Below are 72,089 nucleotides of genomic sequence, written 5' to 3'. Positions count from 1 at the left end.
GGCAGCTTACTAGTCTCATGGTGATAAAGCGATAAAGTAATCTGGTATAGATCCAGATTTCAAAGTACTGTTTCACATATTCTAGGTATAATAAGGCAGAATCAGATAAATAAAGGCATGCTGAGAGTAGCATGAAAGCGATTAATTCCTATCGAAGAAATTAATTAAATTAAGCAAGATAGGATGACAACAAATGAAAAGCTTGATAGTGGAGACCCCAATTCTATATCACAACCCCAAAATTCACTTCGAATTTCCAGACCCATTTATTCAACATCTCCACATATATATCCCTAGTTTCCACAAACACGATAGCCAACACAGAGCAATCATCTTTTCCCCAAACTTGCTCTTATTTTCTTGTTCCTTAATTCAAAGAAAAGCACCATCACTGCTCCCCCAGTTGCTTAATGGAAAATCCTCAGCATTATCCTTGACCATCCTCACTGCTCCCAAAGTCAATCAAACATCAATTTATGTTGCCGTTGCCTCCACTTTCTCCAGTCCCACCATCATTTCCCATGAGTATTATTGTAACAGCTTTCAGTTTGGTCTCCTCCAATGTATTCAAACTACTCCAGCTAAAGCAATGTTTCAAAATTAATAATCTGATCATGTCACTTGGCTACCTAAGTTGATCAATGCCCCTTCAGATGAAATTCATGCCCTCTACACCTCAGTTACACAGTAGTTCATGGCCTGGTCCTTGTTTATTTTCCAGCATCACCTCTGGCTATACTTACTTTCTTTATCCTTCACACAGGACATGGTTCACACAGACTTAAAGCATCATGCTGTCTATCATCACTATTTTTTGTTTGTTTTGTTTTGTTTTGAATACCATCCTTACACCTTCCTTCACCTGAATAACTTCTAACAATTCTCCTGATCTCAAATTAAAAATCACTTCCACAGGAGGACGTTTTTGACCTTCTTCCAAGAGGGGGTCAGAAGCCTCTGCTTTGTTCTCTCATAGCCCTCTATGCTTACTATTACAGAAGCATGACAGTCCATATTATTACTAACCATTTACAGTTCTATATCTATCTACAGACTGTCAGTTTCCTTGGGCAAGACTGGGTATTCTGTTCATTGGCATATCCTTAAGACATAGTACAGTGTCTGTAACAAAGAAGGTGCTCAAAAAATATTTGTTGAATGAATGTATAAATGAATGAATGAATAGAAAATAGAAATAGGATGATTATCTGAAGGGGAAGCAAATTTAGGCAAAACTTATATTCTAATTTTCTTTACCCTAGCAAACACTGCCTACTCCTGATTGTCTTCATGCCTTTGCTCTTACCTCTTCTCCCACTTGGAATGTCTTCTTCCTCCTGCCTCTCCAACAGACATGCCTATTACTCCAATACTTGCCTAACTGTTAACCACCCACAATTACCTATAACATACAAGTTAGAATGTGATTTTATACTGTCTTATGATCGCCCTAATTTTTTCACTTGAATAAGTTTTATCTCCACGTTGAGATAAGAAGATTCATATTTCACTTATAAGATAAAGGTATTTTATTTTTCTTATCAAATCTACCACAGTCCTAGGTACTTAGTGACATGCTGGGAGAAGATGGTGCTTAATTATCCCTGTTGATTAATTAATAACATTTAGTGATCGATTTCTTTCTATTTAGCAACAAGTCTTATGAAAGTTTTCTAGTCATTTCATTTCCAATCCAGGAGTGAATCAGGGAGCCTGACCATGCTTGAAAAGTACAGCTTTTGATGACAGCCATACTACTTTCAATCCAAGCACCAAACTAGGAAAATTCATTCGTTTAGTAAACATTTATTAAGGGCAAATTGTGTGCCAAAACATCTGCTATCCCATTACCCTCCTCAGCCTCCTATCCACTTGCCATTACTGTTTACAATCATGGGAATTCCCAGGTTCTTTAGATGCAGAGCCTGAGGCAAGGATTCCTGTTGAAGTCTTCTTAGGGGAAGAGAAGCAGAGAAGAAAGCTAAACACGTACATGGTAGCAGCTGAGATCCAACTTCAGCCAGGCCCCATGGGGCGCTCTAGAGCACAGATTTCACTTCAGAATTCACCCTACTTTGAGGCAAGGGCTAGCTTTTGTACTCTTTTAGTCATTGCCTCAGGGGTGGTGACGGGGTGTATCCTCCGAGGTACAATGACTCCCATTGAGCCAAGGGCTATTCTACAGAGAAGTGGCACCTGTAAGCTAACAGTGAACCTTCTCAGAAGCTGGAGTGTGTATGTGCTGGCCTGGTAAAGAGGATCCAGATGGAGTAAGAGCCACAAAACTATACTTCTAGAGAATTCATTCCATGTCATGGATTAAATTATGTTGCCTCAAAAATGTGTGTATTAACTTGGTTAGGCCATGATTCCCAGTATTCTGTGGTTGTCCTCCATTTCCTGATTGTAATTTTACATTAAGAGGATTACGGTGGGATTGTAACACAACCCTTACTCAGGCCACTTCCTTGATCCAATGTAAAGGGAATTTCCCCGGGGTGTGACCTGTACCACCTTTTATCTCTCAAGAGATAAGGCAGCACCAGGAGCAGAGTGTGTCCTTTGGACCTGGGGTTCCTGCGCTTGAGAACCACCTGGACCAGGGGAAGATTGATGATGAGGACCTTTCTCCAGACCCAACAGAGAGAGAAAGCCTTCCCCTGGAGCTGACACCCTGAGTTCGGACTGCTAGCCTACTTCACTGTGAGCAAACAAATTTATCTTTGTTAAAGCTGTCCATTTGCAGTATTTCTGTTACAGCAGCACCAGATGACTAAGACACTCCATCCAGTAAATATGTAAAAGAATCAAGAACGGTCTAATGAGCTTAACACTTTGAAGGCCTGGTTGAAGGCCTGGTCTTAGCAGAGGGTAATCAGAAGCTGCACGCATTGACATGGATATAACTAGACAGGTCACAGATTTCTAGATTACTAGCCCTAAATATTAGAGACTATCTCAAGAATAGATTTGATGCATTGAACACTAGTGACCGAAGACCAGACGAATTGTGGAATGACATCAAGGATATCATTCATGAAGAAAGCAAGAGGTCACTGAAAAGACAGGAAAAAAAATAAAAGACCAAGAGGGATGTCAGAGGAGACTTTGAAACTTGCTCTTGAGCATCGAGCAGCTAAAGCAAAAGGAAGAACTGATTAAGTAAAAGAACCGAACAGAAGATTTCAAAGGGCATCTCGAGAAGACAAAGAAAAGTATTATAACGACATGTGCGAAGAGCTGGAGATGGAAAACCAAAAGGAAAGAACACGCTTGGCGTTTCTCAAGCGGAAAGAACTGAAGAAAAAATTCAAGCTTTGACTTGCAATAGTGAAGGATTTCATGGGGAAAATATTAAACAACACAGGAAGCATCAAAAGAAGTGGAAGGAATACACAGAGTCATTATACCAAAAAGAATTAGTCGATATTCAGCCATTTCAAGAGGTGGCATATGATCAGGAACCAATGGTACTGAAGGAAGAAGTCCAAGCTGCTCTGAAGGCATTGGTGAAAAACAAGGCTCCAGGAATTGATGGAATATCAATTGAGATGTTTCAACAAATAGATGCAGCGCTGGAGGTGCTCACTCATCTATGCCAAGAAATATGGCAGACAGCTTCCTGGCCAACTGACTGGAAGAGATCCATATTTATGCCTATTCCCAAGAAAGGTGATCCAACCAAATGTGGAAATTACAGAACAATATCATTAATATCACACGCAAGCAAAATTTTGCTGAAGATCATTCAAAAATGGCTGCAGCTGTATATAGACAGGGAACTGCCAGAAATTCAGGTCAGTTTCAGAAGAGGACTTGGAACCAGGGATATCATTGCTGATGTCAGATGGATCCTAGCTGAAAGCAGAGAATACCAGAAGAATGTTTACCTGTGTTTTATTGACTATCCAAAGGCATTCGACTGTGTGGATCATAACAAACTATGGATAACACTGCGAAGAATGGGAATTCCAGAACACTTAATTGTGCTCATGAGGAACCTGTACATAGATCAAGAGGCAGTTGTTTGGGCAGAACAAGGGGATACTGATTGGTTTAAAGTCAGGAAAGGTGTGCGTCAGGGTTGTATTCTTTCACTATACCTATTTAATCTGTATGCTGAACAAATAATACAAGAAGCTGGACTATATGAAGAAGAACAGGGCATCAGGATTGGAGGAAGGCTCATTAACAACCTGCGTTATGCAGATGACACAACTTTTCTTGCTGAAAGTGAAGAGGACTTGAAGCACTTACTAACGAAGATCAAAGAACACAGCCTTCCGTATGGATTGCACCTCAACAAAAATCCTCACAACTGGACCAATGAGCAACATTATGATAAATGGAGAAAAGATGGAAGTTGTCAAGGATTTCATTTTACTTGGATCCACAATCAACAGCCATGGAAGCAACAGTCAAGAAATCAAAAGACGCATTGCATTGGGCAAAGCTGCTGCAAAGACCTCTTCAAAGTGTTGAAGAGCAAAGATGTCACCCTGAAGACTAAGGTTCGGCTGACCCAAGCCATGGTATTTTCAATCACATCATATGCATGTGAAAGCTGGACAATGAATAAGAATACCGAAGAAGAGTTGACGCCTTTGAATTGTGGTGTTGGCGAAGAATATTGAATATACCTTGGACTGCCAAAAGAACCAACAAATCTGTCTCGGAAAAAGTGTTGCCAGAATGCTCCTTAGAGGTGAGGATGGCGAGACTGTGTCTTACGTACTTTGGACATGTCGTCAGGAGGGATCAGTCCCTGGAGAAGGACATCATGCTTGGCAGGGTACAGGGTCAGAGGAAAAGAGGAAGACCCTCAATGAGGTGGATTGACACAGTGGCCGCAAGAATGAGCTCAAGCATACAACAATTGTAAGGATGGTGCAGGATGAGACAGTGTTTCGTTCTGTTGTGCATAGGGTCGCTATGAGTTGGAACTGACTTGACGGCACCTAACAACAACAGCTAACATCCCTAAATAGGAATAAAACAATTCTACAAGAAATCACTTCTGTTTTTAATTAAAAAAAAAAACAACGAAGTGTAGATTTGGGAAGATGATTTAAGATGTGATAGATGTCAAGCTGACTAAAACTAGTCCAGAGTCACAAATTATTGACTTTATTCTTTATTTACGCTCATGCTAGTTCAGTTATCCTCAGGCTTCCATGAGAATCTACACGGGGCATTCAGAAACTGTGAAGCAAGGTTTCATTTTGCCTTCATGCTGATAATTTTCTATCACTCCATCCATCACACAGTTTCAATTATTAAGGCAACACAAGCCATAGTCATTTTTTTAACTATCTTTAAACTTTGGCATTGGGTTTCCTTGAGAATAAGTTATTCATCTGTGAAAAAGAAAAATCTTGAACTCAAAACAGGGACATGACATAAGGCAGAGAAGGATTTACTTGGTTCCATGTCTCCTTTGCTTTGGTGTCTATGCTCAGTGCTGGGAACCAGCTTTGACAGAAGGGAAAGATGCTTTTCATGGCCATTCACATGTTTGCCCTTGGCATGTGGTTTTCTCCTTCAGCAGAACTAGCTGGCTGTGCGATAGCACCTTTCACAATCCTGGCTGAGAAGTCTTCCACTTACCAGTGCATGTGTGTGCGCTGGCATGACACAGCCATCTATCCAACCCAGGGTGTGGCAGGATTATGTTGTATGACACCAGGTTTCTGCTAAGCTTCCTCAGGCCCCTGCTTGCCAGCCAAACACTTTGTAGGCTCAGAAAGAAATGTTCTAAAGTACTAAGAGATAGACAGCAGCCATTGCCCCTAAATTACAACAAAGAGTACGCCATTAAAATTGTTTGTAGCTGACTTATGGATAATGCAGAGCAATTAGCAATCAATTGGCATTGTAATAGCACAGGATACAAAGGGAACTATAAAAGTAAACTTTCCCATTTGGTGGTTTAAAGGAGAAAAAAAGTTGTCTTAAACTGCTCTCTAAAGCAGAACTTTTTAATTGTCTCAAGGCTTGATGTGAAAGATCTAACAAATAATCACATACATTTCCAAGCACCTACCTGGCAATGTAAGAGGGAAATGCAGGGATTACATAAATACCAGAATGGCTTGATATACAGAGACATGTCTTATTTACTTCTGTTAATTCAACGCCTGTGAAGCCCAAAGCCTGGTATAAAGTAGACACTCAATAAATGCTTGTTGAATGAAACAATTCTTTAAGCAGATCCCTTTCCCAGATTTTCCAGGGACATAATCCAGCCTTATCCTGGGTTATCAGATAAATAAAAAGGGGGGGAAATGCCCAGTTTAAACAAACTTTATAAATGTTTATATTATTAGTTACATGAATCATTCTAACTATTGATGTTTTCTTCAGATATTAGAAAAAAGAACCTCTCTCTTTTGGGGGCTATTAGGATAGGGACTTAATGTAAGCCTCCTAGTTGGAAAACCATTCAGAACGTGGTTAGTTGAGACATATTTTAAGGGAAATGGATTAAGATATTTGACTGACTGAATGGAGATCCTTAATAACAAAAGATGATCATTATTTGTATTATTATAGTAAGTAGTAAAACTAATCCTCGAAGTAAAAAACTTGGGTAAAAATAATTTTCACTATATCAAAATGAAATAGTTAAAATTTCTCTCACCAAGTTGAGAAATATCTTTTGGTAGAAATCTAGAAGACCAAAGTAGAATCCTATCTTGGTAGTAATTATTTGTGGTTGTTGTTGTCAGGTGCCATGTGTCGATTCCGACTCACAGCGACTCTATATACAGCAGAAGGAAACACTTCCTGTCACCGGGCCATCCTCACAATCATTGCTATGTTTGAGCTCACTGTTGCAGCCACTGTGTCAATTCATCCTCTTGAGGGCCTTCCTCTTTTTCACTGACCCTCTGCCTTACCAAGCGCGATGTCCTTTTCTAGGGACCGGCCCCTTCTGATAACATGTCCAAAGTACTGAAATGAAGTCTCACCATCCTTACTTCCAAGGAGCGCTCTGGCCATACTTCTTCCAAGACAGACTTGTTCCTTCTTCTGGCAGTCCGTGATGTAGTCGATATTCTTCACCAACAACATAATTCAGAGGCATCAATTCTTCCTCGGTTCATTGTTCTTATTCATTGTTCAGATTTTGCATGCATATGAGGCAATTGAAAATACCATGGCTTGGGTTAGATGCACTTTAGTTCTGAAAGTGACAGCTTTGCTTTTCAACACTTTAAAGATGTCTTTGTGGGTTGGAATCAACTCAACAGCAGTGGGTTTAGTTTAGTTTTTTTTTTTTTGCTTTTTTGCAGCAGATTTGCCCAGTGCAATACACTGTTCAATAAAACACAGGTAAACATCTTTCTGGTATTCTCTGCTTTCAGCCGAGATCCCCACCCAACATCAGCAATGATATCCCTTGTTCCACATCCTTTCGGACCCTGTTGATGTACTGCTACAACCATTTTCAAATTATCTTCAGCAAAATTTTACTTGTGGGTAATATTAATGATTTGTTCGGTAATTTCTGCATCCTCTTGGATCACCTTTTCTTTGTAATGGGCACAAATATGGATCTCTTCCAGTCAGTTGGCCAGATAGTTGCCTTCCAAATTTCTTGGCATAGGCGATTGAGCAACTCCAGCGCTGGATTTGTTTGTTGAAACATCTCATCTGGTATTCTGTCAATTCCAGGAACCTTGTTTTTCACCAATGTCTTCAGGGCAGCTTGGACTACTTCCTTCAGTACCATTAGTTCTTGATCATATGCTGTCTCCTAAAACGGCTGAACATCAATCAATTCTTTTTGATAGTGTCTTTGTTTATTCCTTCCATCTTCTTTTGATGCTTCCTGCATCAATTATTTAGAGAATTTAAATTTTCCTTATTGATTTATAGAACATTTTTAAAAATCTTAATTTTGATAAGTATAATAAAATGTATCAATACAATGACTACTGACTTTTTACATGTAAGTATTTTCTGGATTAAGAACCTTGTGTAAAATGATTAAATTATATTGGTGGTAATTATTCAATTGATTGTCACAATTTAGGTGAAAGAATCCTGAAGTTAGACTTGGGTTTGAATTCCTATTTGACCTTTTACCAAACACACGATTTGGGTTTTTCCTAACCTCTCTGAGCCTAAGATGAGATAGCAAGAGTGTCATAAGAATTATACAATATAATGAAACCCTACTCAATAACATAAAATACTGTACTTTTACACGAACAATGTGCACCCTCTGTGTTTGTTTGCCGGCCACACCCTCCCCCCACGACGTATCCTCACAAGCACCACCATGCCAGTCCTCTTCCCAGGGATAGGTAGAACTTGGCCCACAAAGAAATACAGAAGGAGTGTGTTATTTGGGTAAAAATACTGTAGCTGCTCAGTATATAAATGAAGCAAGCAATGAATAAAGCTTTTGATATACTATCAGCGAGGCATGCACAGATTTCTTGCCCTGGGCCTGACCCATTCCCTACCATCTCCCTTGCCACAGCTGGCATGTTATTTGTAATTAATTGCAAAAAAACCAGCCAATTCCAGAAGTTACATGTAAGATCCTGGACACAAGTACAATTAACTGACCCACACAGTTATGAAATTCATGACTTTTACTTCATTAACATCATTTTCTAATCAGCTAGGTTAATCATAACTGAGAAACTTTTTATTGAAGTATAAATCATTCTCAGTAGTAAACTGAGATCTTTCACCTCTGAGGCTGAATTCAATTGCTTTCAGACTGACCCTGAATTTCATAACTGTGGACTGGCCCTATAAAGTTTATGAAATATTAATAAGGTGTTTTTTAAAGAAATTAATACCAGTTTCTCATTTCATAGGTTTTTGGAGAAAGGCTCACTTTAATAGTTTTTAGGGGTCTTTTTGGACTTTGTCTCCTAGTGCATTAGGATAGGCAACCCTTTCCCTCTGTATACCCCTCTCAGTTAGGCCGTACTAGAGCTCTACTAAGAAATCAGTATACTTCCTTGGTGAAATCAGGCCCATATGAAGATAGCTTTCAACTGCAGCCAACAAATAAATCATGTGTAGATGCTTTAGAGTTATATGCTACAAACTACCAGCCATCTGCGAGTTTGTTGTACTGTGGTGGCTTGCATGTTGCTATAATGCTGGAAACTGTCCCAACAATATTTCAAACACTAGCAGGGCCACCCGTGGTGGGTAGGTTTCAGTGGAGCTGCCAGACTAAGACAGGCTAAGAAGAAAGGCCTGTGATCAAATTCTGAAGATCAGCCAGTGAATATCCATTGGATCACAACAGTCTGACCCTCAAATGATCATGAGTTGACATTGTTTTGTTCTGTTGTGCATCGGGTCACCATGAGTCAGGGAGGATTGGAGGGCAGCTAACAACGACCAATTTGATGTCAGGAGGAAGCATGGTCTTTTTGTGGAACAGTCTAGGGTGAAGGCAACTTTAGAAATAATACTTACTGATACGGATGCTGAACGTCATTTCCCAAATCTGAAAACTCTGGACAACGCCTACTTAAGAGTCTTACTTAAAATTTTTTAAAGATTAAACAGCACCCAGTTAGTGTACCTGGTTCGTAATACGTTAACCAAACTGTATTTTTTCTATTCCTACAGGCCATCCCATTTCAGTTCATTGGTGAAGTACTTAACATGTAGTAAGATTATTTCGACTAACTTTTATTGCTCATTCTTTATTTCCCACATCAACAGCTGACCTGTTTGATTTTGGGGGTTAGGTCTTGATTGCTTGGGAAATAAGATCTATTTATATTTGGGCTTCATTATAATTACTCTTATTTTTTCTTTTCTAAATTTTGTTCTGTGTTTCCTTCAGTTGAAGTCATAATCAGAGCAGGAAAATTTTCTTTGTTTTCATCCAAATCCCGATCTGATGAATGGACGAGTCCCTTTGTCTCTATGGAATTGATATTCCCTACATTCATCTAATTTTAATATTGGTTCCACAGTCAGCTGCTTGCCTTCCAAGATTATGCTAAAATAAAGTACGTTGGAGATGTTTCCCTGTTCTATCTTTGAAAGAATTAGTAAAAGATTGTAATTATCTGTCCTATAAAAGTTCTGTAGAAGTCACTGGGCACAGTTTGCACGGATTTATGTGTCAGTGTGTATAATCGGGGTGTATAGATTTTTACTGACTTAATTTCCTTAATGATTATATGTCTACACAGGTGTTTCTTCTTCATTATTCAATTTTCTATGAGGGTATTCAATTCATCTAGATTTTTAGAACCTTATCATAAATATTTTACCAATTGCCATCAAGATGATCCTGACTCATAGCAACCCTACAAGACAGAGTAGAACTGCCTCTTAGGGTTTCCAAGGAGCAGCTGGTGGATTTGAACTGCTGACATTTTGATTAGCTCTTTCTTAACCACTGTGCCACCAGGGCTCCACACTTATTTGTTTTAAATCCCTGCTTTGTCCCTAGTATTTATTAATTTGCGCAATCTCTCTTTTCTCACTCGGTCTTGTCAGGTTTACCTATTCTGGTAGATTTTTCAAAGAAGTGACTATTCTTTTGTTGATTTGTTTATTTTAGTTATTACATCTTTTTATTTCATTAATTTCTGCTTTTAATGTTTCCTTCATGCTTCTTTGTATGAGTAAATTTTGTTACTCTTTATTGGGTTTATTAAGCTGCATGTATACCTCATTAATTTTCAGTGTCTATTTTTTTCTAAGATAAGTATTTTCTGTTGAAAATTACTTCAGCGTCATAATTTAGATGCATCCCTCAAGTTGGAGATGCATTTTTTTTTCCTCATTACTGCTCAGTTCTAAAAATATTCTAATTTACATTTTCATTTGTTCTTTTATCCTGTCAGTTCTTTTTTTTTTTTCCCCTTGAGGTATGTTTTAAATTTCCAAATATATAAAGCTTTTTAAGTAGTCTTTTAGCTACTGATTTTTAAATTAATATAATTAGGTAACACAGCCTATAGGATGGCAGTTTTCTGAAATTTGTTGAGACTTCCTTTATGGCCCAATGCATGATACATTTTCATAAATATCACTTCTGTGATTGAGGAAAATCTTTATTCATCAATTGTTATTAATGTTTCTTAGATCAAGCTTATTAATTATATATTTTTTCCAAATCTTCTATGTACTTAACATTTATTGTTCTGTTTTAACTTCTTCTTTAATAAGATAGATGAGTATTTTCTCAAATTCTCCCAATTTGTAATTCTTCAATTTTTGTTTTCTATATTTTCAGGCTGTATTATTCATGCATTTTTATCAGACGTGAAAAGCTTATTAGATTTATTGTGATTATTAGCACACTTGGAGTTAATTTTGCCATCTTATTGTGCAGTTTCACCCCAGCCTGCTTTGTATTTGCTTCTTGTTTTGTGCCTCATTTTGAATTGATTTAAATTTTTATTACATGTATCCCTCTGGCATATGATAAGCATTATCCAATATTTCTATTATTTTAAGGACTACCTTAACATTTTAGCATGCATACTTATGTAACACAACCTAAAGATAATCAACATCTCTCCTTCCTTCCAGTTAGAAGACATTGGAACACTTTAACTCTGATCACTTCCTTTTATCTTACCTTTTAAGTCAGATCTTTTATTTCCAACTAATTTTTTAATTTCATAATTGGTTACTTTTATGATGGTAAGGAGTCCTGGTGGCACAGTGGTTAAAGCACTCGGTCAGCTGTCCGAACCCACCAGGAGCTCCATGGGAGAAAGATGTGGCAGTCTGCTTCCATGCAGATTACAGCCTTGCAAACCCTGGGACGTATCTACTCTGCCCTATAGGGTGGCTATGAGTCACAATCGACTCAATGGTAACTTTTTTTTTTTTTTTTCTGTGTTGGTGGTTACTTTTTCCAGCCAATTTTGATTACATTTACTCACATGACCTACCAATTTATTTGTTAATTGTCTCGGTTTGCATCTCTCTCTTTTTTGTGGACTCAGTTTCCTTCTTCCTGTGGTTTGTCATATATCCTACAAACATTCCCTTGGTGCAGGTCCACTGGTACTAAACTCTCAATTTTTCTTTCTCCAAAAAATGTCTTCATTTCAAATTGTTTGTGAATAATAGTAAACCTTGGACTAAATTCTAAGTGGATAGCTTTTTGAAGATATTATTATACTGTTTTCTGGCGTCTATCATTTTTCTCAAAAGTTTGATTTTAATCTAATTGTTATTTTTCTGTAAGTAATTTGTCTCTTCTCTATAAATTCCTTCGATCATTTCTCTTTGTCTCTGGTGTTCCTCAGTTTTATTTATCCTGCATGGAGTTCATTGACCTTCCTGAACTTAAGGTTTTATGCCTTTCATTAATTCTGAAGAACTTTCAACCATTATCTCCTTGAATATTATCTCTCCTCCATTCTCTCTACTCCTTCGTCCTAAATGCTGGTTTGATAGATGTTAGACCTCTTCACTTTTTCCTCCATATCTCTTAATCTTCTCGTCATTTTTTTCTCCTTTTGTGTCTCTATGTGCATCATATGACTAATATATTCAGATCTAATTTTGCTTTCGCCAATTCTCTATTTGGAGCCTTGGTGGTGCAGTGATTAAGAGCTTGGCTGCTAACTATAAAGGTCAGCAGTTCGAATCCACCAGCCACTCCCTGGAAAAATCTTCTGTTCACCTGTGTCTGATTTACTGCTCATACTCTCCATTGAATTTTTTATTTTGGTAATTATATTTTCCTTTACTTTTGTGCTTGTTTTTTCTTCCAAATATGCCTATTAATATTTCAGAATTATTATCTATAGTTTTTATGACCTATTGCTTCTTTTCTGTTATTATTCTAGTTTCTATTTCCTTAAACATTTTGTGCACACGTATATAACATTCTTTAATAATTCTAGTGTCTGAAACATTGGGTGTCTATTACTGGTGTATTGATTCTGCTGACTCTTGTTCACGGTGGCTTGTTTTCATTTGTGTTCTACAATTTCTGTTTGTAAGGTTTTTTTGAAAAGGCTTCATCTTCGGGAATCTCTGTTATCCTCATTTAAGAGCTCATATCTCCAGAAAGGATTTATTCTTATTTACCCCACATGCCTAACAGCCATTAAAATTGAAGACCTCTTTATGTTAATATCTTGGCTTGCTTTTCCCAGACTATGTAAGTGTATGGGGAGCTTTGTTCCGCTATGCAAATCCCTGACCAAGACAGACTAATTTATTTGTTGCCTCCCTTTTGCAACAGGAATCTCTCTCTCTCTCTCTCTTTTTTTAAGCCCTACCCTAACTATGACTGAGTCCTTCAAGGATCCAAGCATTATGTGGGAGAGTCTTAATTCCAACCTCACCAACTCATCGTGATTCCAACTCTATCCCTGAAAGACCCTTAGAAGACAAGCCTCTTGGTGACCAAGATCAGCTGATGTCCTTTGGGTAGTTATCGATTCCGTGCCTGTTTACTTGTCCTGTGTCATATTTTCTGTAATTTTTGGTCCTTAATATGTATATATCTATATATATCTATCTAGATAGATTTGTTTTTTTACTTTCTTGCGAGCCTGGCTATGCAACTGAGAAAATGTTTCTCATATTTTAGCATTTATTTCTAGGTACTTTCAGAAGGTCTGGTTTGCCATGCTGACGAAGATAGGAAATTTATTGATTTTATTAACTCTCCGTTCTGGACCCCGTAATCCACATCCTTCTTTAGTTGTCTTTTCCTCCCATTTCCTACCAACCCACCTCAGCTATAGCAGAAGCCACAACAGCAATAGCAATCACTCATCTTCCCCTCAAGGATCATCAAATTTCTTTTAGGGTCAGTCTGTCTAGGTCCTTATCTAAAACACTTTCTTTATTCAGAATACAAAAAGCACAGCTACAGCTCATCTGTATTTCATTTATTTCCCACAGTTCTTGTCAGCCTGAAGATGTTCTCAAATTCACAGATGAATATGGAAGAGAAAAGGCAAGGCAGGTGTCAACAGTTTCAAAACAGAATTTAATAACAAGTTCAGTTTTTTCAATCCTGCTTCAAGTCAGCTAATTTATATGGGGTTGAAGAAATATAATAAATACCCTCAGTTGGGCTGAAATTGAATGTGATATGTAATCACATAAGGAGTTTAAAACGAAGTGCTTGAATTATGAAATAATCAGATAACATACAAATGGAATTTTTAAATAAACAGATACATATTCTAAAACCTTATTCCAGACCCCCAGAGCTCTTAAAGAAAAAAAAAAAAAATTCTAGCTATGGAGAAAAAATTAACATACAGTTTTCCTGACAGCTTGTCTCAAATTCACATGTAGTAGTCCGTCAATATCCACTCAAAGTTCTGATTTTGAAAAGTTGGCAAAGATCTAATGAATTACTGGCATATCATTAATTTTAAATTTACAGAAACATATATGAAAAACTTTCCTCCTAATGCCTGCAAACATATATGAATGTCACCAACATGAAATACATGCTCACTGTGGGTACTTAGTTGCTCAATGAATGAAATTAATATGCATTCTTTCATACATAGTGCAGTCACATCTGGACTCTCCCATAAAAATTGGTTCTAAATTATTAAACCTATGCCATAAATTAACAATGAATGACTAGTTCACGAATTTTCAACAAAAGGACTAAAAGTCTTCACATCAGTTTTTTAAAACATGTGAACCAGTAAACTTCACACCTGTCAAAAATCACAAATGCTGTTAAAGGACAAGGAACTAGATTCCTAAATATGTACCTCCCCCTTCTAAAAAAAAAAAAAAAAAAGCCCTGTTTCCTACTAAAATAAGAGTTCAGGAGTACAGTGTCCGCAAAACTTTTAGAAAGACTTACCCACGTTTGTTCTCTCTTTCCTTAATTCCCACTTTATCCTCAGCCCAACACTAAATATTCCTCTGATACTGTCCTGGCTAGAGCCAACAATCGTCTAGGCTTTGTCAAACCAGTGAGCGTATTTTCATCCTCACTGATGACTATTTGCCCACCTTTTCACCCTGATTTGCATAATACTCCTTTCTTCTCCTTGTCCTTCTTCTTCTACTTAGCTTCTCCTTCTTCTGTCTCTCCCTTAAATGCTGCTGCTTATCTGAGCTCTGACCTCTTCTCAAACTACATGATCTACCTGAGATATTAGTTTTAACTAACATTTGCATGTTGGTCTTTTCTAAATCTCTTTCTCTAGCTAAGGTTTTACTTTTGAGCTCAGAATACGCCCTTAGAATAAAAACTAAACCAAACCCATTGTCATCAAGTCAATTCCGACTCATGGTGACCCCATATGTGACAGAGTAGAACTGTACGCCATAGAGTTTTCTTGGCTATAAAGTTTACAGAAAGAGATCACCAGGCCTTTCTTTTGTGGCACCACTGGGTGGGTTTGAACCATCAACCTTTAGGTTAACAGCCCATCACAAACTGCTTGTACCAGCCGTGGATCTGCCCTCTGTCCCACAGGAACCTCGGCCTAGTTAACACCATAAGAGAACTGATTACCCAGCTGTAGCTCATCCTGAATCCTGAATCCCTGCCTGCAAGTATATAGTGACATTGTCCTACCACCCACCAAACCAGACATTTAAAGGAGAATCCTTTTTTCTTACTCTCCAGAGGCAATTATTCATTGGATCCTACTTGTTCCTTAACATCCTTTCCTCTCAATTACCATTGCTACTGTCATGGCTTAGGAACTCATTATGCCTCATATGAACTCTTGCAACAGCCATCTGACTCATCTTCCTGACTCTAGCTTTGCTCATCTACCTTTCACCAATCTAACCTCTGCACTGCTGCCAGGGTGGTCTTTCTATCATGCAAATTTGATCAATCATTCTGCTGCTTAAAATTCTTCAGTGGCTCCCATAATCATGTTTCCCAAACTTGCTTCTCCTTTAGAGATTCTGGTGCAGTGGATCAATGCGAGGACTTAGGGTCTTCTATTTTAATGAGAGCCCTGACTGATTCTTATAATTAGACAAGGTAACACAGATCCACAGAATCAAATCTAAACTTCTTGCATAGCATATAAGTCCAGCCTCATCTCCCCTGCCTTCTATCTCCAGCATCTTTCCATGCACTCATACTGCAGTTAATCTTTAACTAAACTAAATCATATGTAATTCTTCAAAAGTGCTACAATGCCAGGCTCTCTTCGGTCTCTACACCATTGCACAAGCTGCTTCCTTTGCCTACAATGCAGAAAGATAATATGGTATGGGCCTAAGGCTACACATATAGATCAAATGGAACAGAGTCTAGTAGCAGATTCAGACTTATACCATCTACTGACTTTTAACAAAGATACCTACGTAATTAATTGGGGAAGAGATGCTTTTACTGAAAAAAATGGTACTTAAATAACTTCATTTTTTACTGGATGGAAAAAAATGAAACCATATCTTTTCTTTGTACCATATACAAAGAGTTATTTGAAATGTATCATAGACCTAAACACAAGAACTAAAACCATAAAATTTCTAAAAGGAAAAACTAGGAGAAACTCTTTGTGACATTGAGTGAGATAAATATTTCTTTAACAGCATACAAAAAGCACAAATTATAAAAGAAAAAGCATTGATTAAATGAATTGTATCTAAATTAAAAACATGTGCTCTTTGAAAGACAAAGTTAAGAAGGCAAAGTGGCAAAGCACAAGACTTGGAAAAACATTTGCAATGCATATATCTGACAAAAAGCTTGTATATGCAGAGAGATCACTTACAACTCAATAATAAGACAACCTCAAGGGGGAAAAAAGCCAACAAAAGATTTGTACGGGCACTTCACAAAAAGAAAATAAACAAAGGACCAATAAGCACATGAAAAGATTCCCAGCATCAGTAGGCAGTAGGGAAACACAAGTTTAAACCACAATGAGATACCACTACACACCCAGCAGAAATACCAAAATTAAAAAGACAGGCAATTCCACATGCTGGTGAGAACATAGAGCAAATAGTACTCCCACGCCTTGCTAGTTCAAACACACAATGATGCAGCCACTTTGGAAAACAACTTGACAGTATCTTATAAAGTCACATATATACTTACCTTATGATTCAACACCTCTCATTCTAAACATTTATCCAAGAAAAATAGACACATGTGTCCAAACAACTCATATACATGAATGATCATATTGTCGTTAGGTATCCTCCAGTTGATTCCAATTTGTAGTGACCTTATGTACAACAGAACAAAACACTGTCTGGTCCTGTGCCATCTTCAAGATTGTTGCTATGTTGCTATGAATGTTCATAGCAGCCTTATTAATAACCCCAACCTGGAAGCAACCCTAGGAGACACATAAAGAAATTGTGGCATATCAGTGCTATGGAATACACTCAACAATAAAAAGTAGCAACCTACAGGTACATGCCCCAATATGGATGAATCACAAAAACATTACGCTAAGAAAAATTTCCTCCACGTGTCTGTCAGTTTGTCGCAACTGGGGACTTCATGTTGTTTGTGATGCTGGAAGCTATGCCACTGGTATTCAGATACCAGCAGGATCACCCACGGAGGAAAGATTTCAGCTGAGTTTCCAGACGAAAACAGACTAGAAAGAAGGATGTGGCAGCCTACTTCTGAAAAGAATTAGCCAGTTAAAACTTTATGAATAGCAGAGAAATATTGCCTGATATAGCACCAGAAGATGAGCCCCCCAGGTTGGAAGGCAGTCAAAAGACAACTGGGGAAGAGCTGCTTCCACATAGTAGAGTCAACCTTCATGATGTGTGTGTAGTAAAGCTTTCAGGACCTTCATTTGCTGATGTGGCATGACTTAAAGTGAGAAGAAACAGCTGCAAACATTGATTAACAATCAGAAAGTGGAATGTATGAAATATGAATCTAGCAAAATTCGAAATCATCAAAAATGAAATAGAACTCATAAACATTGGTATCCTAGGCATTAGTGAACTAAAATGGACTGGTATTGGCCATTTCAAATCAATCATATGGTTTACTATGCCCGGAATGACAACACGAAAAGGAATGGCGTTGTGGTCATCGTCAAAAAGAACATTTCAAGACCTATCCTGAAGTACAATGCTCTCAGCGAAAAGATAATAAACATACGCCTACAAGGAAGACCAGTTAATAAGATTATTATTCAAATTTGCACACCAACCACTAAGGCCAAAGGTGAAGAAATTGACTATTTTTACCAGCTTCTGCAGTCTGAAATTGATTGAACATGCCATCAGGATGCATTGATGATTACTGGTGATTGGAATGCAAAAGTTGAAAACAAAGAAGAAGGATCAGTAATCGGAAAATATGGTCTCGGTGATAGAAACAATGCCAGAGATTTCATTATAGAATTTTACAAGATCGACGACTTCGTCATTGCAAATATCTTTTTCACCAACAAACAGCGGCTATACACAGGGACCTCGCCAGATGTAATACACAGGAATCAAATCAACCACACCTGTGGTAAGAGATGATGGAAAAGCTCAACATCATCAGTCAGAACAAGGCCAGGGGCTGACTGTGGAACAGACCATCAATTGCTCCTATGCAAGTTCAAGTTGAAACTGAAAAAAATGAAAACAATTCCACGAAAGCCAAAGTACAATCTTGAGTACACCCCACCTGAATATACAGACCATCTCAAGAATAGAGATGACGCATTGAACTCTAATAACCAAAGACCAGATGAGTTATGGAATGACATCAAGGACATCATACATGAAGAAAGAAAGAGGTCATTAAAAAGACAGGAAAGAAAGAAAAAACCAAAATGGATGTCAGAAGAGACTCTGAAATTTGCTCTTGAAAGTTGAGCAGCTAAAGCAAAAGGAAGAAATGATGAAGTAAAAGAACTGAACAGAAGATTTCAAAGGGCAGCTCCAGAAGACAAAGTCAAGTATTATAATGACATGTGCAAACAGCTGGAGATAGAAAACCAAAATGCTCCGCATTCCTCCAGCTGAAAGAATTGAAGAAAAAGTTCAAGCTGCGAGTTGCAATAGTGAAGGATCCTATGGGGAAAATATTAAACAATGCAAGAAGCATCTAAAACAAGATGGAAGGAATACAGAGAGTCATTATACCAAAAAGAATCAGTCAACATTCAACCATTTCAAGAGGTAGCATATGATCAAGAACTGATGGTACTGAAGAAAGAAGTCCAAGCTGCACTGAAGGCCTTGGTGAAAAACAAGGTTCCAGGATTCGAGGAAATAACAACTGAGATGTTTCAAGAAATGGATGCAGCACTGGAAATGCTCACTCGTCTATGCCAAGAAATTTGGAAGACAGCTACCTGGCCAACCAACTGGAGGAGATCCGTATTTATGCTTATTCCTAAGAAGGTGATCCAACCAAATGCAGAAATTATTGAACAATATTATTAATACCCCCAGGCAAGTAAAATTTTGCTGAAGATCATTCAAAAGCGGCTGCAGCAGTATATTGACAGGGAACTGCTAGAAATTCAGGCCAGATTCAGAAGAGGACATGGAACCAGAGATATCATTGCTGAAGTCCAATAGATTCTGGCTGAAAGTAGAGAATATCAGAAAAATGTTTACCTGTGTTTTATTGACTATGCAAAGGCATTCAACTGTGTGGATCACAACAAATTGTGGATAACATTGCGAAGAATGGAAATTCCAGAACACAAAATTGTGCTCATGAGGAATCGTTACATAGATCAAGAGGCAGTTGTTTGGACAGAACAAGGGGATACTAATTGGTTTAAAGTCAGGAAAGGTGTGCATCAGGGTTGTATCCTTTCACCATATCTATTCAATCTGCATGCTGAGCAAATAATCTGAGAAGCTGGACTATATGAAGAAGAACAGGGCATCAAGATTGAAGAAAGAGTCATTAACAACCTGTGTTATGCAGATGACACAACCTTGCTTGCTGAAAGTGAAGAGGACTTGAAGCACTTACTAATGAAGATCAAAGAACACAGCCTTCAGTATGGATTACACCTCAACATAAAGAAAACAAAAATCCTCACAACTGGACCAGTAGGCAACATCATGATAAATGGAGAAAAGACTGAGGCTGTCAAGGATTTCATTTTACTTAGATTCACAATCAACACCCATGGAATCCTGGTATTCTTTGCTTTCAGCCAGTATCCATCGGACATCAACAGTGATATCTCTGTTTCCATGTCCTCTTCTGAATCTGGCCTGAATTTCTGGCAGCTCCCTGTTGATATACTGCTGCGTCCGCTTTTGAATGACCTTCAGCAAAATTTTGCTTGCATGTGATATTAACGATACTGTTCAATAATTTCCACATTTGATTGGGTCACCTTTCTTGGGAATAGGCATAAATATGTATTTCTTCCAGTCAATTAGCCAGGAAGCTGTTTCCATATCTTTTGGCATAGGTGAGTGAGCACTTTCAGCGCTGCATTCGTTTGTTGAAACATCTCAATTGATATTGAGTCAATTCCTGGAGCCTTGTTTTTTGCCAACATCTTCAGTGCAGCTTGGACCTCATCCTTCAGTACCATTGGTTCCTGATCATACGCTACCTCTTGAAATGGTTGAACATTGGCTAATTCTTTTTGGTATAATGACTCTGTGTATTCCTTCTACTTCTTTTGATGCTTCCTGCATTGTTTAATATTTTCCCCATAGAATCCTTCAGTATTGGAACTCGAGGCTTGAATTTTTCTTCAGTTCTCTCCATTTAAGAAACAGTCAAGAAATCAAAAGATGCATTGCATTGGGCAAATCGGCTGCAAAAGACCTCTTTAAAGTGTTAAAAGCAAAGATGTCAGTTTGAAGACTAAGGTGGGCCTGACCCAGGCCATGGTGTTTTTAATCGCCTCATGTGCATGCGAAAGTTGGACAAAGAGTAAAGAAGACAGAAGAATTGATGTCTTAGAATTGTGGTGTTGGTGAAGAATATTGAATATACCACGGACTGCGAAAAGAACAAAAAATTCTGTCTTGGAAGAAGTACAAAAGAATTCTCCTTAGAAGCAAGAATGGCGAGACAGCATCTTACATACTTTGGACATGGTGTCAGGATGATCAGTCCCTGGAGAAAGACATTATGTTTGGTAAAGTACAGGGTCAGCAGAAAAAAGGAAGACCTTCAAAAAGATGAAGTGACACAGTGGCTGCAACAATGGGCTCAAGCATAACAATGATTGTGAGCATGGCGCAGAACCGGGCAGCGTTTCTTTCTATGGTACATAGGGTCATTATGGGTCAGAACCACCTCGAGGGTACCTAACAACAACAACACAAGTCAAATTAGCCAGACACAATAGTTACATGGCAGATCAGTGGTTGCCTGTGGCTAGTGGTTGGGCAAGGGAACTGATTGCAAAGGTACAAGGTGGAAATATTTTTTTGCTTGATTGTGATACTGGCTATACAACTGTATACAAATATCAAAACTCATCAGACCACACAGTTAGAGGGGTGCAATTTCTTTCACATAAATTACACCTAAAAAGGCTAAGAAAAGTTAATAAATCAGGCAATATCAGCAGTAAAATCCTCTAATTCAGCAACTTCTTCGTATTGTAAGGGGAAAAGTAACGAATGAGTAAATGGGCATGAGCTCCACCCACCCCTTCTTTTTACAAAAAATAATCAGTCTTTGTGACATTTTCATGAGAAAGGAGGCCATGCTAAAAGTACTCGTAAGTAGAATGCTAATTAAAGCTATTCATATCTAAAATTTCCTTCCAAAGTTTCAAATGATTCAGAGAGAAAGTGGACATAATTGTGTGAAACTCAAGAGCTTTTAGTCCTGGTTCCTCCACTTTGGTTTTCTTTATTGGTGCGCTCTGAAGTGTTTTTTGTTTTGTTTTGTTGTTTTATCAAATCCTGAGTCACTCTCAAGCACAGTACACACTCCCTTTCCCATACACCACCTTGACCTGTAGTGGAAATGCAATTGACCAATGACAAACACCAGTCATTGTAACTCCTTGACCATTAAAAAGTCATTGCTTCATTTGATTAAAAAAAAATGACTGAGTGCTTGCGTGTCATGGGCAACATGAGGAATGAGGCTGTTTGAGGGTTAGCCATGTAAGCAAGCAAATGTAAACTTATACAGTGGGATATATATGCATACCTGCTATATAAAACATTAAATATATATGCCAGTCTTTATTGAACACTAACTACTTGTGGGACACCATTTCAGCGGCATCATAGGAATTATCTGACTTAATACTCTCAACAACACTATTAGGGAGGTGTTGAATTACATCCCCCCAAACTATGTATTGAAATCCTAGCCCCTGTATCTGGGGATGTGATTCTATTTGGCAATAGGATTCTTACTTTTGTTAGGTGAAAGGGATCATACCAGTGTAGGGTGCATCCTAAACATAATTACTTCTTAGTTACAAAAAGACCAGGACACAGAGACACACAGTAGGAAGAGGAAGGCAGGTGCATCTGTAAGTCCAGGAACACCAAGGATTGCAAGCAGCTACCAGAACCCGAAGTGGACAAGCAAGGACCTCCTCCCAGAGCCGTGCCCTGAATTCAGGCGTCAAGCCTTCTGAACTGTGAGAAAATAGATATCTCTTCTTTAAAGCTACCCACTTGTGGTACTTCTTGTTACAGTGACAGTAGGTTACTAAGACAGTAGGTCTACTATTATTATCCCCATTTTACAGATGAGAAAACTGAGGTTCAAAGAAATTAAGAAACTTGTCCATGTCATGCACAAATTCTATGCTTTTTCCACTATGGCAGGTGTTGTCTATGCTGGGTATTATATGAACACAAAAATAAATAATTGATTATATAAGTAAATGCATGAGTAAATAAAGTTAAATAATAGGCATTATTCCTGCCTTCAAGCAGCTTACAATATCAAGGTCTAAGAGCACAACGCAGGCACTATGATGGGCTTGGAGAGTAAGTTAATGCCCATTGGATGCATGCATATAATTCTGTGTCTGTATGTGTAACAAGTGAGTGTACTGACAGATACGTGTAAGGAGACAGACTGGCACTGTGTAAAATACTATTGCCACAATTCAAAACTAAATCTTCAAATCAGAGTTGTTTTTACCCTGCTAGGAATCTTTCTGAGTTGTCATCTACATAGCCAAAACCTGAAACAGAAATAAACAGACATTTAGATTCTCATTCTTTGTAAAGCTTTAGTAACCCTAGTCTAATTCCGGTTTGCCCAGTCCCCTACCACCTACATCCTAATTAAATTCACACTAAAGTTTCACATTCATAAGGCTTAGAGCTCAGAAAACATATGGTGTGTTTGTCACATAGGTGGCTTCATGGAGAATCTTTCAACCTAAAAGCTTAGACATTGGCCTTGTACTCAAGAAAATTAAAAAAAGAAAGAAAGGGGAAGACAAAGAAAAGAGGTATTCTACTTCTTCAGGGCTCAGAGTATTGGAACAGATATTCCAAACAGACATGTTTCTTGTCAGTTACATCTTTCCTTATTCTTGGCTTTGGGATCATAACTGAGTCATTAACCTGACTGCTAATTTTCTCTTCTGTAAATTTTAAATAATTTCAATAATCCCAATCTTCCTGGGCTATTGCAAGGCTTAATTGTGACAATAAGTGTGAAAGCAATTGAAAACCTCTAGAATGTCTTACAGATATTCACCTATTAGGAGGATTGTATTTAAATAACATTGCTACAACCTTGTTATTGAGGAATCAGTGTAGAACTTTATCCTATGTGAAACTTAACTCCCCCTGATTCCTCCCTCTACACAGCCTGAAAGTTGGGTGTTCCAGCAGGAAAGGAAAGAGGCCCTAAGAATCGGAACAGAGTGAGATGCCAAAGACAGGAGGAGAGTGGAAATAGGGAGAGCCTGGCTGACAGACTGTTGGATGTTGGAAATTGGTGCCAAGCTAAATTAGAAACATGAGTCCATGTACCTGTAACTTACCTCATCGGTATATAATTTGTAACCTGAGATCCCCTCACAGAGAAGTAAAAATAGCAAGGCCTTCAACAGACCATTGCTCTGCTGAGGGCAATGGACAGAGCGGGGGAGGGCCAGCACTGGGGAAGGATGTAAGGACCCAGCAGAGAATGGCAACCATGCGATCTTGGCAGAGAATTCCTCCTTCCACTCCTTCATCACCTGGGCGATGGCAGGGGAAATATCACCAAGGGAGGTGGCGTTGAGGGCCTGACAAGAAAACTTCGGCTGGCAAGAGGGTCTCCTGGTCTAAAGTCACCGTTTTGGTCATAGACCCTATGCCATTCATCAAAGTGAAGTATCACTGAAGTGCTGAGCCTACCTAATCCCGCCATGATCAAGGTGAGTAAACTAGTCTATGAGAGCCACGTGCTCATGCATGTGCACAGCAGATGATTCTGTTTTTCCAGGCTTGTAGCTGGTTCCCAGCACCCTGGAGGAAGCAATTTGCTAAATAGCTGCCTCGCTCCCTATGAAGACATTTTTCTTCATTGAGTGGGTGCAATCTCTAGAGAAAAGGTTTGCTCCCCTCTGTTGGGTTAGAGTCTAGTCCTTTTCATATCAACTTTATGCCATGTTTTACCATCAATAGTGCAAGTGATTGAGAAGGGCTTTATCCTGGTTTACTTACAACTATGTGGAGAACAAGAGTTCCTGGGTTAACGCCCTGGTCTACCAGCAGAAAAGTTAACAACCAAAATTAGTATCAAGGAAGATGTTAGATCTCAGATTGGTCCCAGAATCTCAAATCTTCTTAAAACAAAACAAAAAAACATTAAACTAAATAATCTTGGCCCTTTGAATAAAGAAATTTCACTCTGATATTTCAAATACTTTATACTCTTAACTTTGTAAGTCTCCATTTTTTTGTGCAAATGTACTTCGTTCATTGACTTTGCTAGAGCTTATATATTCTTCCTGTTGCCATTTGAAAAGATAAAATTTTTGTTTCCATCTGCCTCTTGTTCTAAATAGGGAAAACTAAAATTTTTATTATTGTTATTATTATGAAGAATAAAGCTAGAAGGCCTGCAAGCTCTTCCTTGCAATAGGGAATAGCTTGGATACAGAGTGGAACCGGAAAGGGATAAGCCGTACAGACATGGATTTGAATCCTGCTCTGCCTATAGGGTCACTATGAGTCAGAATTGACTCGAAGGCAACGGGTTTTTTTTTTTTTTCCTGCCTCATAAGCTCTACAACCCACAAGAGATTTAAATAACGTCTCTGCCATTCCTGTATAAATGGGAAGAGTGGTGCCTACCTCTTTGGGTTATTTTAACAATTTTTTGAAAAATGATAGTAAATTTAGTAGAAGTCCCTAGAGCAGCACCATTCAATAGAAATACAAAGCAAGCCACCTATGTAGTTTTAAACTTTCAAGTAGCCACATTAAAAAAGGCAAATAGTTTTTGTAAAATTAATTATAATAACACATTTTATTTAATCCAATATATCCAAAATATTATTACTTCAAGATGTAACGAGTAGAAATAAATTAATGGGAAATTTTACCTTTTTTTCTCACTAAATCTTCGAAATTCAATGTGTATTTTATCCTTACAACACATCTCAATTCCAACACTAAATTTTCAGAGGAAATATTTGATCTATATTTAGATTTCTTAAAACTTGCAGTTAAAAAAGTAGATTCATATACCCAAGTTGTTCCAAAAATACTCAAAAGTTTTCCAATAACTGAAGCATCAGTGTTTTTAATTTAATTCTGCTGGTTTTGGTTAGCAGCCGTAGCTCTTAACCGCTACACCACCAGGGTTTCCAAAACTTAATTAATATTACAGAAATTTAAAAAATCAGCTCCTCCATCATACTGGCCACATTTTAAGTGCTCATTAGCCATAGGTAGTTAGTGATCATTGTATTGGACCACGTAGCCCTAGAGCGATGTCTGACACTTAGTAGGTGCCCAATAATATTTCATCTAAATCTGATGTTTACCCTTGCTTAGAAGTGAAGTTGCAACTTTGGGTACAGTATGAATAACATCTATAAAAGGCTTCCCGCAGACTGAGAAATATGGCTTAATTTCTCCTATTTTCCATCCACGTATTGCCTAAGCTGGTCTTCTGCAACCGAAGCCATCAAGTTACTCCAGTTTTGGAATGCATCTCAGTTTACGTTAAAGCTCATGCTATGCCCATCCTGCTTCCCCTATCTCAGATGATGATAATACCAGTGTCTCCTTTGCTCATAAAATATTAACATACAAGAGGATCAGCTTCACCAATCAAACACCACTGCTTGGAAATCCATGAACTCCTGGGCTTAATAAAAATATTTGCATATTAATTTAAGGAATCCATAATTCAACTTTTTAAAAAGATCCTACATTAGAATTTTACGAAAAGCTTTTCTGAATGCCACAGCTGTTAGTTTGAAGTTGTCCATCCCATAAATATGCTTCCGAGAGAGCAGGAGACTAAAGGAACTAAAGTCCAATCTTCTTTAGTACTCGGGTTGTAGAAATCTGAGAACAGCAACAACAAAAAAAACTGAAAGATTCAAGGGTTTGGGCCAGATAGTTAGATCATTCTTTAATCACAGTTTGTTGTTCTTGTAAGGGCTCTGCACCTTAAGTCCGGAGGTTGTTCCCCGTCCAGCATGCTTTCCCCATACCTCTGATAACATCCCTCATAATCCTGTGGGGAAACTAATAGTCTGGTTGAATGTAGCCTTGGGCAACTCTCAACTAAATTGTCCTGCCCTCCAGATCAAGGAGTATGTGTTTGACCCAAACTAAACCAATCAGATTCTCTTTCTTTGATATTTGAATCTTGAGCAAAGATTCACAAGTACTGAAAATGGCTTGGAGCTCTTTCATCCTGACACCTTGACCCTGAGGAGATTGTCTATGAGTTCTACCACTGAATCTCAAAACCTAAGAGCTTTCTTAATTCTTCACCTTTCCAAGAACTGGTCTTGGTCTGGGTTTTTTTTCTTCAAAACCAAAGTGCCATATCCTTCAATATATCCCCCCCCCTTTTTTTTCTGAAGTTACCCAGAGTCTATTAGTTGTTTGAACTCAATCATTCCTGACTGAAGTAACAGGTGATGTTCTGTTATGAAATATGAAGTCTTTCAGGTCCATGCCTGTTTACTCAAAATGAACTTGCTACTCTTCCTCCAATCATGCAGGTAGAGAGATGCTCACTAATGAGCTCATGAAGTTGAGTAATAGTCTCAGAAAATTGCTTTGCAGTCTCCCAAGAGCCCTAATTAGAATCCTTTGTCTCCAACTCAGGCAACCTCTGCTTTGAGGTGAGGATCCTCGAAAGACATGGAGAGAAGTTTCAGATTATTCTGACCTGAGAAAAACACTTTAGAGTGGTTTTAGTTGATAACGTTGTAAAACACAGCCATATTGCAAAAGCAAGTATAACCAACAAGATCCCAAGCAAATATTTTTCCGCATTCAATGCAAATTTTCCTGATGCATGTTTTCACCTCCATGCCAATAGTCATTGTTCTTTTATCAAGTTGCATGGCCTTTTATAATTCTACCTCAACAATTACTTTGGAAGTCATAGAAGCTTAGTCTGTCTTTATTATTTGAAACAAACAAACAAAAAAACCCTACAATGAAATGGAAATATTGTAGACAATCAAAATATTTACAAGTCCTGGCCTCAAAACATGGGAAATAGTATGACTGTTAATGACAGAAAGATATTTGTGAGCTCAGAGAAATACAGGGCTAATTGTTCTGCACGGCATGGCACAAAACTACTGCCAAAAGTTACATATGGTGCAGGGTGAAAGCCATTTTTTGGCAGCCTATATTACAAGGATCATTTTTAAATTAAATCTCATAATTCTATAGCTGTCCCCTGTTCCCATTCATACTTCTTCAGGGCTGTTCTTATCCTCTGCAAAGTTATTACAAGCTCCCTTCCCCTCTTCCCTTCTCCCATTTACCTGTCCCCTCCCCATTCTGCTCCAGTCCCAGACTGGCTTCAGCGATTTCTGTGTCCCCTGGGCCAGAAGTAGGATCCGTCTTGCGCCCCAAGCCAGTCTCCTGGCCTTGGAGAGGGAACAAATTAACAAACAAGAAAAACTTATCTGCCAGCTCCCCTAAGGTGGGAAATCAGAGCAGACACAGCCCCTTTGCTGAGGCACAGGCATAAGAGGTCCATGGACGTTGAATGCCTTTCACCTGTACATAGACCTGTGTGGGCCCATTTCAACAGTGTAGACCCTCATTAGCACAGTACAACAGGGTATATACCTGAAGCCTATTTTCAACTGCAACAGTTATAAGGGAGAGTGGCAGATGTGTTACATTTGACACTGCCCTACCCATTAAGCAGGGTCCTCACCTACCCACATCAGGGGCCTAAGGATCTACCCATTCCACCTAGCCACCTGTAACAGGAGTCCAAGAACCAGTTGTGCCTCCCAGTCTTACAGCCAACAGCATCAGATCCCCAAAGTCCAGCTGCAAAACCTACCCACCTATGTGCTGTAGGGAACACAGACATGCCTTCTACCCAATCACTCAGGGGAAGCCATAAGCCCCCTGCCTTGCTCAGCACATGACCCCCCTCTGCAGCCAGATACCTGTGCCTACTTCAATCACCCCTACCTGTCTAGGACTGTAGGTGAGAGCCTGCACCACACACTCAGTGACCAAAGACCCAGACACCTGAGGTGAATCCACACTAGAAAAGTAAATGGACTCCTGGGCTCACATAACAACTTTAACCACCTGGTGACAGGACAAGAGATCTTCAAAGACACCAGTAATCAAAGTAGTTCACACAACCAGCCTATGTGAGCATACTAAACAACAACAACAACAAAAAAAAAAAAAAAAACAAGAAGCAAGGACACAGTAGCAAATATAAAATAAACAAATATAATAACTTATGGATGGCTTGGAGACAAGAGTCAATACTGACTCACATAAAGAGGCAAACCATGATGGCTTCAGCAAGTGACAAAAACCAAGAATCAAGAAACCTCCTGGAGGAAGAAATTTATTGCAATTACTGGAGGTAGAATTCAAAAGATTAATATAGAGAGCTCTTAAAGAGATTAGGAAGGAGATCTGGCAAAATGCAGATCAAGCCAAGGAACACACAGACAAAGCAACAGAGGAACTTAAGAAGGTCATACAAGAGTATAATGACAAATTTAACAGGTGGCAAGAATCCATAGAGAGACAGCAAACAGAAATCCAAAAGATTAACAATAAAATTTCAGAATTAGACAACTCAATAGGAAGTCACAGGAGCAGAACTGAGGCAATGGAAATCAGAATTAGTGAGATTGGAGATAAAGCACTTGACATCAACTTATCTGAGGAAAAATCAGATAAAAGAATTTAAGAAAATGAAGAAACCCTAAGAATTATATGGGACTCTATCAAGAGGAATAACCAACGAGTGATTGGAGTACAAGAACAAGGTGAGATAACAGAAAATTCAGAGAGAATTATGGAAGATTTATTGGCAGAAAACTCCCCTGATATCATGAAAGATAAAAGATAAGAAACTCATCAAACCCCACTCAGGGTAGATCCCAAAAGAAAGACACCAAGACATATTATAATCAAACTTGCCAAAAACAAAGATATAGAATTTTAAGAGCAGCTAGGGATAAAGGAAAAGTCTACAAAGGAAAGTCAGTAAGACTAAGCTCTGACTACTCTGACCACTCAGCAGAAACCATGCAGGGGAGAAGGCAATGGGATGACATATATAAAGCCTTGAAGGAAAAAAAAAAAATTGCCGTCCAAGAATTATATGTCCAGCAAAACAGTCATTCAAATATGACGGTAAAATTAGGGCATTTCCAGATAAACAGAAATTTAAGGAATTTGTAAAAACCAAACCAAAATTACAAGAAATACTAAAGGGAGTCCTCCAGTTAGAAAATCAACAAGATCAGATAACAATCCAAGACTAGAACACAGGACAGAACAACTGGATATCAACCCAAATGGGGAAGTCACAAAAATAAATCAAAGCTAAAACGCTGAAAATAGGGAAATAGAGACGTCAATATGTAAAAGATGATAATATTAAAACAAAAAAAGAGGGACTAATAATAAAAAAAAAAAAATTTTTTTTTTTTAATAATATAGTCAAAGAACTTTCATGTGGAGAGGAAGTCAAGACGATATCAAAAATAAAAGATTGGTTTGAACTTAGGAAAATAGAGGTAAATATTAAGGTAACCACAAGGGAAACTAACAGGCCTACACATCTAAAAAAAAATACAAGAAAAACAAAGAATTAGCAAACACAAAATCAACAACAATAAAAAGATGAAAAGAAAATACATAAAGAAAAATGCCTCAGGACAGAAAATTAAGCAGAACAATGAAACTGTCAACAAAAAAAGAGACATCAAAATGATAGTACTAAACTCATACCTATCAATAATTATGCTGAATGTAAATGGACTAAATGCACCAATAAAGAGACAGAGTGGCAGAATGGATTAAAAAAAAAAAAAAATGATCCATCTATATGCTGCCTATAAGAGACATACCTTAAAGACACAAACAAACTAAATCTCAAAGGATAGAAAAAAATATATCGAGCAAACAACAATCAAAAAAGAGCAGGAGTAGCAATATTAATCTCTGACAAAATTGACTTTAAAGCAAAGTCCACCACAAAGGATAAGGAAGGACACTATATAATAATTAAAGTGTCAATATACCAGGAGGACATAACCATAATAAAAACTTACGCACTTTATGACACAGCTCCAAAATACATAAAACAAACTCCAACAGCATTGAAAAGAGAACAGCGCCACAATAATAGTAAGAGATCTCAACACATCACTTTCAGTAAAGGACAGAACACCCAGAAAGAAGCTCAGTAAAGACATGGAAGATATAAATGCCACAACCAACTAACTTGATCTCCTAGACATACAGAACACTCCACCCAACAGCAGCCAAGTATACTTTCTTTTCCAATGCACATGGAACATTCTGCAGTTAGACCACATATTAGGCCACAAACCAAACCTTAACAGAATTGAAAGCATCAAAATATTACAAAGCAATAAAAATAGAGATCAATAACTGAAAAAGCAAGAAAAAAAAAATCAAAAAATGGAAGCTGAACAACACCTTGTTCAAAAACTACTGGGTTTAATTTAGAAGAATTTAAGGACAGAATACCGAAAATCACGGAGTCAAATGAGAATGAAAACACATCCTACCAGAGCTTTTGGGACACAGCAAAAGCAGTCCACAGAGGTCAGTTTATAGCAATAAATGCACACATCCAAAAAGAAAGGGCCAAAATCAAAACATTAACACTACAACTCAACCAAGCAGAAAGAGAGCAGCAAAAGAAGCCCCACGAGAACCAGAAGAAAGGAAATAATAAAAATCAGAGCAGAACTAAATGAAATAGAGAATAGAAAAAACATTAAAAAAGTTAAAAAGACCAAAAGCTGATTCTCTGAAAAGGCAACAAAATCAAAAAAACTATTGGCCAAACTCACAAGAGGAGAGGAAGCAAATAACCTGAATAACAAATGAGACGGGCAATATCACAACAGACTCAGCTGAAATTAAAAGAATCATAACAAAACACTATGAAAAACTGTACTCCAACAAATTTGAAAACGTAGAGGTAATGAGCAAATCTCTAGAAACACATTTCTTATCCAAACTAACACAAACCGCAGTTGTTCTTGTTGTTGTTGTTAGGTGCCGTTGAGTCAGTTCCGATTCATAGTGACCCTATGCACAACACAACAAAATAATGGCTGGTCATGTGCCATCCTCACAATCGTTGTTATGCTTGAGCTCATCGTTGCAGCCACTGTGTCAATCCACCTTGTTGAGGGTCTTCCTCTTTTCCACTGACCCTGTACTCTGCCAAGTATGATGTCCTTCTCCAGGGACTGATCCCTCCTGACCACAAGTCCAAAGTACGTAAGACTCAGTCTCGCCATCCTTGCTTCTAAGGAATTCTGGCCGCACTTCTTCCGAGACAGATTTGTTGGTTCTTTTCCAAGTCCATGGTATATTCGATATTTTTCGCCAACACCACAATTCAAAAGCATCAACTCTTCTTCAGTCTTCCTTATTCATTGTTCAGCTTTCACATGTATATGAAGAGATTGAAAATACCATGGCTTGGGTCAGGCGCACCTTAGTCTTCAGGGTGACATCTTTGCTCTTCCACACCTTGAAGAGGTCTTTTGCAGCGATTTGCCCAATGCAATGCGTCTTTTGATTTCTTGACTGTTGCTTCCGTGGCTGTTGATTGTGGATCCAAGTAAAATGAAATCCTTGACAACTTCCATCTTTTCTCCATTTATCATGATGTTGCTCATTGGTCCAGTTGGAAGGATTTTTTTCTTTATGTTGATGTGTAATCCATACTGAAGGCTGTGTTCTTTGATCTTCATTAGTAAGGGCTTCAAGTCCTCTTCACTTTCAGCAAGAAAGGTTGTGTCATCTGCATAACGCAGGTTGTTAATGAGTCTTCCTCCAATCCTGATGCCCCTTTCTTCTTTAAATAGTCCAGCTTCTCATATTGTTTGTTCAGCATACAGATTAAATAGGTATGGTGAAAGAATACAACCCTGATGCACACCTCTCCTGACTTTAAATCAATCAGTATCCCCTTGTTCTGTCTGAACAACTGCCTCTTGATCTATGTAAAGGTTCCTCATGAGCACAATTAAGTGTTCTGGAATTCCCATTCTTTGCAGAGTTATCCATAGTTTGTTATGATCTACACAGTCAAATGCCTTTGGATAGTCAATAAAACACAGGTAAACATCCTTCTGGTATTTTCTGCTTGCAGCCAGGATCCATCTGACATCACCAATGATATCCCTGGTTCCATGTCCTCTTCTGAAACCGGCCTGAATTTCTGGCAGTTCCCTGTTGATACACTGCTGCAGCCGTTTTTGAATAATCTTCAGCAAAATTTTGCTTGCGTGTGGTATTAATGATATTGTTCTATAGTTTCCACATTTGGTCGGATCACCTTTCTGGGAATAGGCATAAATATGGATCTCTTCCAGTCAGTTGGCCAGGAAGCTGTCTGCCATATTTCTTGGCATAGAAGAGTGAGCACCTCCAGTGCTGCATCTGTTTGTTGAAACATCTCAACTGATATTCCATCAATTCCTGGAGCCTTGTTTTTCACCAATGCCTTCAGAGCAGCTTGGACTTCTTCCTTCAGTACCATCAGTTCCTGGTCATATGCCACCTCTTGAAATGGTTGAATATCGACTAATTCTTTTTGGTATAATGACTGTGTATTCCTTCCATCTTCTTTTGACGCTTCCAGGGTCGTTTAATATTTTCCCATGGAATCCTTCACTATTGCAACTCGAGGCTTGAATTTTTTCTTCAGTTCTTTCAGCTTGAGAAACACCGAGCATGTTTTTCGCTTTTGGTTTTCCATCTCCAGCTCTTTGCACGTGTCATTATAATACTTTACTTAGTCTTCTCGAGAGGCCCTTTGAACTCTTCTGTTCAGTTCTTTTACTTCATCAATTCTTCCTTTTGCTTTAGCTGCTAGACACTCGAGAGGAAGTTCCAGAGTCTCCTCTGACATCCGTCTTGGTCTTTTCTTTCTTTCCTGTCTTTTCAGTGACCTCTTGCTTTGTTCATGGATGATGTCCTTGATGTCGTTCCACAGCTCATCTGGTCTTCAGTCACTAGTGTTCAATGTGTCAAATCTATTGTTCAGATGGTCTCTAAATTCAGGTGAGGTATACTCAAGGTCATATTTTGGCTCTTGTGGACTTGCTCTGATATTCTTCAGTTTCAGCTTGAACTTGCATATGAGCAATTGATGGTCTGTTCCACAGTTGGCCCCTGGCCTTGTTCTGACTGCTGATATTGAGCTTTTCCATCGTCTCTTTCCACAGATGTAGTCAATTTGATTTCTGCGTGTTCCATCAAGTGAGGTCCATGTGTATAGTCGCTGTTTATGTTGGTGAAAGAAGGTATTTGCAATGAAGAAGTTGTTGGTCTTACAAAACCCTATCATTCAATCACCAGCATTGTTTCTATCACCAAGGCCATATTTTCCAACTACTGATCCTTCTTCTTTGTTTCCAACTTTCCCATTCCAATCGTCAGTAATTATCAATGCATCTTGATTGCATGTTCGATCAATTTCAGACTGTAGCAGCTGATAAAAATCTTCTATTTCTTCACCTTTGGCCCTAGTAGTTGGTGAGGAAATTTGAATAATAGTCGTATTAACCTGTCTTCCTGGTAGGTGTATGGATATTATCCTATCACTGACAGTGTTGTACTTCAGGATAGATCTTGAAACGTTCTTTTTGATGACGAATGTAACACCATTTGTCTTCAAGTTGTCATTCCCAGCATGTAGATTATATGATTGTCCTATTCAAAATGGCCAATACCAGTCCATTTCAGCTCACTAATGCCTAGGATATCGATGTTTATGTATTCCATTTAATTTTTGAGGATTTCCAATTTTCCTAGATTCATACTTCGTACTTTCCAGGTTCCGATTATTAATGGATGTTTGCAGCTGTTTCTTCTCATTTTGAGTCACTCCACACGTCTGTCAGTTTGTCGTACTGTGGGGGCTTGTATGTTGCTGTGATGCTGGAAGCTATGCCACCGGTATTCAGATACCAGCAGCGTCACCCATGGAGGACAGATTTCAGCTGAGCTTACAGACTAAGACGGACTAGGGAGAAGGACTCAGCAGTCTACTTCTGAAAAGCATTAGCCAGTGAAAACCTTATGAATAGCACCAGAACATTGATATAGTGCTGGAAGATGAACCTCTCAGGTTGGAAGACACTCAAAAGATGACTGGGGAAGAGCTGCCTCCTCAAAGCAGAGTTGACCTTAATGACGTGGTTGGAGTAAAGCTTTCGGGACCTTCATTGGCTGATGTGGCATGACTCAAAATGAAAAGAAACAAACCACAGTAGAAAAACTAAATAAACCTATAATAAATGAAGAGGTTGAAAAGGTAATTAAGAAACTCCCAACTACAACAACAACAAAAAAAGCCCTGGCTCTGATGGCTTCACTGGAGAATTATACCAAATTTTCAGAGAAGAGTTAACACCACTACTACTAAAGGTATTTCAGAGCATAGAAAAGGATGAAATACTCCTGAACTCATTCTATAAAGCCAGCATAACCCTGATACCAAAAGCAAGTAAAGACACCACAAAAAAGAAAATTACAGATCAAGATCCCTCATGAACATAGACATAAAAATCCTCAACAAAATTCTACTCGATAGAGTTCAACATATCAAAAAAACAATTCACCATAACCAAGTGGCATTTACACCAGGCATGCAGGGATGGTTCAACATTAGAAACACAATGTAATCCATCACATAAATAAAACAAAAGAACCACATGATCTTATCAATTGGTGCAGAAAAGGCATTTGACAAAGTCCAATTCATGATAAAAAAAACTCTCAGCAAAATAGGAATAGGAGGGAAATTCCTCTACATAATGAAGGGCACTTATACAAAGCCAACAGCCAACATCATCCTAAATGGAGAGAGCCTGAAAGCATTCCACCTGAGAAAGGGAACCAGACAAGGATGCCTTTTATCACCACTCTTACTCAACATTGTGCTGGAAGCCCTAGCCAGAGCAATTGGGCTAGAAAAAGCAATAAAGGGCATCCAGATTGGTAAAAAAGAAGTAGAAGTATCTCTTTTTGCAGATGACATGATCTTTTACACAGAAAACCCCAAAGAATCCACAAGAAAACTACTGGAACTAAAAGAAGAGTTCAGCAGAGTAACAGGATACAAGATAAACATACAGAAATCAGTTGGATTCCTCTACACCAACAGAGAGAATGTTGAAAAGGAAATCACCAAATCAATAAATATCATTTACAATAGCCCCCAAGAAGATAAAATATATAGGAATAAATCTAACCAGAGACATAAAAGACCTATACAAAGAAAACTACAAGACATTACTGCAAGAAACCAAAAGAGACCTATATAAGTGGAAAAAATACCTTGATTATAGATAGGAAAACTCAACTTTATGAAAATATCTACTCTACTCAAAGCAATCTAAAGATATAATGCAATCCTGATCCAAATTCCAACAACATTTTTTAATGAGATGGAGAAACAAATCATCAACTTCATATGGAAAGAGGCCCTGGATAAGTAAAGCATTACTGAAAAAGAAGAATATAGTGGGAGGCCTCACACCACCTGATTTTAGCACCTGTTATACCACCAAGGTAGCCAAAACAGCCTGGTCTGGTACAAATACAAATACATGGACCAATGGAACAGAATTGAGAATCCAGACATAAATCCATCCACCTATGAGCTGCTAAAATTTAACAAAGTCCCAAAGTCCACTAAATGGGGAAAAGACAGTTTCTTTAATGAATGGTGCAGGCATAACTGGATATCCATCCACAAAAAAAATGAAACAAGACCCATACCTCACACCATGCACAAAAACTAACTCAAAATGGATCAAAGACCTAAATATAAACTCTAAAATAATAAAGATCAGAGAAGAAAAAAATAGGGACAATGCTAGCAGCCCTAATATGTGGCATAAACAGTATACAAAACATTACTAATAATGCACAAACACCAGAAAAGAAACTAGATAACTGGGAGATCCTAAAAGCCAAACACTTATACTCATCTAAAGACCTCACCAAAAGAGTAAAAAGACAACCTACAGACTGGGGAAAAAAAATTTGACTACAACAAATCCAATCAGCATCTAATCTCTAAAATCTACAACATACTGCAAAACTTCGACAGCAAAAAGACAACCCAATTTAAATATGAGCAAAAGATATGAACAGACACATCACCAAAGAAGACATTCAGGTGGATAACAGATACATGAGGAAATGCTCACCATCATCAGTCATTAGAGAAACGCAAATCAAAACTACAATGAGATATCATCTCACCCCAACAAGGCTAGCATTAATCAATCCAAAAACACACAAAATAATAAATGTTGGAGAGGTTGTGGAGAAACTGGAACACTTATACACTGCAGGTGGGAATGTAAGATGGTACAGCTACTTTGGAAATCAATTTGGCACTTCCTTTAAAAGCTAGAAATAGAAGCACCAGGGGATCCAGCAACTCCACTCCTTGGACCATATTCTAGAGAAATAATAGCCATCACACCAATAGATATGCACGCCGGTGTTCACTGCAGCACTGTTCACAATAGCAAAAAGACAGAAACAGCCTAAATGCCCATCAACAAAAAAATGATAAACAAATTATGGTATATTTGCATAATGGAATACTACACAATGATAAAGAACAAAGATGAATCCATGAAACATCTCATGACATGGACAAATCTGGAAGGCGTTATGCTAAGTGAAATTAGTCCGTCACAAAATGACAAACATTGTCTGAGAACACTATTATAAAAACTCAAGAAAAGTTTTGAACACAGAAGAAAACATTCTTTGATGGTTAAAAGGGTGGGAAGGGAGAGAGAGGGGAATTCACTAAGTAGAAAGTAGACAAGAGTTATCTTAGGTGAAGGGAAGGACAACACACAATACAGGGGAAGTCAGCACAACTGGACTAAACCAAAAGTAAGAGGTTTCCTGAACACAACCAAATATTTCAAGGGACAGAGTAGCAGGGGTGGCAGTCTGGGGACCATGGTTTTGGGGGATACCTAGGTCAGCTGGCATAACAAAGTTTATTAAGAAAATATTCTGCATCCCACTTTGGTGAGTGGCATCTGGGGGTCTTAAAAGCTAGTGAGTGACCACCTGAGATACATCATTTTGTCCCAACCCACCTGGAGCAAAGGAGAATGAGAACACCAAAGACAAAGGAAAACATTAACCCTATAGACAAAAAGGGCCACATAAACCAGTGACTCCATCAGCCTGAAATCAGAAGAACTAGACGGTGCCAGACTACCACCAATGACTACCCTGACAGGGAATACAACAGAGAGTCCCTGACGGAGCAGGAGAAAAGTGGGGTGCAGAACTCAAATTCACATAAAAAGACCAGACTTAGTCATCTAATTGAGAATATAGGAACCTCGGAAGATACGGCCCCCAGACTGTCTGTTAACTCAGAACTAACATCATTCCCGAAGCCAGCTCTTCAGACAAAGATTAGACTGGACCATAAAACAAAAAAATAATACTCTTGAAGAGTGTGCTTCTTACTTCAAGTAGACACACAGGACTAAATGGGCAGCTCCTGTCCAGAGGCAGGATTAGAAGACAGAAAGGGATAGGAGCTGGTTGAATGGACGTGGGAAATCCCGGGTGGAAAGAGGGAGTGTGCTGTCATATTATAGGGATAGTAACTAGGGTCATATAACAATGTGTGTATAAATTTTTGTATGAGAAACTAACATGAGCTATAAACTTTCACCTAAAGCACAATAAAAAAAATATAAAAATAAAGCTTAATATGCAAAGCAATAAAAAAAAAAAAAAGCTCTTGTTACAGATCCCCCTAGCACAGCAAGCAGCATGAACGATGTATTTTCAGCCCCCTAATTCCGCAGGAGTAACACAGATGGGCCCCGTGGGCTGTGCTACAAAAGATGAACCCTGAGGACTATGGACCACAGGAAACAAAGCCTCCACCAGCCTGAGCCCAAGAGCTAGATGGTGCCTGATTGTCATCACCAACAGCTCTGACAGGGATTAAAATAGAGTCCTGGACAGAGCAGGAGAAAAATGTAGAACAAAATTCAAATTCACAGAAAAAGGCCAGGCTTACTGGTCTGTCGGAGACTGGAGGAACCCCAGAGACTAAGGCTCCTGGACACCCTGCTAACTCAGAACCGGAGCTACTATTGAAGTTCACCATTTTATCAAAGATTAGACAGGCCTTTAGTGGTTAAGATCTTGGCTGTGAACCAAAAAGCTCGGCAGTGTGAATCCATCAGCTGCTTCTTGGAAACCGTATGGGGCAGTTCTACCTCTGTCTTACGGGGTTGCTATGAGTCCGAATCAACTCGAAGGCAACTTTTTGTTGTTGTTAAAACAAACAGCAACACATGTGAGGGATCTGCTTCATAGTTCAATCAAGTATACAAGACCTACCCAAAAGGAAAGGCAAGAAAGCAGGAAGGGACAGGCAAATTGGACAAATGGACACAGGCAACCCAGGGTATAAAGGAAAAAGAGGAGAGTGCTGAGACATTGCGGGGACTGCAACCAATGTCAAAAAAACAATTTGTGTATACATTTTTGAATGAGGAACTAATATGCACTGAAAGCTTTCACCTAAAGCACGATATAATTAAAAAATAAAATAAAATGAAGATAAACCCTGAGCTTAGGGAGCCCACATCTTCTACAACAGGCAGCAGGTGTGCCTGCCCTTTGCTCTGGAGAGAACATCAGTCTTATTATACTGGACTGTAAGGAAACATGTCCTTCACTCGGAAAGGAGATATTATCTCTATCTTCCAAGGCTGTTCATTATACAAACATCTTTGAAAAGATAGTCCAGAATTAAAGCCAGTCAGTGTCTCCACATGCAAGATACACAGAAATGCAAGGGAGCCATGCAGAATTCTCTCCCCACATTACAGACCTATGTTCAATTTTCTATAAAATTTTAGAGATTGTTTTCACATAAATGGGCAAGAATTATTCCAGCTTAGTTCTGGACATCATAACTTTAGACATAATTGTGGGTAGGATCCACCTGGTTCAGGAATCTCTCCTTGAGAATAAGGATAGCTACAAAGTTGTTTTTTTTTTTTTAATTCACTAAATTAAACACATTGTTTCTGAATGACTGAACCTACCCTACAGAATGAAGTATACATGACATATTTGCCATTCATTGTGGATACAGCATGGCACTTTCTCTGCTGAGTACGTTGTACAGATTATCAGATAAAACCATACTAAAACCTCTCGGTGTTATTATCACCACCGCTGATACTAAAAATCAAGGCTGGAAAATAAATTGCCAATGGTATCTAGTAAATGGCAAAAACAACATTTGAACAGATGTCTGGCCAACCTCAAATTAGGTGCTTAACTGCTATGGTACAGTGCCTCTCCAAATAGCTAACTAGAGCTTACTTGTATGTGGGCACATAGAAAAGATATAACAAAAAGCCAACACTACAGTGAGGATCTGTTTTTGACTATCAATTCCATCGCTCTAAAGTATTGGTAAAACCCTTAAATCAGGATGAGCCAGTATTACAGCTTAGTTCTGCAGCTCAGAGCTGGGCTAAAATTAAAGAGGAAGACTCATTAACAACCTGCGTTATGCAGATGACACAACCTTGCTTGCTGAAAGTGAAGAGGACTTGAAGCACTTACTAATGAAGATCAAAGACCACAGCCTTCAGTATGGACTGCACCTCAACATAAAGAAGACAAAAATCCTCACAACTGGACCAATAAGCAACATCATGATAAACAGAGAAAAGACTGAGGTTGTCAAGGGCTTCATTTTACTTGGATCCACAATCAACAGCCATGGAAGCAGCAGTCAAGAAATCAAACAATGCATTGCATTGGGTAAATCTGCTACAAAGGACCTCTTTAAAGTGTTAAAAAGCAAGGATGTCACCTTGAAGACTAAGGTGCACCTGACCCAAGCCATGGTATTTTCAATCACATCATATGCATGTGAAAGCTGGACAATGAATAAGGAAGACCGAAGAAGAACTGATATCTTTGAATTGTGGTGTTGGCCAAGAATATTGAATATACCATGGACTGCGAAAAGAACGAACAAGTCTGTCTTGAAAGTACAACAGAATGCTCCTTAGAAGCAAGGATGGCGAGACTGCGTCTTACATACTTTGGACATGTTGTCAGGAGGGACCAGTCCTGGAGAAGGACGTCATGCTTGGCAAGGTACAGGGTCAGCGGAAAAGAGGAAGACCCTCATGAGGTGGATTGACACAGTGGCTGCAACAATGAGCTCAAGCATAACAACAATTGTAAGGATGGTGCAGGACCAGACCCTGTTGTGCATGGGGTCACTATGAGTCAGAACTAACTCGACGGCACCTAACAACAACATCTTAACCTTATTCCTATATCCTTAGGGCCTGCATGAGCTTTAACCATGAAAACTTACCCAATCAAAAGTGCTGTCACATCTTAGACCCCAGAGAATAAGAATGAAGTTCCCTCAAATTATTAGCTGAAGTCAACTTGCTAAGTTTTCTTGACTAGAACAGATATAATAATAATAGCTCAGTGATAGAATTATATAACCTGGGTCCAGTGTCATATGTTGATTATTTTTGACCTACATATCCATATTCCTTTCTGATCTACACTGGCCCCTGAGAACTGCTCGGGTTTTTTTTTATTAGAGGTGATAAATCAAATGCAAAAGTTAACGTCACATCAGACTGGAATGGGAACGAACATCACAAAGCATTCTGCTTCAAAAGAATTTAAAATGATCTGCACCCATACCTTGATTAACACAGAGATTGGCAATAAATGTTAACTTTTTATGTAACACTCAGACCATTCCAAGTCAGCAGGAAGAAAGTCAACACTCCTCCAGGCGAAAAATGATGAACACTGTTTCCAAGGACAAGACCTGTGCCTTAGTAAGAGGAAAAATGTTCTTTCATCAGCATTAGTTAGATGGCTTTTTCTTCAAAGGGAAGTAAAATTATGTTCACCTTTGAGAAAAATCTTTATTTAATAGCTCCACTAGTAGAGGAACCAGCATGTTACTGTTGTGAAGCTTGAAAAGGAAACTCAAATTGATATTCATGCTTGCCCTCACTTGTGGAACTGAATTCCATTCTTCTGCTCTACTCTGTTCCCATTTGGGGGACAATGCCTTCCTAGCTAAAGCCCAGGGTGTGACTCAGTGTCACCAGATTCAAAAAAGGCAAGACTGTCCAGTGGAAGAGGTTCCAATTTTCCCTAGGGAATCAGAGGTATAAGATTGAGAGACTTGAAAGCGGTTGGCCTAGGCCTTGGGTACAAACCTTAGGGCAGGAGGGCCTAGTTAAAATGTAGGAAGACTCCACCAAGAGCCACCTCCTTGAGAAGATCCAAGTCTTAAGGAGTTTTTTCTTTGAGCTGAAACAGAAAATGGAGTTGGCTGAACCTATAACCTTTGTCTCTCCTATATTAAAATTTCCCTCTGACATTTTCCTAACCCTTCAGTAAAGAACTCCACATGTGCCTGTGTAGCCTGGTGGGTGAGACTTTTGGAGACTGGAATAACAGGGCTCAACTCCATTTCTTCCCAGACTTGAACGCAGAAAAGGGTTATAGCCCTCAGGTGGCCCCGAGTCACTGTCAACAGTTAGTGATGACCCTGGGTCCTACAGGCATGTTCTGTGGGGAACAATCTATGATTATTCCCAAGCCAAAACCCTATGGAGCAAAGTTCTACTCCGACACACGTGCGGGTGCCATGAGTTGGAACTGACTTGACAGCAACTGGCGGCAGTGAAGGCAGCTTTTTGTGAGGGGATCTCACTGAATTCTAGGCTACACCTCCAAGACCCAAAATTCAGCTTTTAAAGTGCACAGAGTATTGTTATGACTATAATCTTTTCTGTTCTACTTCTCTTTGCATTCATTTATGCCAATACTGGCAAAAACCAGAAAGGATGAAAAATGAATGTCCCTTACTCTGAGAGAAGATACTTTATAGATGCTTCACCAGCAAGAAAACAGCTTTCAGGAAGATTTAGTCTTGGCTCTCAGATATTTTGCTTAATTAACTCATGTTAACTTTTGTGTGTGTGTATGTGTTTGTGTGTGTGTGTGTTTTGCCTAACTAGAATGAATTCATGAGAAAAATGATTATGAAAAGAAGACAAGAAGGAGATAATATTTAATGGCTTTTGGTCTTTGGTTAGGAGCTTTATCTACATTCACTGATTCGACGTTCAGTGCAACCAAGCACTACTATGCCAATTTAAAACAAAACAAAAAAACCTGAGGCCCAGATATATTGGATAATGTGCCCAAATTCATATATTTAGAGCAGATCTAGGATTAAAACCGAGGTCTGAGTATAAACCTCATGCTGTTTCCACAACTGCCTGCATGCGTGTTATAAACCGTAGACGTAAAATAGCCCAGAAGGTGGGCCCTTGTGAATACGTCTTTGGGGAGTTTTTTAGGAGATACAGAAGAGAAATTTGGGGCTTAAAGGATAAAATGATTTCTGACAGAAATATAGCTACCCCAGCCTCCCTACAGATAAGGGAGTGCTTGAACCCCGTAACACAGGCCTTTTACAAAAATATTCCAGATCCGACCCAGTTTTCCCCTGAAGCAAACCAGTCCACACTCAAAGAACTCCAGGGGCTCATTGGGGTGACCTGAAATTTCTGATCCAGGACAGATAAAGTCAGCAAAATCTAGGGCCAGAGAGAGGTAAGATAGTGTCTGGGGCAGTATTGTTCACAGATCTTTTTGCCGGGCAACGAAGGTGTCACAGGACTCTGCAGTTAACAATATCTAATTACTATCTACCAGGCTTCTGGGGATCGTTAACATACAAATAATTGTTCAGATGTTCTTGTCAAGAGCAAAGGGGTGAAAACCAGGAATGATGGGAAACGAGAAGACAATGAACAAGGTTTCTAAATAAAAGCGTTGAGGGGAAAGGTGGGAGTAGAGTGGGCGGCTGGTGGTCAGGGGAGAAGCCAGGAAGGAACAGTGATATTTTCACTTTTTCCCAGAGTGCAACTTAAGACGTCAGCAGAATACTGCCCCATATCCCCCAGGCTTGCTCCGCTATTCACTGCCTGACTTTCCACAGGCTGAGCCCAAAGATTAGGGAGGTTATTAAGGAAAAGCAATGGTTACAGGCCAAGGCTCCACTCCAGTCTGGAAAACAATTCAGGAGGTTGCTTTTTCCAATGGTTCCACAGAAAAATTATGGATCCCTACAGTATCATGTTCTCAAAACACCAATGAGGGATTACGAAATGTGCATACCGTGAAAAGTGTCACCTGATCTCAAGGCTCTAGTTCATGGCGATATTTATTGAGTGCTTACTATGTGCCAGGCATCCTGCTGGGTGCTTCTTTACATAAAAATACCTGATCTGCACAATAACTCCCAAAAAGTATTACTATTCTCATTTTACATGTAATGAAACTGAGTCTCCGAGAGGTTGAGAATGGGACCATTAATTAGGGATGCAACTGGGTTTCAAATGCAGGTTAGTTTTATTTCAAAGCCAGTGTATGTTCCATTAAACCAACAGCTTTTTGCTAGTGAGTGAGATGGGGGAAAAGGAAGGGGCAGGAGTGAAGTTGGGGGTGCCGGGGTTGTCTTTAAGTTTTGCGTTAGAACTCCTTAAAGCAAAGGAAATAATAAACATGGCTCTAGCTGTGCAATTTCAAGCAGCCAGTGGTCAGATCCAGAAGTATTTTCAAGGACAGTAAGGAATCTTCTTACCAGCCTGGGTATGGCCAGCCAGGTTGGGGTTAAATCCTCTTGGAATGTGTTAGCTGTACCCAGAAAATAAGGTGCTATGTGCCAAGTATTTGCACACAGAGCAAAACATACCTTTTCTCTCCAAAACTGCTGTCCCAACACTGATCAGGAAATTGATACCAGCCCTTTACTCAAGGAAAATGTCAAGGATTCACCCCAAAGACAGTTGAGTGCTCCCAGCCAGTTGCTTGGGGCATCCCGATTGAGCAGTCTTCCCACTCTGCAGCATCTCCTCTCAGGAATCAATGGGAGTTCGTGGTCATGGGCTCAGAGGTTATGGACTCATGTGGCCTGACTACTGAATGTCCCTGTCCTGGATAGAACAACATCTGAAGTACATTCCAGAATGATTGTTCTAAGGAGAACTTGCCCTCTCTCCTTTGTGCCACTGGTGTCACACAAGGAATCAGAAGTCGTTTCAGGGATGAACTTGGCCTTACCCTCCATTTGCTTCATCCATACCAAATTTCTCTCCAAGTCCCGTGCATGCCTCACACTTCTCAGTTTTTGTACACGTTTCCTTCTACTGGATGATCACATTCTTGGTCTTCATTGCATGGAATGAAAGCACACTCATTTTTATTTAATTCATTAAACTATTAGCTTTATTATTGTAAATGTTAGCTTGGAAAACTTGACTTGGACCTGTAACCCAAGCCTAGATCTTGGGACCCACCCAAGGGGAAAGCCAGATACAACTCCTGAAGGAGGAAAGACTGTGAGAGGCCTCAGGCCCAATAAGCACCGCAAGCTCTGCCACCTCATTCTTCAAGGAAGGATTCAATGTCCCCTTGCTTATGGGTCCATTGAGGATCCCCCAAAACTAAAAGTCATCCTCTTCTTGATTACTCTCATCTCAGTTTCCCTGCAACTCTCTTGTAGCACTTGATGAGTTTGTCTTCAGCTTTGGCTATTTTTGTATACTTTTTCCCTAAACTATATTAAAAGTTCCTTAAACTGGTGTTAAATTGAATCATATCAAACGAAAAATGCAGAAAAAGATTTTTTTCTGCAATTACATTCTGTGGCAGGGAGTAATGAGATGATTTAATTTTAGAATTGGCTTTTCTTTGATAACCAGGGACTGGGATCATTTTCAAGCTGGTTTCTTCATGTATATTCAAACCTAGAAATGTAGCAGCTTTATGTCTGCTCACTAATATATATATACAAATTTTTACTAGGGAAACTATTACTTTGACATAGTGCTTTATAACATTAGGAAAAAATCTGAAAAAACGTATAAATGTGATATTACCTGTAAAAACCCATTGCTATTGAGTCAATTCTGAATCATAGAGACCCTATAAAACAGAGTAGAACTTCCCCATAGGGTTTCCTAGGTATGGCTGGTGGATTTGAGTTGCCAGCCTCTTGGTTACCAGCTGAGGTTTTAACCACTGTGCCACCAGGACTCCAAATGTGACATTAGTCATGAGTAATGTACACCGAATGTCATACTCAAATAAAAATTTAAAATAAGAACAACAGCTAATGTTTCTTTAGCACTTATTACATGCCAGGGACACTTCTCTGTACTTCAGAGAGATTCATTCATTTATTCTTCCCAACAACTTACGAGGTTGGTACTATAACTATCCTCATGTTGTAGGTTAGGGAACTGAGCCTGGCAGTCAGGTTTCAGGATTCTTATTCTTGATACAACATGGCTGAAGCCTCCTTTTTTTCGGATCCTCTAACATTAATTTTGCTTAGGGGGCAGTGATGATTCAGTGGTAGAATTTTCACCTTCCTTGCAGGAAACCACATTCGATTTGTGGCCAGTAGACCTTAAGTTCAGCCACCACTTGTCTGTCACTAGAGGCTTTTTTGTTGCTATGATGCTGAACAGGTTTCGGCAGAGCTCCTAGACTAGAACAGACTAGGAAGAAAGGTCTGGTAATATACTTCCAAAAAAATTAGTCAATGAAAACCCTATTGTGCATTCCATTGTCCATGAGTCACCATGAGTCAGGGGCTGACTAACCAGTAGTTAAAAACAACAATTTTGCTTATCCTAGCACACTGTGCTGTCTTGAGGGCATAGTGGTTAAGAGCTTGGCTGCTAACCAAAAGGCTGGCAATTCTAATCCACAAGCCGTACCTTGGAAACGCTATGGGGCAGTTCTACTCTGTCCTGTAGGGTCGCTATGAGTTGGAAGTGCCTCTACAGCAACGGGTTTGGTTTTTTTGTTTTGTTTTGTTTTTAACACGCTGTAAAATCCCAATTCCTAAGTAAGTTAGTAGCAAGATGCACAGGTTAAGTAAGATTGGCTTGTTCATTCATTTTATCATTCACTTAATATTTATCCACTCCCTGCTATGGGTGGGCATTTTCGTTCCTTGTATACAAGAGACAGGATTGAGTGAAAAAAAATTCTGGTCTCCAAGGAACTCATAGCCAAGCGATGAAGCCATAAGAAGTCTGAAGTTTGTTACCAATTGCTTCGTTCCTCTTGTTTTCTTCTTATACCATCCCACCTCCCACCTCGTTAGCCCTTGTGACGCCCCAATTTAACATACTCCAGTTAATTTTCTGATAATTTAATATTGTTAGCAATGTTAGAAAAACATAATATAAAAAGAGCCACAAGGAACCCTATCACTATTAAACCGTTAACTGCAGTGCAAATTCTCATCCAATCAAACACTCATTTATATGCCAAGCTCAGAGGTGCTTGATTTGCACTGTGAAGTCTACTCACAGCAACTTACAAGGGAAGCATCATTATCTGCCATTTTTCAGAGAAGGGCACTCAGTGAGAATCAGATAAGTGAGGTAACTTTCGCAGGCCCCAGTAAGTACCAGAGCCAGGAATTTTCTGCCTACAAAATCCAAGCTCTCCTCCAGGCTGTGGTGCCTCTTTTTTGCATAACCTTTACGTGGTCTATATTCCCGAACATAGTTTAGGCTTCCAATTCCTGCTTCCTCTCCTTCCTTGGTAAGATGGGTTGAACAAACTCCTGTTATACTGTATATATATCAGTGGACTCAATCAACCTAGGAGGAAACTGGAAGCTTTCCTTTGCTGGCCTCCCCGTAGAGGCTAGAGCCAGTCTGAAGCAGCCAGATCCCTGGTTCTCTGGTCTAAGCCCCACCCTGGCCCTGTAGAGATTTCCAGAGCCAAATACACCTACCAAGCAGCAGGCAGTCTCAGCCAAAACTGAGTCTGTGTTGGGAGTGTGTGCCTCTGTGTGTATGAAAAGGAGGAAAGGCTCTACGGTAATCCTTCTCACTCCACCGTGCGCTTTGGTCCCACATCCTCTCAGTTCTTGGGCCAGGACCACTGCAGCCAACAGTGGTTCCCCCATACAGTCCTTTCTTTTCTCTATAAAAGATATACTTGTAGCCGTTAAATTACTCCTTGAGGAGGCTGGGCCAGGGAAGATGTGTGGAGTCAGCCCACCCCATCCACTTCCCCTCTCAGGTACAGTAATATAGTTCTAGTGTTTCTTTTTTGGCTGCTTATTACGAATTTCCATGGCATTTCCTATTTCAACATCTTTAATCTAATGCTTGAATGCAGTCAGAAAATGTTATCCTTGCTCAAACTCCACACTTTCTATGAAAGGATTGGGCTGTGGTCTTCTTTGGACTGAAATTCTGTCTTTCAGTCATCTTCTTAACAGCGTTTAGCCTCACAGTGAATCTAAAAGCATCAGAGTCTAGCACTTGATGTCCAAAATGCAGAACTGCATGTAAAGGGGAAAAAAGAAGCAGCTACTCATTACAAAAAGAGTGAGGAACGACTCTCTTACATCCTGTTTTGAACCTGATTCCTGAACATGGAATTCTGCTTTTCACCATTGCCTGAGTTTTCATCAGAATTTCAGAGCTTCACTGAACATTTCTATCACCTGTCTATAAATTTGTCATACTGGGGTGGCTTGCATGTTGCTCTGATGCTGAAAGGTGTGTCACCCGTGTTTCAAAGAATGGAGGGATCATCCATGGTGGACAAGTTTCAGCAGAGCTCCCAGACCAAGACAGACTAGAAAGAGAGGCCCGGTAATTTACTTCCAAAAATTAGCCAACGAAAACCCCGTGGATCACAGCAGAATACTGTTCGATACAGCACTGGAAGATGAGCCCCCTGGGTTGGAGGGCATTGCACAATATTTGTAACAGTGAACTCAAACATACCAATGATCATGAAGATGGTGCAGGATCAGGTAACATTTCCTTCTGTTTCTACATAAGGTCGCCATGAGTCAGAGCGACCTCACTGGCAACTAACAACAACAACATGACTGGTTTATCTTTTTTGAGTTTGTGTTTTTACACACACACACACACACACGTGCACACTTAACTCACCGAGTGAAAGAATACAGGCAATAATTAGTCCTGGCATTTCTTAAGTGCGTTTGACTGTGTTAAGCACTTTATATACATTATCTCAATAAGCCCTCAGAACAAAATAATTATCCCCATATTAAAAATGAAGAATCTGCAACTCAGCAAGGTCAAATAACTTGCCAATGGCATAAACACACACACCCAAAATGAAAGTTTGGATGGAGGATTTAAATATAAGTCTTGTCTGGCTCCAGAGTCTAGGTTTTCTGACCAATAAAGTGTACTGTCAGTCAAGTTGTGAACAGAATTGCTTGCTCAAAGTAGAAACTATAATGGAAAAATACAAGGAAATTAACCTTAATTGGGTGCCCTGGTGGCACATTGGTTAAGAGCCCAGCTGCTAATGAAAAGGTTGGCGGTTCAAATCCACCTGCTGTTCCTTGGAAACCCCGTGGGACAGTTCTGCTGTGTGCTATAGGGCCGCAACGAGTTGGAGTCGACTTGGTGGCACCTAACAGTAACAACCGCCACTTTTATTGAGGACTCACTATGCATCTAACACTGTGTTCCACATCATTTAAGCATGCGAGACAGGGCGTTCTTGTACCCAGATGACAGACTGTCATTAAGTTTTGTAACATACTAGTGAGGGGAAGATCTGGTCCGTGTGATATCCAAGTCACTGCACAGTGATGAAGGATTTTGTGACTGGTTTCAAAGCTAACTTTAGGCTCAAGTAGTTTATTAGGTGGACGTTTCTTTCTGCTCCTGCATTTCTTCCACACTAACCTGGGTGTGTTAGTTCGGTGTATGATGCAGTCACGTGAGACAGGCTTTGCCTTATTATTTCTATTGCAAATGACTCAGTGGTAAACTCAGAGTCTGCATCCTCTTCTCAACAACTCCTGGTATATTGCCTGAAACTAGAGTGAGCTTAAATACATAGTGAGTGAATGATGTGTGAATGAATATATATTTTTGGAAGTATTAACATTTTCGTCTCCAGTATCTTTATGCAAGTTTTCATTGAGTGGACCTCTTGATTACCCGTATCAAATTCACCTCAGATATTTCTTAAAATGGATTCCTCAGCATACCTCAGACCTCTTGCATCAGAATCTCTGAGTGTGGTAACCAGAGCTTTGCATTTTAAGAAGACAGTGATTCCAAAACATGTAAAGTTTGTGACCTGTGCTGTGGAACCAACCAGCTTAGCAAACAAATTTCCTTTAGGAAATGGGATCCTGGAGTAAGGCTCAGGCCTTCAGACTGCGAAGAGGTACTCAAAGAAGATAAAAAAGAGGAGGAAGGGGAACATCAGTATCAACATCTAGCCCATGCCCAAGCCGATTGCTGTTGTATTAGGTGCTGTTGAGTCTGTCCTGATTCATAGTGACCCTGTGTACAGCAGAACAAAAGACTGCCTGATCCTGTGCCATCCTCACAATCATTGTTATGCTTGAGTCCATTGTTGCAGCCACTGTGTCAATCCATCTCGTTAAGGGTCTTCCTCTTTTTCATTGGCCGTCTACCAAGTAGACTGGTCCCTCCTGATAACATGTCCAAAAATGTGAGATGAAGTCTCGCCATCCTTGCTTCTAATGAGCATTCTGGCTATACTTCTCCAAGGCAGATTTGTTTGTTCTCCTGGCAGTCCAAGGTGTATTCAATATTCTTCACCAACACCATAATTCAAAGGCGTCAGTTCTTTTTCAGTCTTCCTTATTCATCGTCCAGTTTTTTATGCATATGAAGTGATTGAAAACACCATGGCTTGGGTTGGGCCAACTTAGTCCTGCTGATTAGCAGGTTGGAAATTGGTGAATTGTGTGATTTCGTTTTAATTCTTTTTTAACCCCGATTAATATTTATTTGTTTTTTTAATTAATTGTTATTTTTATGAAAGGAATACATCTGCAATTTTAAAAGTCAAATTGTGTTAATAGGCTTCTAATAAAACACTCACCCTCCTCTACTTTCTTTCTTCTATATCCTCCTCTCCAGAGGTAGCTACTTCCAACTTTTTAAAACTGTTTTTTTCTTTTTAATGTTACCTCCATTTTTCTAAAATCTACTGCCGTATCTTGACTCAGCATACTTAGACTTTATCATTCCAGTTTTAACAGATGAGAATTTTGTCTCCCTTATAAGCCACTACCCTTCCCCAATATGTTTATATCACAATGTTTTCATTATTGGAATGACATGAATACCGTTCACTGTTCAGTCAAGTGGTATACTATGGTTACACATTTGTTTTTGCACTGCTCTTTGTTTTTCCTGGGGTTAACAATTGCCTTATTTAAAAAATTCCATTAGTTTATTCAAATCTCTAGTTAATTCTCTCTCCAAGACCTACTGTCTTGGTCATCTAGTGCTACTTTAACAGAAATACCACAAGTGGATGGCTTTAACAAAGAGAAATTTATTCTCTCACAGTCTAATAGGCTACAAGTCCAGATTGAGGGCATCAACTCCAGGGGAAGGCTTTCTCTCTCTGTTGGTTCTGGAGGAAGGTCCTTGTCATCAATCTTACCTTGGTCTGGGAGCATCTCAGCACAGGAACCTCAGGTCCAAAGGACATGCACTGCTCCTGGTGCTGCTTTCTTGGTGGTATGAAGTCCCCATGTCTCTCTGCTTGCTTCTTTCTTTTATATCTCAAAAGAGATTGGCTTAAGACACTATCTAATCTTATAGAGCTCATCAATATAACTGCCACCAATCCATCCCATTATATCACAGTGATAGAATTTACAACACAGGGAAATCAAATCAGATGACAAAATGGTAGACAATCATTATAACACTGGGAATCATGACCTAGACAAGTTGACAGATATTTTTGAGGGGCACAATTCAATCCATGACACCTACCAAAAGCTTTGAAATATACTCCTTAATTAACTTTACACATGTTCAAGTCTATTAGATAATTTACCTTTTTACTTTCCATTTTCGAAGATAATCTCACTTGGTTTCTTTATCTATCTACCTGCTCTACCTACACACACTGCTCTCAAGGCTTTTACTTCTGCAATGTTGGTGGTTTTTCCTTTGCCATTACCTTGCAATTTTTTTTTTTTTAACCTTCTGTCTTTATTGGGTCTGGCTCTGATATATTTTTCTTTCTTGGTTTGCTCTTTTGTAGCTAGTAGTTTACTGAAAAAAGTACATTGAAGCAAAAAAATTGAGGTCTTGTATGTCCAAACATACCTTTAGTCTACCATGACATCTGGTTTGTAGTTTTGTTGAGCATAATTGTACATTAAAGATCATTTACATCAAAATTTTGAAGACGCATTTGTTCTTAGTGGCGTAGTGGTTAAGAGCTTGGCTGCTAACCAAAAGGTCAGCAGTTCGAATCCCCCAGCTGCTCCTTGAAAACCTTGCGGGGCAGTTCTACTCTGTCCTATAGGATTGCTCTGAGTCAGAATTGACTCAAGGGCAATGAGTTTGGTTTTCTTTTTCTTTTTCCAGTGACGCTGTTGGGAATTAACTACCATTCCATAGCATTCTGATACCTAATGCATTTTGTGTGTGAATGTTTTTATTTTCTATTTTTGGAAACTCTTAGAACCTTATTTTTATTCCAAATATGTCTTGGTATGGGTTCTCAGTGGACTCATTCAATTTGTAGATATGCATCCTTGTTTTTCTTGTTTTATTTCTTTGATCAGTTTTTTCTTCATGTTTTTCTTCCCTTTTTTCATAATTTCTGTCATATTTATCCTCTTTCGTATTCTTTTTCTCTTTTTGTTCATCCATCTGTTTCTATTTTATTTATGGATGATATTACTAGCCAAAGGTTTTAACATTTTTTTTTAATTTCAGCTCTTATATTTTTAATTTCCGAGAGCTCTGTCTCATTCTCAGATTATTACTATTTTTTTTTAACAATCTTTTCCATTTGCAAATATCATCTGGTTTTCTCAAAGATAGAGTCTGTATTACTTTTTCTTGTCATGTTGGGAAATTTTTAAGATCTCTACCTTAAAATTTTGAAATCAAGCTCTTTTATAGTTGAGCCTATAGATGAAGTAATTAAGAAAAAGATGGATTTTCACATTTATATATGACTGATATTTCACTTCTATAACCACACAGACCTTTACAAAATGCCCTCTGAGGAAAAGAGGGACTCATTTTATTATTACTGTGCAAAGTTGAAGTGATTCTAATTGGATGGATCTGACAGTAGACTCCAGCCATCCTGAATCCCAGTTCAAGAGCAGGTACCTTCATTAGACAAATGATTCCCAAAGATTGTTCATTATTATAGGCACCTAAAGAGGTTCAGGAAATCATGGGCCTCACCGCAGATCCACCAAATCCGGAATCCCTTAGGCAAGATCAAGAAATCTGATGTCTTGTTTTGTTTTTGGCTTTGTTTTTATAGATTCCTAGATGACTATAAGGCTGAGTTGGCAAACTACCCTATGGATATATTGTTGTGCCCTTAAACTTCTCAGTTGATGGTGACTAAAGTTTTTATCTGTTTCTCACAGCAGTATTCCCTCCAGACTAGCTCATTTGCAATGTGGAACAGAAGGGAAGGATTGCAGCTAAGTCAAAGGTCTATTGCATCATTTTGTTGTTGGATGTACCCATATTACTGCACCAGGCTCCTTTGCCTTACATTCCTTTTGTCACACACCAAGGATAAAGGTCTTTATCTGGTACAACTACATTTTGTTACTCCTTGTCCTACTTGGTCTGATAGCATTATTTTTTTCCATGCAACTCTATGCAACATAAATCCAGAATATATACTCTATACTCCCTTCTTAGTGGTCTTCCTGCTTTCACCCCCCATGACACACACTATTGTATCTCCTTGTCTTTCCATATACTGCAATAATCAATAGCGTTTATTATACTATCTGCTGTGCTGTATCTTTCCAGAAAATCCAGAATAGTATTTGGAATAGATAAGAGCAAGAAGCTCCAACGTGACATATAATTTTACCTCGAGGATCCCATTTTCTGCTTGTTATATTCCCTCATCCCACACGCAAATATCCTGAGCTGTTTTCACACAGTTGTAACATAACACTCACCAAGAATGTCTTTGCCTCCTTCATTTTTATAACAGTCACTTGGAGTCACAGCCCCTAAAACAAATGCCTTTCAAAATTCATATATTCTAGGGCGATTAACTCTAATACAACTGCAGCTTACCCATTTTATTCCTTCAGTCTTGCAACGTCTGCAGAAATTAAGACATCATGGTCTTATCTTGGACTTTCATTCTAAATAAAAGATGACAGCAGATTTAATTGTTGAGAATCAGATCCCAAGTTACTTAGAATAATACTCAACTAGGAAATTTGCTCACTGCCCCTCCCCCTAAAAAAAGTGTTTTTAAGGCAAATAGGTCTGAACTGCCTCTCTTCCTGCAAACAGAGTTAGAACTGTACATGTAATCTAATGTCAGCCCGTCTCCACTCCCCAGGCAAAATTCCAAGGGCATAGAGTCAAAGTTGTCATCATACGATACACAACTGAATTACACTTTCCTTTGCCACACATAAAAGGGAGGAAAGGTGGAAAACAGGCTGGGTTAGAAATATAAAGAGACACTGTCATATTGTAAGGTTCTTGAATGAGAACAGTATCATCATGAAATGACACTTTCAATGACCAATTCAAAGTCAGTGAAAATACCAAATAGTGTTTGTACAACTCCGGCATCTTGAAAAGCATTCTAAAACAACTGCCGAGAATGTCTATGTGTGAATATTCATGTATTCTCAGAAATGCGGTCCAGACCTCTCTGCACACATACTCACATGCTCAGTGATACTCAAGTATTGCTGCACACAGTAACAAACAAGCCTGGGGGCAACCCAAAACAGAACATATAGTTATTCTTATAGGTAAAATTCCAAATCTAAGAAGCTTCTGGAACATGTCTAAATGTTCTCACCTCTGAGATGAGAAAGCTTAGGACAACAAGGTCATATAACCTAGAGGTCGATACAGAAGTACCCTACGAACCTGGAAGAATAACAGACTGCCTAAGAGAGCCTTAAAGGGCAGAGTACCCATGAATGGGGGATTAATTACTTTGGAATTCTTTAGAGTGCTCTAGAGATGAGTCAAAATAACTTTAGGCCACAAGTTTAAGTACAGGTATAAATAATTACTAGGAAGTGAGTGCCAGACTCAGTTTGCCTACTTGGTTTTCACCATCTTTGGTGTAAGTATGCCCCCTTCCATGTGTACAATCTAGCTCAGCTCAGGGTAGATATGAATTCCTGATGATGTACAGAGTTCATGCCAACTGAGAACCAGAGGTAGCATGCGAATGTGAGTAAGAGCTGGTGATGAGGACCTCAATAAATGTTTATAGGCTCCAACCAATATCCTTGTTGTTGGTGCTAGGGCCATCAAGTCAATTTCTACTCAGACCGGCCCCATGTGACAGAGTAGAACCATTCTTTAGGGTTTCTAGGCTATAATCTTTACCAGAGCAAATTGCCAAGTCTTTTCTCCCACAGAGCCACTGGGTAGATTCAAACCGTTAACATTTCAGTTAGCAGCTGAGTGCTTAAATGTTATCCCACCAGGGCTCCCCTAGCCAATATTAAGCATTTGCATATCCAAGCTCCTAAACTAATAATTAATAGCTTCTATTTGTCTAGCTTTTCATAAAACTTCCCCACTTGACCCTGACTTCCGCATAGCTGGGCAGGGATTGTTACTTCCATTTTATACATGAGAAAGCTGAGGCTCAGGAAAACAAAAGGAATCACCCAAAATCACATAGCTTCAATTACCAGAGCTGAGATTCCAACCTAACTCTTCTGACCTCAAAGACAAAGTATTTTGTTTGTCAAGTAACAAAGAGAAATTAATTTGATTTGAACCAATTCTAAATTTCCCCATGTTTTTCCTCGCTTAAGTCCCTACCACACATCCCTTCATACAATGATAATTTAATGACTGAAGACTAGAAGAGTCCCTGGGTAGCACAAACAGTTATGTTTCAATCACAAACCTTAAGGTTGGCAATTCTAACCCACCCAGAGGTACCTTGGAAGAAAGGTCTGACGATCTGCTTCCAAAAGCTCACAGCCTTGAAAACCCTACGGAACACAGTTCTACTCTGACATTCATGGGGTCACCATGTATCACAATCAACTCAAGGGCAGCTAGTAAGGCCTGAAGGGACCACCACCTCACCTGAATGCCAGCATCACTAACATTGTGTTAGAGCTGTCTGCACAAATGGAAGGTGTTTGGACCTTCGTATTGTGTGTAGGTGTTAAATTCTATGAGTGGTGACATCCCACAAAATGTAGTCTTTCAAAACTCCCCCATCCTCGGCTCCAAGCCCCACGCTTTGACTACATTATACAAAAAGCAAATATAGGAGCTCTTTTATTGGGAAAGCAAGTGGCCTTTGAGTCCCCAGCCTGAAATCAATGGGGTTGGATGCAAACACTGGCCTTTTCTGGTGCCCCAGGAACCAGAGACATTCCTCCCCTGGTGATTCCATGTGCAGCACTGAGAGCATGCATCTTGGATGCCGTTTCAGAAGGAACCATGAGCCATTTATTCTTAGTCTGAAATTGGCAGCCCTTACATGCTGGGGAATTTTTAATAGGACTAGCAGAGGAACCAACATTAGGGATTATTTTCTCAGTGTGGGGTTAGATGTGTAATGCATATGTTTGCCCTGAGGACCCTAAGCCATACACTGTAAAACTTTGTTAAAATGCCTTTCTCCTCAACTATTAACGTTTTCCTGTGCATAGTGTTCATTTGTACCAGTCCCAGCCAAAAGTTTATAAAGCTGTGTTCCCCTACAGACCATTATTTTTGTGCTAATTAATTAACGAAACCAATATCGCAGATATGAAACTCCAAGCTCCAATTACTCTGTTTGGCTGAAAATCTGTTTTTCTAATTATTGACTACTTTCTGCTACTTTAAGTCCACCACCTAAATTCTTGGACAGAGCTAGCTTCTGGGAGCTGGGGAGGTCTCCAATGGCAACAGTCCCACATTGAATGGAGGAGTAGGAGGAAGGGATTGCAGCTGTGGGAGCCACTGAGGATTTCGGAGGAAGTAAGAGGAAGAAAAAGAAGAGATTTGTAGGACAGACGTAAAAACGAGAAAGACTAAGACCTTCTGACAAAATTTCAGTGAGGTGTAATCCTGTAAAAATTACTAATATACTTCCACTCTTAAAGGCAACATGGTCTTTGAAGGTATATACCAAGGGACAATGATTTAGAATCATGCAGAAAAAAAATTATTTGCAAATTGCAAATATATTGTTGTTGTGTTTCTTCACTCTTGATTCAGGTTTATCTCTGGATTCCTGAAGCTGCCTAATTTTTTTTTTCTAATTTGGTAGGAATTTAGGCAACTCATTTTCTCTTTACTTTTCATATTTTTACTGCATATCTGACATTTATATTTGGGAGTATTTATACTCATTCATATGATATATGATGCATATAAATGGCAAAATGTCCATGCTAATTTCATTTCTGATTATAATGGTGAGAGGGAACAGGGATGGTCACTAATATTTCTTGAGTGTCAACCATTTATGGACACTGGGCTGTGTGTTCCCCATATGTTGTCTCATTTTTAACTTTATAACAACAAAAGAAGTAAGAATGAATATCCCTAGGTGGCTGATGTAAATGTTGAAGGTCAGAGAGGTTGCATGCCGTGACCAAGGTCAAATTCCTGGGAAATGTTGGAGATAGGACTTGAACTCAGATCTGTCTAGAGGAAAACCCAGGTTTTTTCTCCTAAGCTAAGTTTCTTTACACTTGGAAAAACAATTGTCCAGTACACACATGCATGCAAATTGTGTTCTTAAAATTGAAGTTCTATTTTTAATTCCTTATTATGAATGTTGAGTTTTAACTCCTGAAGACAAGCCTCTGAGTTTATACAAAAATATTATTGTCGTAGGCATTTTTATACCTCTCAGATGGGGGAGGCCATCCCTAAGTAGTAGCCAGCTACAAGTCAGGAGCTTTAGAATTAAACAGAATAACTTTCTGGGGTACGAGAGCCGATAACGTAGGAGAAGGGAGGATAGAAACAATAATGTCTGAACAAGAAGATGCAGGGACCAACACCACGGTATTTTATTGTTAAGGACAATTTTTCTCAGAAATCCATCTTTCTCATCAATGTTTGGTACCCTCCCTGGTACAAATCAGCTAACCACTTGTCAGCCAGGCCCTGGAGCTCCAGAGATTTCCTAAATTCAGAAAATCACTCTACCACAACCAATTTCTCAATCTGATAATTGAATCTTTTCCTGAAAATAATTTTTGTTGTTTACTACCATCAAGTTGGCTCCAACTCATGGCAACCATATGTACAACGTAATAAAATATTGGCAGGTTCTGTACCATCTTCATTACATTGGCATGTTTAGTCGATTGTTGTAGCCATTGTTTATTCTGAGTGCTTTTGAACCTAGACGGTTCATCTTGCAGCACTATATCAAACAATTTCTGTTGCGATTCATAGGGTTTCCATTGGTTAATTTTCAGAAATAGATTGCCTGGCCTTTCTTCCTAGGCTGTCTTAGTCTGGAAGCTCCACTGAAACCTGTCTATCATGGGTGGCCATGCTGGTATTTGAAATATCACATGGCATAGCTTCTAGCATCATAGTAACATGCAAACCACCGTAGTAAGACAAACTGACAGATGGGTGGTGAAAATAACTAGCAATGAGTTAAAGTGTAATCCCTTCTCTCCCTCACTCTCAGATGATATCTTTAACTTCCAATAGAAACTTGAATGCTTTAGCCAAAAAGAATAACTCAACTGGCAGCCATTTTAGGCATCGCGGTAGAAATTTTCATCATCACTTAAATTTTAAGTGTCTCAGGTTTTAATTATCCTCATACTAACTGTGTGATTTTGTCATATTCTAAGCTTCATATTTTTACTTAATATTTTTAATTGACTGCTATTTTTACTGATATATTTCTACTTGTTTTTTTTTTTTTTTTTTTTTGCATTTTTTTTTTCCTCCTGGTGAGAGCTAAGTGGTTTATTGAATTGTCTCAGTTATGTGAGAAAAAACACGACACGGTTTTATTTTCCTCAACTCAATGCCCCTTGTTCTATGTCCTGTGGGTGGATTACTGAAACACATCTTGGGCAAAATTTAAAGTTTCTCAGGCACTTTCAATTATTACAGTTGTAATTTTCCACTTTCAATTATTATCCAGTTTAAAACTTCTATTTCTACCCCATTGACTCATATTCATTGACCTACTAAAGCCCAGGTTTGTGGCTTCAGGGACCTGAAGGAGAGGGCAAGGTTTGCTCTTTTACTCTTTACCGCTCCCTGACCTTGTTTACACATATAGCAACTGGGTTTGCACATATACAAATTGTTTTATTCAAGTACAGCCCACTTCACAGGAAGGAGGTATGGCTATCACTGCTGGAAAAAAATGTTTACTAGAATTCACAGGAAGCAACATAGCTGCCCTGTCTTTTCTCATTAGGGAGAAGGGGAAGGAAAGATTCTCCTGCTTGAACTCAAAGCTGGACATTACTCTCTCCAACAAATAGAAATGAATACATACTTCCTTTCATTGCTGCAGCATGGGGCAGGACTCTCCTTTGGTCAGAACAAAAAGACAAAACACAGAACACTTCTGTTTGAGAGAGACAAATATCTTCAGGCTGTGCAGATCAAAAAGGAAATCGGGGATTTTGAAGAATAATGCAGTAGAGCAATTTTAAAAAAAAAAAAAAGTTGCTTTTGAGTCAATTCTGACTCATGGCAACCCCATATGTGTCAGAGCAGAACTCTGCTCCATAGGGTCTTTGGTGGCTGATTTTTTTCAAAAGTAGATCTCCAGGCCTTTCTTCTGAGACCTCTCTAGGTGAACTCTAACTTTTAATCCTTCAGTTAGCAGCCAAGCACATAAACCATCTGCACCACCCAAGAATTCTTTGAGTAATAATGTTGTTGTTAGGTGCCATTGTGTTGGCTCCAGCTTATAGCAACTTTACATACAACAGAACAAAACACTGCCTGGTCCTGTGCCACCCTCCCAATCATTGTTATGTTTGAGCCCATTGTTGCAACCACTGTGTCAATCCTCCTTTTAGAGGGTCTTCCTCTTTCTCACCGGCCCTATACTTTACCAAGCATGATGTCCTTCTCCAGGGACTGGTCCCTCCCAATAACATATCCAAATTATATGAGACGAAGTCTCAGCAAAATCTCACCATCCACCCTTCTAAGGACCATTCTGGCTGCACTTCTTCCAAGACAGATTTGTTCATTCTTTTGGCAGTGCATGGTATATTCAACACTCTTTGCCAACACCATAACTCAAAGGTATTAAAATAGAAAGCCTGTTATGAGCCATGTGCAATTTTAAGCACTTGAAATATACTAGCCCATCTCAGCTTTCTTACAATACTACAAGTTTGGGAGGATTTCTATCCCTATTTTACAAATTAAGAAACTGAAACACAGAAGAGTTAAATTGTCCAAAATCACATAGTAAGTGAAAGAGTCTGGATTTGAAACGAGAAAGTCTGTGTTCATAATCCCAATAATACATTGCCTCCTGGAAAAAAAAAATCTATTTTAAGTAAAATTCAAACAAAATGTGAAAGCCCAGTGGATATAAGGAGAGAACATGAGCCAGATAAGACACCGAGAAGAAGATCAACAGAGCTTAAATAAACAAAGAAGAGAGGTTGAGATGAAAAAATAAAGCTATCCTCTTAACATGTATAAGAGTCTTTTTTTAATTCCTGTTTGGGGGTGGTATGGTGGGGGAGGAGAAAGTGAGAGAAAAATAGTGACAGAGAGAGTGGTTACAATAAATAACCAGAACGCATAGAATAGAATAACAATGCACCATATAGAATTATGTTTAAATCATATTTCATGTCATCTATAACATGGATTCTGTGACTCTCAATAAATCCTTTTGTCTTCTGAATAAAATGCTGAGGCACAATTCTGATGTTGGAGGAGATAGATATTTAGACTGGGCAGACCCATGTGGCTATTGGCAGTCAAAACTGGAGAGCAAAAGTTTGCAGTATCCATTAGAGAATGCGTCCTTAACAGGAATTATTTCTCTTTCTCCCTCTCTCTCTCTGGTTGTGCTTCTTGTTTTAGAAAGGCCGTTGCCATTGAGTCAATTCTAACTCATGGCAACTGTATAGGACAGAGAAGAACTGCCCTACAGAGTTTCCAAGGAGCGCTTGGAGGCCTTAAACTGCCGACCTTTTTGTTAGCAGCTGTAGCACTTAACCACTACGGCCACCAGGGTTTCCTTGCTTTAGAAAGCTGCTCAGAAAGATCTCTATCTCGTAGTAGCTTCAAGCTTAATAATAATAAAACCATTGCCCTCAAGTAGATTCTGACGCATAGCCACAGCGTAGGGCAGAGTAGAACTGCCCCACAGGGTTTCCAAGGCTGTAATCGTTACAGAAGCAGACTGCCATGTCTTTCTCCCATGGAGCGGGCTTCTGGGTTGAACCTTCGACCTTTCAGTTAGCAGCCCAGCGCTTAACCACTGCACCACTAAGGCTTTTCACAAGCTTAACACAAGCCAGCAATTCACTGTGTTTTGCTTTTAAATTTGGATGGGTATGCAGTACCAAAGCCTGGGGAGGAAGTAATCATTTTATTCATTGTAGTGATAGATATGATAATTAAGTTGTAAAGAACTCAGAGGTGCCAGGAGAGAATGCTCAGAATCATAAACAATGATTAAACAGAGCCTAAAAAGAAGCGAAAAGAACCAGGCTTTCTAAACAGGAGAACAGAAGGCTACAGGGAAACAGTCTTCAAGTGTGAGAGCAAATATTATACACACACTAGTGACAAGACAAAAAGGTAACAGACTGAAATTGCAGTCGGATGCACTTAAATTCAACTTTGGGATGAATTCCTGACTCCGGGTTTTGCAAAGCGTTGAAATGAATTCCTAAAATAGGTCATAGAATCTTCGAGCCTTGTGACTTCTTATTTTCAATTTGTTAAAGGAAAGAATATACAGGCCCAGAGTGGTTTTAATGGCATCTTTCTTTGAGGCTGGGACTCAGATGAGATGGTGCTTCAGGGTCCCACCAATGCTGACAACAATTGAACCTAACTCCTATATAACCATGGCAAATATCAGCTGGCTCGCTAACAGTACTCGCTCCTGCCCCCAGGCTCCAAGGACCATTATCAGAACCCTAAACAGTGCCAAGAACAGATTTTCTTTTTCTGATGTTATTGTCACTGGCAAGGAGTCCTGCATCCTGTAAATGTAAACTAGGTTCAATTTGGACTTTTATTTAGAAAAGAAAAAGTTGGTTCTTAAGGGGAAAGATTTCTATGGGCCGCATTTAATACTGTATTGCAAAAACACAGACCATGCCATATGAACCCCGCTTGGGAAAATTTAAATAAGGAGCTTTAGAAACATAACGTGATTTGGCAAGAACCTGATTTGAATGTGGTTGTGAGGTCCCCACCAGCAACATATGCTTTTACTAAGCTACACGGTTCCTTTCTTTCACAGTCTGAGCTTGTAAAACGTTACTTTCTATTTTCTAAGATTAGCATTCTGAACCCAAACCAAAGTAGTTAACTCTGAATAAAACTATCCTATTATGAAATTAGAGCTCATCCTGAGGAAGAGAAGGGAAAAGGATGTTTTAATTTGACCCCTTTCTCTTCTCTCTCCAGCCCTTCTAACGATACTTGAAAAAACTAAAACAGTGATGGGGTGTAGGGGGTGAGGGGGAGAAATCTGCTCATGATTATGAATTGAACTTTGAACCATTCCTATTGTTCCTGCCAAGGATTTTTGAATGCTAATATAAAAAGAAATATATAAAGTCAGATCTGCTAAGGTATTTTAAGAGTCTACTGTAAGGCACCAATTTTTTTTTCTTTTTCTTTTTTTTTTACCTTGCTTCATTGTTAAAGATAATATGCCTTTCTGACAAAAATGCTTTCAAGATGTAACCATATTTTGAAACGAATATCATAATACATCTTTTGCAAGCCTGGAATTTGGAAACAAAGAACTTGCTTTAATCTGTTTTTCTTCCTACCTGATGAGCAGGGTGACAGTGGGGCTGGAGGAGGTTTAGACATGCCCCCAGTCTCATTTGCTTTTCTTTCTCTTTCTTCAGCATGTAGGCCCTGACAACCTTTCTTTCTGAAGCTACATAAATTAAACAGGGTAAAGAATATCAGCTCTTGTACTAGCTCCCAAGCAAGCCAAGACAAGAAAGGATCCTCCAGTTGACAGACAGATTTCCAGTATTTCTGCTAAACCGGTAGAGCAGTAAAATCTCCATGCCTTCTTCTTCCCTGAAATAACAACAGAGGTGGAACCCTAGGCTTTAGTTCGTGGTGCTACCTTTTACATAGCTAAAGGGATATTTCAAATTATGTAGAAAGAAAAAATAAGCCATATTTATAGTCTTCTTAGTTGTTGACTTCCGCTCCATTTCACCAATGCTTCTAGTCTTGGATGAAAGTCTTATCTAAGAACTCTCAGCATCACAAGCCCTGAAGTGGCTTTGCTGGTTGAAATGGTTTGCAAATATTGATGAGCTGATCCTTCCCTGATGAGGTCTGGCTCAGCAAAAACAATTTGTGGTTTTTCCAATAGGTACACAAAGAGTGATAGCCAAAGAAAAAGGGTAGTAGCTCTCTATTTGCCAAGTAAAAGATAGAGAGGCAGGTAGGTAAGTAGAGAGATAAACAGAGAAAGAGAGAGAGAGATGACTGATAGATAGATAGATACTGTCAAGTTGACTCTGACTTCTGTGATCTTAGGTACAACAGAGTGAAATTTTGCCTGGTCCTGCATCAGCCTCATGATCAATGGCATGTTCAAGTCCATGACTGCAACTAATGTGCCAATCCTTCTCACTGAGGATCTCCCTTGACCTTGCTGGCCCTCTACTTCACAGAAACGATACACGAATATAACCATCTGGTTAGAGGTGGTGCAGCAACATGATAAATGGAAAAGCTCTCAGTAAAGGGCTCAGCAGGTGGAGGGCTCCTAATACATTTTAGATGAATCTAGATCTCAGAACATACTGTAAGAACTAAGTTTCCACGTGGACATCAAGAAAAACTTATATCAGTTCGCTTAAGAGAGGTTTTGGCTAAGACTTCAGGCCTTCAGGTGAGGACTTGGGGATCTAATTTATTCATAGAGAGCATTAGTCACCCTAAAAAACTTTCCATTGTCAACACCCTTCAGGCTTCTAGAAAGAAGAACACTGGTAGAAATTACAAAGCCTACCAACCTTCTCCAACAGAGTAATACATAGCATTAGTGGAAACCCGACCTCAAACAGAATAAATCATTATTATTATCAGCAGACATAGGGTTTACATATGGAAAATGTAGAAATAAAATTATTTTGGGGTTTTGGCATTTTTCTCCTGCATGCTGCCTAATTAACGGTGGTATCTGGGTTCTAACAAAGGCTCCCTCCCCAAGCCCCTCTTCGTATTCCAGCCAGAATCAAAACATAGGCAATAGTATTCCAACACTGAGGATTTAGTGAAACCACCACGTTACCAGACAGTTGTGTATGCAATAGTGTCTAACTGGCCAACTGCAGGAACAATAGGTGAACAATTATTATACTTACCTTCTTATGAATTCTGGGTAAATGTGTCTTGAATCAAGCAATATGGAAACCCTACAGTTAAAATTTAAAAACAAAACAATAAAAAGCTTAACTAGTAGTTATGTACCTCAATTTATCCCTCTCTTATCTGTGTTGGACATTAAAAAAACAAAAAACTCAGCTTTTCACTAATCTGTAATGGTATGTGCTAGAGAAGATTTTGCACATTTTGGTCCTATAGATAAAAATAATAAATACAGCCAAAATGTACTTAGTGTGTCAAGCAATTTATTTACATGTATTATCAAACTTTTTTGTCAAAACAACTATATCAAATAAATATAAATAATATCATTTTAGACATGTTTCTTCAGCCTAGAAAGATTGGATAAATTGATCTAGTGGCACAGTGATTAAAGCACTCGGCTGCTAACCAAATGGCCAGAGGCTGGAACCCGCCAGCTGCTCGGAGGAAGAAAGATGTGGCAATCTGCTTCCATAAAGATTTACAGCCTTGGAAACCCTATGGGACAGTTCTACTCTGTCCTATAGGGTCGTTATGAGTTGGAATAGACTCCATGGCAGTGGGTTTGGTTAGTAAGTGGCAGGGCCATATCCAAATTAAGGCTGTCTTTATGCATATTTAGACTCTTAAGCACAGTGACCTGGAAATCATGACTCTGTGTGTGTGTGTGTGTGTGTGTGTGTGTGTGTGTGTGTGTGTGTGTGAGAAAGAGAGAGAGAGAGGATGGGAGGGAGGGAGGGAGGGAGTGGTAGAAGTGCAGAAGTGGAGGAGGAAAGCAAGAGAGGAGGGGAAGAGAAGAGGAGGAAGGAGAGAGATTCCATCGAAGGCTTCTGAGGTGGTCTAAGGGATGCCATGGTAGAAGAATACTGATTCCTCATCATGGAGCACACCCCTCAACAGAGCCATCTGACCAAGAACACCAGGGCTAGACCTTGCCTAAAGGAAAAATAATCTTTATAATGTGATAAGCCGTTGAGATTTGGTGTTGTTCGTTACATCCATCAGTCTATCCTGACCAATACAATGATGTAGACAGATGGTCAAAAAAAAGAGAATCCCTGTGTACAGAATGGTCAGAGAAGGTTTCTTAAGCTGCGCATAAGGAGCATTGGCTGGGAATTGAAGTGAAGCCTCCCGCGTGGAAGGCAAGAATTCTACCAGTGAACTACCAACGAGCTCATTTACTGATGCAGGAATGAGGGAGGAGACAATGAATGCAGTTACTGGTTTCAGATTTTATCACAGGAATTTTTCTCTGCTTCCCAAGAACAAAATCTTACTGAGGAAAGTACTTTTCATTTAAGTTCTCAGATGATTTTTAAGCCAAGAAATCCTTTTTTCTCAAATAACATCTTTCATAAAATGCTGATATTTAAACAGATAATAGTAGTTAATGGTAGTGAAGTGAGGAGAGGATTCTGGTTGCCCTGCCTTCTTGGACACTTTCTTTCCAACTACATGGCCTGAATCACTCCTGTGGAACTCTCAGATGCTAAGGAACAGAGTTTGAACACCACAGTGTCAGACCACATTCCGGTGTAACCTATTAGACTTGCTCTAGCTCTTCATAGGGGATCACAGTGTGCAATGGGTTGTAGACAGCACAGCGGCAACTCTAGGGTTGCACAGGAAGCCAAACCAATTACCCAGGAAGAGACGATTCTCAAACAATCTCATCAACAAAAGCAACCTATTGGAGTTACCCAATCTAATTCTCTCCTATGTGCCTGTTACTCTTTAGAACTAAAATTCTGTGTGTATCTTCTCTATAAAAATGATCATTTCAAAACCAGGTTGAAATCTTCTCCAGAAGAGCTGGTCTGGAAATGGTATAGGTAATCATAGTAAGGAGAGGAACAATTTGATTTAGGCTGGAGTTTTGCACTTTGTTCTGAACTTTCTGAAAATGTTACTATTCTAAGCCCTTTCATTTGTATAGAACATTTCAGTTACCCAAGTGGGATTTTATCTAGTGGTTAGACTTATCCTGTGAGGTAGGCGACACAGAGGAGGAAACCAAGGCCAGGTCAGTAAATGCTTCAGGTAGGAGTCAAACCTAAGGCTCCCTATATTTATTCAACACAGGTGTTCTGCCTCCACAAAAAAGAGAATTGTTTTATTTGCATTGACCTGCCTTCATGGTGATGTTTCTCTTGCTCTCCTCATACATTTCTGGGACCTTAACTACTAGAGATATTCTCATTAGGGTAGAAAACAATTACATATTATTGTTATCAAAATAATAATACAAAATCATGAGAAAGATAAAATTATGTCAATCCTATGCTCTCAAGGAAGGGAAAGCTATATACATATATATACACACACATATACATATATATTAGCAGCTAAAAAGGAGAGGGTTTAACTCCTTAGGAAAAAAAATCCATTCCTTAAAACTCACTTATATGAACTCTTTTTTAACTTCCTAATCACAAGTAAATGAATTATATCCATGTTCACATTAACAAAAATAACAAGTATAATAAAAAAAAAATTATAATAGCTGCCAATTATTGATTGCCTACAATTCATGGAGGTGGAAATTAACCTTCAAATCTTACAGTAACTCCTGAATCAAGTGTTAATATTCTTGAACTACAGGTTAAGCAACTGAGGCTCATCATAAATTTGTCTTTTCTGGGTTAGCACCACCCAGCTGCTTAGCAGTGACACTGGTGATCAAACTCAGCTCTTTCTTATTCCCAAAGTTACACACCTTCCGCTGAACCAGGTTGCCATATTTTTCTCACTCAAGGAGAAATATGTTTTACAGATGCTGGAGCAGCTTATTTTCAAAACATATAGTCATGTTTTCTGTTAGACTAGCCTGACACGACCTGTGCTACGTTTGTGAAAATCATCTGAGTAAAATACAGGTTCTATCATGCTGTCAAGGCGTTCCTGGATGGCACAAACAGTTAAGTACTTGATTACTAGCCAAGAGGTTCAAATCTACCCAGAGATGCCCCAGAACACAGACCTGGTGATCTGCTTCTGAAAGTTCACAGCCTTGAAAACCCTATGGAGCAGTTCTGCTCTACAAACATGGGGTTGCTGTGAGTTAGAATCGACTCAATGACAACTAACAACATTATGCAGTCAACAATACCAGGGTGCTGACCAGAGGTCAAATATGAAGACTGAAAAATGCTAAAGTTATTCCTACCCTCCCATTTGCTAATTTGCTATTGTCATAAATGCACCCCCCCCTCCCGCCACACACACACCACCAATCCCCCATCTCTAATAGCTTTTAATATCCTGAGTTTCTTAACAGTGTGAGCACAACCTTTTAAAAGTATTCTTGGCTATGCCTGTAGAAGGTATTCCACAGTGTCCCTGACCCACAAATGTCCTTCCAGATTGATTGTGGGTTATCTTATTAATCCATGAGACACATTTGCTTTGTTCTAGTGCCAATACTTCCTTTTCATTAAAATTTGTTTTCTTTCCTCTAGAGACCTTAGTTGAAACCCCCACCCATCTGAGATATAATTCACACCAAGCCCTCCTAATGGGTTCTAGGGTTTAGCACTTACCTAAAGGACCCATTTCAAGAAAACATATTGATAGAATAATTCAGTAGCTTCCTAGTCTTGGAATTCAAATCTGAGCAGCTGAGCTAGACTCTCATTGACAAGGGTCCTTTGGATGGTACTGAAATTAGGGCCATTATTTTTACATGCCCTCAAGTGAATGGTTTGTAAATTTCAAAGGTAGCTTTTTAAATGATAGTTGGACCCCTTTGAGAATCTGATGAAAACTAGGATTCCTTTCCTCAGAAAATGCCCATGCACCAAAATTGTTAGCAGTACTTTCAAGGGATTCACGGAACCACTGATGTTTCTAATACCAGATTAAAATCTCTTCCTTTAAAAAGGAAGCTAAGACAAAAACAATCTGCCCCCATTCCCCTTTCTATGCTGACATCAAGCCAGGAATTGGAATTTTTTAAGGAGTGACCTATAAATGTGCACTTTATACGGTGTGATACTACAGAGCAATGAGAACAGCGCTACTCTCAGTTATCACAATAGCCACAAGGAGGACCTGCTAATAAAGCCTCTGTGAGGGAAGCCTTATAAACAATTCAGAGGGTAATGGTGTCTGCCCTGGGGAGGTTACATGGCATGTTTGAGGTGTATTCATTCATTCATCCATTTGATATATCATTTGACAACTGATGCTTATTAAGTACCTGAGCACCAGGCCTTAGGCAAGATACTGCAGTTCAAAGATGAATAAGACATAGCCCCTGAAGAAATTCTGGTGCCAGATCCTTTCCTCCTCCACCCTTTCTCCCACTCGTACTCCCCTCTTCTCCAATCCAAACCTGAAAAAACAAAAATTGTCAAATTCAGAGCCAATGAAACAAGGGTATACTTGAAAGAAACATTATTGCAAATAACAGTAAAGGCAAGATTCATTGAGTTGGGCACTTGGAGTGAGAGGTGTATATAGAAGTCAAGGAAGACAATAGCCTCCAAGAGTGCGGATGCCTTCATTAGGTAGAGCAATTAAATTACCTTATAATAATGAGATACAGATCTGATCATATTAGATGATTTTATGGGGGTAACTTTTTCTTCAACAATAGTAGCAGCAACAACGGTTCTATAATTTATGGGACATGCACTATGTGGATGGCACTGTGCTAAACAAACATTTTAAGCAAATCTAATTTGCTGTTTACAAAAACCCTAAATAAAAATGGCACTGTGCTAAACAAACATTTTAAGCAAATCTAATTTGCTGTTTACAAAAACCCTAAATAGTAGACATGAATTTTTTTTTTAATTTTTCTGAATTTACAGATAAAGAAGTTGAGGCTTAGAGAATTTAAGAAGATTGTTGAAGACAGTAGAGATGCAAGTATTAGATCAGCAACCCAAATCCAGAACACTCTGATTCCAAAGTCAAAGCGTCAATTATTTCTCCACCCTAAGGAGAACTCAGAGGGAATGAAACACCTAGGAGATGTTTGTTTGTTTGTTTTTAATTAAGAATTGAGCAAGGAAGAAGAAAGACTAAACATATTAAGCGTTGCTTAGACAGTTCCCAGGAGTCTTTGGGTGGTGTAAACAGTCAAGTGCTCAACAGTTAACCGAAAGGTTGAAGGTTTGAGTCCACCCAGAGGCTCCTTAGCAGAAAGGTCTGGTGACGTACTTGTGACAAATCAGCCACTGAAAACCCTGTGGAGAACAGTTCTGCTCTGACACACATGGGTCGCCATGAGTTGGAGTTGACTTGATGGCAACTGGTTTGTGTTTTTGGTTTTATACAGTGCTTGAGTGCACTTACATGTATTTGTACGTGTGTGAGAGTGTGCATGAGTGTATATGAATGTGTGTGTGTGTGTGTGTGTGTGTGTGTGTAGGCAGGAAGAAAGGGAGGGGAAGATCACGATGATCTAAATATCAGTACCGCAAATGCATTGGAGATAATCAATGGTGAATAAAGTTACAGAGAAGTGACAAAAAAAAGAGCACAGGGATGCTACCATACACACACTTCATCAATCTCACAATTGTGCCAGATGCTAAGGATAAAAGCTGTGGGCATCCTAACATCCATGTGAAAGGCCATCTTGAGACACCGCTAAAGTATTCGGTGAAATAGAAGATCAAAGCCATTCCACTCATAATGTCAAAACTTCAGCAGAGGAATCATGTCTATCTATATCTTAAAAACATAACTTCCAAATGAAAGTTCTTCCCAACCGTCTTCTAGAACACAAATACACATGTCAACACAGGTACCATTTTCCTTCACCATTGGATAGAAGCCAACCCTTCCTATCTACTGTTCCAAAAAAACACAACCCATAAATAATATTTAAGAAGAGGTAAGAGAGTCCTCTGCTTAGGAAATGATATAGAAACCCTGGAATGTTGTAGGACACCGTGTTCACAAATAGACTTGAGAGTACAAAGGAAACATTTTGTTTAAGGAAGCCAATTGTTGCATGTTTTGACATACATTTATTGGTAGTGGGTTCTGATGCACCCAATGGAATAGAAAGAGGGTCTTCAGCTCATTCTGCCCTTCTTCACCCCATCTCCCATCTCTGAGCCCCAGCAAACCCTTGGGGAAAGGCTTAATTCCATACACACTTGTCTAACTTCATAGCATGTTCCTTTATCCATGGCCTAAATCTGAGGTCATAAATTGCTGATGGTGCCTCTTTAAGTCTCAGTCCCTCCTCAATACTGCTGAGCATATCACATTACTGTGGAAACTAAGGGACTACAGAGAATTTGGGGGAAATACTCATTTTAATGCCAGAGTGAAAACAAAGCTACTAATCCCTGGTAAACCCCTCAGGAGTGACAATAGTAATGAAATTATTTCTTAGGGAATTCCTTAAGAAAGAACACATCGCAAGCATTTTCAATTGCTAGTCTTATGTCCTCTCCATGGAAACTGAAGGGCCTCTGTCAGTGGGTAGGGCCCCTCATTTGTCAGAGACCTGGCAAAAGGTTCCAATCAAAAACCTTGGTTTTTCCTTTCCATTTCCTAAAATAAAATGCAGTTGGTAACACTTAATTAACATTCTTTGTCAATGTCTTTCCTCCACCCTAAGGGTAGAGCTCAAAGCTTCTCAACTCCCCAAAACCCTGTTAAAGCCAAGTGTGCCAAGTTGGAAAGTAACTCTTTGTTTGGATGTAATAAGTAAGTTATTTCATGTTAAATAATGATCAAAATGCTCATTAAAGACTACCTAAGGGGTAACAAGCAATACCAATTGCATAGCTTTTAACCCTCAGTAATTATGTTATTTGTAATTAGTTGCCTTTTATCATTAGTCATATTATTATATTTTGTAGCTAGTTTCTATTACATAATTGTTTATCTTCAATAAAAAACCAAACCCAGTACCGTCAAGTTGATTCCAACTCATAGCGACCCTATAGGACAGAGTAGAACTGCCCCACAGAGTTTCCAAGGAGCGCCTCGTGGATTTGAACTGCTGACCCTTTGGTTAGCAGCCGTAGCACTTAACCACTATGCCACCAGGGTTTCCTTATCTTCAATAAATGTGTTTTAATAAGCAATTGAATTTATATTCCATGCAATAACAGTCTTAATTAATCTAACTTGATACTCATTTGGGAACTTAAATTCAAAGTCCTGCCAAACATTCTGTAAGCATGATTCATGTCAAGATGAATAATAATAGATGTGTGATGTGTTAAAAAGTGCATATTACAGCGACTCCATTTTACAGGAAGATTGTAAAGCCGTTATTTTTTTTAATGTTTAAATTGTGTGACATTTCAGAGAAGGAAGATACGTTTCCTAAGACTTTACTGGAACATTCCTGAGGGTTTCTTATGCTATTTAACAGGGATGGGTCCCTAAAACAAGGACCCTTTTGCTTATTATTCTTGGTTTTTCCACAACTAGACTAGACAAAGGTACTTTATAATAGCACAAAAAAAGAGACCGGCTTTTTACCGCACGATAGTTTTGGACTGCGTTGTTTTAATAGAGTTAGAGGTAAAATATCAAATTTCACTTAACAGAAATGTTAACTGAAGGCAAAAGTCCGTTTCATTTTTCATTTCTCAAAACTATTAGACTGAATTGTCTGACTGGCAAAACGGATAAATCATAAAACACTTTTTCTGGTAACTAGACTGACTCTTCTCAGGCAACCCTAGGAAATTAAAAACTAACTCTGAAAGAGTAAAAAACATTAAGAAAGAAAAGAAACACAGCATCTAATTTTCATTTTTCATCAGGTAATCAAACCCCCCTTTTTGCTGCACTCTGAAGAAGTTCAGGACGTTATGAGATGAGGAATGT

This window comes from Loxodonta africana, chromosome 9, assembly GCF_030014295.1.
Source record: "Loxodonta africana isolate mLoxAfr1 chromosome 9, mLoxAfr1.hap2, whole genome shotgun sequence".
Lineage (NCBI taxonomy): Eukaryota > Metazoa > Chordata > Mammalia > Proboscidea > Elephantidae > Loxodonta > Loxodonta africana.
This window is presented reverse-complemented; position numbering follows the sequence as displayed.